Source organism: Trichosurus vulpecula, chromosome 7 (assembly GCF_011100635.1).
Source record: "Trichosurus vulpecula isolate mTriVul1 chromosome 7, mTriVul1.pri, whole genome shotgun sequence".
Lineage (NCBI taxonomy): Eukaryota > Metazoa > Chordata > Mammalia > Diprotodontia > Phalangeridae > Trichosurus > Trichosurus vulpecula.
The window spans coordinates 261,057,956-261,119,703 of NC_050579.1; the positions used below are offsets into that span (position 1 = coordinate 261,057,956).

At 45.4% G+C, this 61,748-nt stretch overlaps 4 protein-coding genes across 6 annotated transcripts; 2 read left to right on the forward strand and 2 right to left on the reverse strand.

Moving 5' to 3' along the window:
* Nucleotides 1–11,448: 11,448 nt before the first annotated feature.
* On the reverse strand, nucleotides 11,449–12,882 carry LOC118857694 (spermatid maturation protein 1-like). Its single transcript, XM_036768265.1, has 3 exons — nucleotides 12,745–12,882; nucleotides 12,503–12,560; nucleotides 11,449–12,269 (listed from the first exon to the last, which is right to left on the reverse strand). Exons 1-3 carry the CDS (start codon nucleotides 12,880–12,882, stop codon nucleotides 11,449–11,451), a joined length of 1,017 nt encoding a protein of 338 aa, XP_036624160.1.
* Nucleotides 12,883–14,188: 1,306 nt separating this feature from the next.
* NLGN2 (neuroligin 2) lies at nucleotides 14,189–31,461 on the reverse strand. Of its 2 annotated transcripts, none has more exons than XM_036768266.1 (8): nucleotides 30,613–31,461; nucleotides 27,107–27,805; nucleotides 24,066–24,122; nucleotides 20,692–20,841; nucleotides 20,239–20,424; nucleotides 19,727–19,919; nucleotides 18,313–18,909; nucleotides 14,189–17,445 (listed from the first exon to the last, which is right to left on the reverse strand). In XM_036768266.1, exons 2-8 carry the CDS (start codon nucleotides 27,546–27,548, stop codon nucleotides 16,572–16,574), a joined length of 2,499 nt encoding a protein of 832 aa, XP_036624161.1. In that variant the 5' UTR covers nucleotides 27,549–27,805; nucleotides 30,613–31,461; the 3' UTR covers nucleotides 14,189–16,571. The 2 variants fall into 2 exon arrangements, with proteins under 2 accessions (XP_036624161.1, XP_036624162.1); XM_036768267.1 differs by having other exon boundaries at nucleotides 27,107–27,828; nucleotides 30,613–31,447.
* Nucleotides 31,462–32,591: 1,130 nt separating this feature from the next.
* TMEM256 (transmembrane protein 256) lies at nucleotides 32,592–34,163 on the forward strand. The gene is made up of 4 exons (XM_036768519.1): nucleotides 32,592–32,686; nucleotides 33,059–33,090; nucleotides 33,424–33,504; nucleotides 33,806–34,163. Exons 1-4 carry the CDS (start codon nucleotides 32,602–32,604, stop codon nucleotides 33,947–33,949), a joined length of 342 nt encoding a protein of 113 aa, XP_036624414.1. The 5' UTR covers nucleotides 32,592–32,601; the 3' UTR covers nucleotides 33,950–34,163.
* PLSCR3 (phospholipid scramblase 3) lies at nucleotides 33,435–45,991 on the forward strand. 2 transcript variants are annotated; one of them, XM_036768516.1, is made up of 8 exons: nucleotides 33,435–33,504; nucleotides 39,556–39,597; nucleotides 40,016–40,221; nucleotides 40,801–40,843; nucleotides 42,522–42,742; nucleotides 43,037–43,198; nucleotides 44,651–44,812; nucleotides 45,017–45,991. In XM_036768516.1, the coding sequence occupies exons 2-8, from the start codon at nucleotides 39,591–39,593 to the stop codon at nucleotides 45,077–45,079; spliced, it is 864 nt and encodes a 287-aa protein (XP_036624411.1). In that variant the 5' UTR covers nucleotides 33,435–33,504; nucleotides 39,556–39,590; the 3' UTR covers nucleotides 45,080–45,991. The 2 variants fall into 2 exon arrangements, with proteins under 2 accessions (XP_036624411.1, XP_036624412.1); XM_036768517.1 differs by lacking the exon at nucleotides 33,435–33,504 and adding an exon at nucleotides 38,892–39,176.
* The last annotated feature ends 15,757 nt before the right edge of the window (nucleotides 45,992–61,748 follow it).

Sequence of the window (61,748 nt, forward strand, 5' to 3'; positions counted from 1 at the left end):
TTGGAAACTCAGAACACTCCTGGTAGGAGCCCATTAGAACAGGAGGAAGGGTCAGAGTTCCAAGGTCTGTACTAGAGGGTTCTGTGTCTGACATAATCACCACCTCTTCATGAACGGCACTATCATCGGAGGGATACAGGCAGGCATGCTTTTGAATGTACCATTTCCATTTAAGACTAGAAGCCCCCTGTGACCTCTCCATCTTATTAGAAAGACCTCCTTGTACCATTCGACCCATAATAGGCAGCTCTAGACAAAGAGTGGTCGTACGACCTTGTATTCTTTATTCAGTAGCAGTTAGAGCCCAGTGATAGGGAACTAAGCAATAACTTTTCAAAAGTGGTATGCTGAGTGCCCTCTTTGGGGCTTTGCAGCACCAGAAGCTGAACAGTAGGCCTTGCATGGTCATAAGAACTCAAGGGAAAAGGCCATGGGAAACCCGCTTTAGGTCTTTTTTTTTTTAAATGGTGAGGCAATCAGGTTTAAGTGACTTGCCCAGGGTCAAACAGCTAGTTAAAGTGTCAAGAATCTGAGGCCATATTTGAATTCAGGTCCTCCTGACTCCAGTGCCAGTTTGCCATCTAGCTGCCCCACCTGCTTTAGGTCTTAGAGAGCTGTAGTGTGTCTTGGGCCCCACTTGAAAGAGGAAGACTTTGTGGGTGACTTGGTAAATGATGGTCATCAGGATACTCAGGTGGGGATTGTAGATTCTTTAAAACCTAAATAAGACTGTGGGATTCCTTCTTATATCATAAGGAAGAATGTGTCAAAAGCTTATTCCAGATCATGCCTAAAATCATCTGGGTTTTTCCCCAAAACTTTATATATGGCCGTTGCAAGTGCTCCAGCTTCTTGGAGCCACAGGTGAGAGTTGGGTGAGAGACAAACGCCAAAGGTGGATGAGCAGCCCTGAAGAAGGGCTCAGCAAGCTCTCACACGGGAGGTGCTAGTCCTCCTTGAACATCCCATACACCCCACCTCAGCAGGTAGGCTAAACTAGGTTGAAGGTTGCTGACAGGTCTCAAACCTGTTGGTGAGTGAGGAAGATGGTCACCCCAAGCTTGTGCAGTCTATCCCTGGTGGAATGGGTAGATGAAACATTTTGTTCCAATGGTACTGAAGAAGGCTAAAGCAGCTGCTGTGGAATGCTTGAAGATGCCAAAGTCATCCATTATATCTTGGGCCAACACGAATCATCCTGACTTCTGTCTTGCCACTGGACTTTAGTGACTCTGGAAGAGAGAGTGAGACTGATGACTTTGTGCAACTCTGTCTCACTTAAATCCAGTTCGAGAGCAAGTCAAGACATCACCTGTAATGCTATTGGTCCTCTTCAAAAACAAATGACAAACAACAACAACAATATATTCCACAATATTCCTCAAAACTTGGCTGAACAAGCTGGACCCTGGATTTTCTTAGAGCTGATTTCCCACCCCTTTGTCTCACATGAGCTGCCCTCTGATCTGTGGCCTCTGCCACCATGGCTGCATCTGGACCAGTTATCATGTTAGCCCTCAGAAAAGTCTAGGGCTTACCATAATGTTGGCAGTATGAGAGAGAGTTCTGGTATCCTGGGGGAGGGACAGTGAAGATATTGGCCTCCTTCCCAGGGAAAAACTGATCCTGACTAGTTTCAGCCACAGGAGTAGTGAAAAAGGCTTTGGTGAGGTCAATAATCCCATATGAATCCCATAATAATCCTGGATCTGGGCTACTTGGTCTACTTCGTTGGCAAGGTTGAGAACAGTTGCTATGATGGAAATGATAATGGTTGAGTCTCCTATAGTTCACTATATGCTGCTAGGTGCCATTTGCCTTCCTCATTGGTAACACAGGATTGTTGTAGGAACAACTGGTATTATGAAGTATCCATCGCTTTTGCTGTTGTTCAGTCATTTCAGTCATGTTCGACTCTTTGTGACCCCATTTGGGGTTTTCTTGGCAAAGATACTGGAGTGATTTGCTATTTCCATCTCCAGTTCATTTTATAGATGAGGAAACTGAGGCAAAGAGGGTTAAGTGACTTGCCCAGAGTCACATAGCTAGTAAGTGTCTGAGGCCAGATTTATCCATCACCGGAGAAGAAATATCTTTCTCCCCTTCTGGGGACCTGATATTGTTCAGTGTTAACTATATGAATAAATCTAAGGGTTGCCTTTTAGCACTACCCACAGTAACATGCACAGAGATTACTGAAAGGTTCTGCACAGAAACTGATTCCCAAGAGTTCAGTATACCACTTCTCCCCAAGCCCTGTCCTCTGTAACCTCCCCTGAACGATCTAAATGGGGCAGGAGATTTAAAGGTTTAGACTTGGGTGGGACCATAGCTCTGGCCCCCATTGCTCTGGTGCTGAACTTCCCCCTACAGTTTTACTAGCACCTCCACAGGCTGACTAGCAGTTATTTTCCTGTTTCAGGAGCCATGCCCAATGCTCCCCCTAGGAGAGGGTGTCATTGTCCTCTCCTCTCCCCATTTCCAGAGTGCCTATTTATAATGACAGCACTATTTGTCCAAGTCATAGCTATTTAGACATCTTTCTCACCTGTAGAGTGGTCCAGGAGATCCATGGCTAAAGCCTGAAGTCATTCTGATGGGGCTCTATTCAGAAGGTTGGATCTGATTGCCTCTGAGACAGGCTGGTCTTAGGCTGTGACAAGCCATGGGGTCTATGTGTGGGGTGGGCAGGACGTAAATCCAATCTATCAAACTAATGTCCCTTAGGAACTTCACTGTCTATGGGGGAATAGACTGGAAAAAGAATTCATCTTTGTGGGGTCAAGTCCAAATAATTGCCCATCTCAGCTGCCTAAAAAGGGACAAAAGGCAGTCTTCATCTGGGGCCCTTAATAAATTGAGCTGACTGTAACAAATCCTTAGCTAACCTGCCTAAGCCAGTGGAACTCAGCTGAGTGCCTCAGCATTGGCTCCATTAGACCTTGCTTTCAGGAGCCATTTTTTTCAGGTGACTCATCAGGTTTCTGTTTGAACTCCCGCAACCACACAGTTCCATTACCTCCTGCTCCCTCAGGGGTGGGAATCTTCCTCCTCCTAGGTGTAATAATAAGGTAATTCTGGGGCTTTTTAAAAAAATTCCTACTTTCCTCACTTCTACTCTTATTTTTCATGCTCTCAATTTCAGAGGGATACAGCAGAACTGGAACCTCTGGAAACTGAATCTCTGGGTCAGAGACTATATGGGAGGGAGGTGTCTGGCTGTGCCTTGGCCAGTCCTGGACACTATCTCCATTAAGCTGCCCTTCAGCTTTCATTGCATGGTCCCTAGTTGCTGCATCTAGTCCCTAGTTGCTGTATCAAGTGTTGGGCCAATTCACTTTTAGTTTTATTGTGCTGGCAATCCAGCTTCTGCAGAACAATCAACAACAACCAAGGCTTTTTTCAGGTGGCTTCCTCCAACACTAATTGCTTCACATGAGTAGGAGCCTGCTCTTTATCCCAATGAGAGGACTTCCCATACAACAGTGCTGTCAAACTCAAATAGAAAATGGATGGGGATGAGGTGTGGGATGGGATATTGGTTTAGAAAACTGCAAATTAACATTATGCTCTCAGTCCCTGTCCCAAAGCCTATTGGTATGGGACTCTCTCTTTATTGGTGGAGATGAAGGCCCTGCCCTTCATGAAAGATAGAGTTGGTGAGAGTGAACAGCTTCAATTCTCAGCCAGTCCCCACCGTTGGGGACTCTTCACCTGGGAGTTCTCCTTCTGTACTCTCCAAGCCAGAATCTTCTTAAAGTGTAGCACTGAGTGGACTTCCAGCTTTGAGAGAGAAGATGGAAGAAGCCAACGCCACTTCAGGTTGCAGAAGGAAAAGACTCTGGAAAGACACAAGGCAGGGGGGGCAGAGCCAAGATGGCAGCTGGAAAGCAGGGACGAGCATGAGCTCCCTGCCAGGTCCCTCCAAAAACCTATAAAAAATGGCTCTGAACCAATTCTAGAACTGCAGAACCCACAGAATAGCAGAGGAAAGGAGGGCTCCAGCCCAGGACAGCCTGCATGGTCTCTGAGTGAGGTCTATCCCGCACGGAGCTGGGAGCGGAGCGGAGCGGAGCAGATCCCAGCATGGGCGGCCCAGACCAACCAGACCAGGAGCCGGGTGGAGCGTGCCCTAGTGCTCTGAATCAGTGAGCTGCAGCAGTTATCAGACTTCTCAACCCACAAACACCAAAGACAACAGAGAAGGTTAGTGGGAAAAGCTGCTGGGGACAGAGTGAAAAAAGGAGTTCATGGTTAGGCCACCGCCCCAGGGGCAGCGGAGGTGGGACAGCTACAGAACTACAGCTGCAGTTGCTTGCAGCCCCAGGCCCACCTGGAGGAATTAAGTGGTGGATCAGAGCAGGAGTGAAGAGCCTGCTGAAGATCTAAGTCCAGTCCAGGTTGGGGGTTCTTGGGGAAGGAGGAGTGCTGGTGTGGCAGAGCTGGCACATCCCCCCAAGCTTGGAACATAGTTCTCTTAACTCTACAAGCAGTCATACCCTGCTAAAAAACTCAAGGGTCAAGTTAGTTGGCTGGGAATATGGCCAGGCAGCAAAAACACACCCAGATTCAGTCTCAGACTTTGGAATCTTTCTTTGGTGACAAAGAAGACCAAAACACACAGCTAGAAGAAGTCAACAAAGTCAAAGAGCCTACAACAAAAGCCTCCAAGAAAAACATGAACTGGTCTCAGGCCATGGAAGAGCTCAAAAAAGATTTGGAAAAGCAAGTTAGAGAAGTAGAGGAAAAACTGGGAAGAGAAATGAGTAGGATGCGAGAAAACCATGAAAAACACATCAATGACTTGCTAAAGGAGACCCCCAAAAATACTGGAAAATATACTGAAGAAAACAACACCTTAAAAAATAGACTAACTCAAATGGCAAAAGAGCTCCAAAAATCCAATGAGGAGAAGAATGCCTAAAAAGGAAGAATTAGCCAAATGGAAAAGGAGGTCCAAAAGACCACTGAAGAAAATACTACCTTAAAAATTAGATTGGAGCAAGTGGAAGCTAGTGACTTGATGAGAAATCAAGATATTATAAAACAGAACCAAAGGAAGGAAAAAATGGAAGACAATGTGAAATACCTCACTGGAAAAACCACTGACCTGGAAAATAGATCCAGGAGAGATAATTTAAAAATAATTGGACTACCTGAAAGCCATGATCAAAAAAAGAGCCTAGATATCATCTTTCAAGAAATTATCAAGGAGAACTGCCCTGATATTCTAGAGCCAGAGGGCAAAATAGAAATTGAAAGAATCCACTGATTGCCTCCTCAAATAGATCCCAAAAAGAAATCTCCTGGGAATATTGTTGCCAAATTCCAGAGCTCCCAGATCAAGGAGAAAATATTGCAAGCAGCCAGAAAGAAACAATTTGAGTATTGTGGAAACATAATCAGAATAACCCAAGATCTAGCAGCTTCTACATTAAGAGACCGAAGGGCTTGGAATACGATATTCCGGAGGTCAATGGAGCTAGGATTAAACCCAGAATCACCTGCCCAGCAAAACTGAGTATTATGCTCCAAGGCAAAATATGGACTTGCAATAAAATAGAGGACTTTCAAGCTTTCTCAGTGAAAAGACCAGAGCTGAATAGAAAATTTGACTTTCAAACACAAGAATCAAGAGAAGAATGAAAAGGTAAACAAGAAAGAGAACAAGAAAAAGAAATTGCAAGGGACTTACTAAAGTTGAACTGTTTTGTTTATATTCCTACATGGAAAGATGATGTGTATGATTCATGAGACCTCAGTATTAGGGTAGCTGAAGGGAATATGCATATATATATATGTTTATGTATATATATGTATATGTGAGTGTGTATGTATGTATATGTGTGTGTGTATATATATAGAGAGGGGGGGGGCACAGGGTGAGTTGAAGATGAAGGGAAGATATCTAAAAGAAATAAAGTCAAATTAAGGGATGAGAGAGGAATATATTGAGAGAGGGAGATAGGGAGAGATAGAATGGGGTAAATTATCTTGCATAAAAGTGGAAAGAAAAAGCAGTTCTGTAGGAAGAGAAGAGAAGGCAGGTGAGGGGGAATGAGTGAATCTTGCTCTCATCAGATTTGACCTGAGGAGGGAATACCATACATACTCAATTGGGTATCTTACTCCACAGGAAAAAAGGAGGAAGAAGATAAAAAAGGGGGGGATGACAGAAGGGAGGGCAGATGGGGGTGGAGGTAATCAAAAACAAACACTTTCGAAAGGGGACAGGGTCAAGGGAGAAAATTCAATAAAGGGGGATAGGTTAGGAAGGAGCAAAATATAGTTAGTCTTTCACAACATGAGTATTGTGGAAGGGTTATACATAATGATATGCATACAGCCTATGTTGAATTGCTTGACTTCTTAGGGAGGGTGGGTGGGAAGGGAAGAGGGGAGAGAATTTGGAACTCAAAGTTTTAAAAACAGATGTTCAAAAACAAAAAAAAAAGTTTTTGCATGCAACTAGAAAATAAGATATACAGGCAATGGGGCATAGAAATTTATCTTGCCCTACAAGAAAGGAAGGGAAAAGGGGATGGGAGGGGAGTAGGGTGACAGAAGGGAGGGCTGACTGGGGAACAGGGCAACCAGAATATACGCTATCTTGGAGTGGGGGGAGGGTAGAAACGGGGAAAAAATTGTAATTCAAACTTTTGTGAAAATCAATGCTGAAAACTAAATATATTAAATAAAAAAGAAAAAAAAAGACACAAGAGGAGCTGGCAGTCTCCTTCCTGTTCCTAATTCTCAGCTTGCTACTCTAGAGAGTTTGTGGAATTTCCCCTTGGGAGAGATCAAGTACTCTGGATTGATCAAGATCTCTTGGTTAAGCTGAGTTATCCTGAGAGTTCCTTTACTATATATATTGTTTGGTTCATATTCTTCTCTGATTTCTGTTTTGCTAGGATTTGGATAAAAGGGCTTCTTTGCTATTCATTATGTATGTTTATTGTGGAAATGGTATTTGGTGGGAAAGGGGTCAAATCTTGGATAGAGAGCTTGGGGTCTCCTTACCCTGAAGAAATGACAAAATGATAAAAAAAATTAGACAGAACTTGATCATATCTCCCTAGACTAACAACAATTAAGGGGAGCAGATAGACATACTTCTAGACTGGTACTCCCTCTATCTGAGGAGAGCAGAGTGGTGTCTTAAACCCCCAAATTCCTGCGTTCCCTCTTGATAGGAATAAAAGTCTCCCTTGTAGAAGGGTGGGGAGAAAAGAGGCTACAGATATCTTTTCTGCCTCCCTCCTTGCCACAAGTGAGCCTCACTATACATGTGACTCCTACCCCTATCAAGGACAGCCCTCCTTGCACACACATGGGGCCCACTCATCACACTACATTTGCTACATTTGGGTATTCTGTGAGTTGGAATATAATTTTTGGTCACTTATATTTTGCAAGTTCTTATGGTTTGGGGAGTTAGGTTTTTTCCTTCCTAAAAACTGGAACAATTTACTTTCTGTCCTGCACTTCTTCAGTATACTTTCTCAGGACCAACCCTGTTGGATTGCATTTTTATTTATTTTGCTGAACATCTCCCAATTTTGTTGTGGTGCAAGGCTGCACTTGGGAGTTTTGAGGCAGGATCAAAAGTATGCTATGCAGTCATATGCAGTCATCTAACGCTGTATCTGCAGATCCTTCCCCAATTCAACCAAGAAGAGAGCCATGAAGCCATTTCCTCTTGTCCAAATTACCGGCTATGTCAAATATCAGGTAAAGGTCTGATGCTAGCATCTTGATAGCTCAGGTTTGATTTGGGGATAAAATAAGAGCCTTGTGAGTCATTGAACAGTTAATAAAAGGAGATTTACTTTGACCTAACATAGCAAAGATATTCAATAAGGATACAGTTGTAGCATATTTTACACACACACACACACACACACACACACACACACACACACACGCTCTCTCTCATCTCCACATGGAAATTTGTCTAGTCGAGTATGGTGATTTGAGTGGTTTTCAGATACCCACCAAGTAAAAGGTGCCCTGATTCCATATGGTGGGTCCTTTCACACACTTAGTTGATCACAACTGTGACAAGAGAATCAGGGGCAAATCTGTCTTGGGGACAGTTTTTCCCCCTTTTAGGGAAAACTAGTTGCTGTTGTGAGGAGACTGGGAACTCTGGTAGGTATTATAGTCATAATAGGGTTTCCTTTTTTGGAGGGATATGGTCTAACTCTGAAGTTCCATGATTCTGTGATTGATTGCTTCCCATTCCAATCCATCCTTTCCCAACAATCCAAAATAATCTTCCTAAAGCCCAAGCCTAATCGTTGTTACCACCTTGCTCAAAAAAATGAAATTGGCTCCCTTTTGCCTATATGATAAAGCATGAACTCTCAGCATGACATTAAATAAAACCCCACAATCTGCCTCCAAACTACCTTTCAAGTCTTACTTCATATTTTTCTCCTTCTTTCACACTACACCTCAGTCCAGCTGGACTCTCTACTCACTGTTTTCTGAACTTGACATGTTGTCTTTCAACAGAAACTATCCCCCCATGCTCATGTGTGTCTTTCAGAAATATGAGTTCAAAGCTCAGTGCTCTTATTCTCCCTCCCCACCCTCCACCCTCACCTCCCAGCTATGAGGGTTGTTCTTAACCCTCCTCAATTTCTGCTGGAGAACTTGCTCTGGATCTCTTGCCATCACTCCTTAGAGTGTATTATACTTATTCACATACATACCATATCCTGCCCTCCAGGAGAATACAAGTTCCTTGAGGTCAGGGCCTGTAAAATGTTTCATCTTTTTACCCTCAGAGTCTACCACAGGGCACTGTTTGCAGTGGCTCCTTACTGTTACTTTGATTAAATTACAGGGAACCAGCATTCTCAGCTGGCCGTAAGTCCTCCCCTCCCTGATGGTCTAAGGAGCCCCCTACTCCAGGGCTGCTGGGAAATGGCCCACTTCTACTTCTCTTCTGCTGCCTCATGTTCTTGCCTGGTCTCTAGAGATTCTAGATGCCTTCAGATCTCCTGCTACCCATTTCTAGCCTGGGAATGTTTCTTTGCTATCGGCTAATGTGTCTAATCCAGATCCAATCTTCAGTCACAGTCTCTAGCTTCCTCCTCTCACTCCATTAACAGATTTGGTTCTTTTAGCTCATCTGTCTCCAGTAATTCTCCCTTATTTTCCCATTCCCTTCCTCTCTGCCAATCCAAGTTTTTCCCTTTGCTATCCTTCCAAACTCACCTCAAGGTTCCCCTTACAGAAAACATCTTCTTTGAATAGCCACACCCCATACTAACTGTTCTTTTATTCCTCCCCTCCTCAGATATGATGTGCTCCCTTCACACAGTTGGAAGGAAACTCTGAAATCCAAAACTTGAGAGATGTAAGTGGGACATTATTCAACTAGTGTGACATCACTACAAGATTCCTGGACTTGAAGTGTTTGCTTACATGTCCTTAAACTGGTGATAGGGGAACAAGGTAAATAAAGGTTTAGGGTCAGTAAGAGAAGCTTTGAGAACCTAAATGTTGGGAGCCACCAGCAATGAAAGATTAGTCCCAACAGAGCTTGAAATAAAGAACAATGCTAATGTAAGTCTGTGGGAAAAAAGACTAGATGTACAAAGATTCAGTCTACATATAACTTACTAGGATTGCAGCAAGCAAAGGTATAAAGTCAGGTTTCTGTCTATATTCATTTCCACTTGTGTAATATGAGTGAACTGGCCAATAGGGATGATTCCTTGGAGCAAGCAGATATTCCCCTCTTGGTACCGGTCCAATTGACCGTATGAAAGCTGGTTCTGCCATGTGAGATTCCTTGCTGAGGGGCTTGCCCTGTGTGATAGTGAAGAATCCCCTAACTGGCTGCTAATACAGAGGAGCTGATGACTCAGGGGATTGAAATGGGAGATGACAAAGCATAATTCATTGCCAAGACAGAACTCAGTGGATCTACAAAGGAAGCAACATGAAACCTCCCCTCCCCACCATCTCTCTCTTTTGCTTTCTGTCTGTGGACTATTTCAACATTGTTCCACGTGTTGGGTAAGGGAGGGCATGACTGCCTCTCCCACTCAGCCTCCATGTAGTTGTGATCACATGGTTACCTCTACCTCTTGTGTTTGTTCTTTGCTTGCTTAAGCAAACAAATATTCCAAGGTAAGACCAAGCCTGCCAGAAACCTTGTGAGTTCTGAAAGGTTAACTCATCTTGGGAGGACTGTGAAGCAACAGCTACAATGTCTCTAGAGCAGTGATGGTTAGCAGACAAAGTATCTGAATTGATAGTGGAGAGATACATTGAGATAGACATGGATGGAGAATGATAGTAATCTGAGGGAGGAAGCAACATCAAGCAGAAGCATCCTCATGAAAGCTTCCCTCTGTCAGTTGGCAGCTACATTTCTCTGCTGCTTCCTTCTGACTATTATGTGAGAAGGAAAGGTAGGGGATGACCTAACCATTTCTGAAAGGTGGATGAAAGGGCAAGACTCAGGTTAAGTTAAGGATAGTCTTGTATCCAGGGCATGAAAATTAGACATTTTAGGGGGAAATGGGATCCTATGTTTTCAATTTTGAAATAGGAATTTTAGACAGGAAGAAGAGGGAAGCGGTGAATTGCAACCCAGGGACTGTGAGTGTCATAGTCTTCAGATAACATCCTGAGATTCTGGGGTAGAGGTGGGGATAAGATATCACCCCTGGGAAAACAGGTCTAGGGCTTCATTGGGACTGTCAGGGCATAGATAGATGAATAGATAGATAAATAGATCTCTCTTTTTAGGAGTAAGAATATAGAAACTTGCCTGTATCTGATCTTGCTGCTATTCATGTAGACAGTATCAGAACACTATGTAAGGGGGAGGAAGGTTGAGGGTGTTGGTGTATAGGTATAAGAGACAGAGGCTAATGGGGAAGAACTGTGGCTGAGTGCCTAACTCAATTTCTGTTGGAGAAAGGATGTGGCTCTAAGCCACACAGGAACAAAGCTACAAGGCCCTGTAGCTCTGAGGAAATCAGAAAAGAAAGGCAGGCTATGACCTCTGGGCTCTGTTGGTATGGCTCATGGTATGGAATGAAGGTGCAATCTTTCCATATCTATCCCTCTATTTCTAATCTGGTGTGAGGCAGTGTGGAATAATAGGAAGAGAAATACAATTGGGTCAAGGAGATCTAGGTTTGAGGCTCATTCTGCTCCTAGCTAGCTTTATTACCTTAAACAAATCAGCCCAATGTCGTTAGCCACTCAGCTTCAGCTTCCTCATCAGTAAAATAAGGCTTATCATCCCCCTCACAGGGTTGGTGTGAAGAAAGCACTGTGCAAGCTATAAAGTACCACATCAACTTTGAATGGCCATGAGGCTCTATCACCATGAAATCATCCTCAGTATCTAGGATCAAGGGAATCCCAGACACCAACTGCAAGCTGCCTCTTATTTTTCTATTTTATTATTTTCCACTACTACTCCTCCAGGGAGTAGTACACCCAGTCCTGGCTTGGCTTTTCAAGAGAGTCTGGGGGGCATGCATGGGGCAAGCTGTCAACACCCCTACTTGCTTCCCATACCTGCCTCTTCTTTTTCCAGCCATTGTACGTTACATGGTTTGTGGCGGGCAAGGGTTTGCAGCTTAGAGGGCTGACTGTTACTCGGTGGAAGAACTGGGGGGAACATCCATACATGTCTGGTTCTGTACTCTCTTTGCAGCTCTGAGACTCGGCATTATATGATGAGGGGTTAATGGGGTACACACAAGCTTCCAGCCCCATCTTGGGCTTTGCTTCCACCCCATTGGCTGATCTTCCCAGGTATTGTTGGAAATGGACCCCAGGGAATGGGGGACAAGCTGATAACCCTTTCCATTGTGCCTGAGGCATTGGAGAGTCCCAGTCACATTGACAATTGTCAGGGCAACATCCAGGGTGCCAGGACTGGGAAACCTTGTCATCTCCATTGGGAAGCCTGGCATCTAGACATTGGTTAGGTTCTTGTGAGAAAACTGAGTGCCGACGGCAGGAGCCTGGGGGGGCCAGGTCAAGAGTCACAGAGTCCATAGTGCAGAGGTCACAGACAGCAGGGTTCCGATGGACAGCAAGATTCCGACAGACAGCAGAATTCTGACAGACAGAATGGTTCCAACAGATAGTAGGATTTTGACAAATAGGAGGGTTTTTACAGACAGGAGGGTCCTGATAGGCAGGAGGTCTCCGTGTCTGCTTCAGTGCTGGAGGCCTGCAGATGAGCTGTTTCTTGGGAATGATTGGGGCCAGCTCGAGCGTGTTATCTGCAGAATGGGAAGGGGAAGGTGAGCGGAAGCTTGGAAAATGTCATACATCCCCTAGAGAAATGGGAACCATGTCAGAGCCAAGGGCTAGTTACTGGGGCATACAGATCCCTGAGGGAGACCATGAATTCTTGAGAAAGAGCCAGGGTCTGAGGCGGGGAATGCCTGCATCTTTGACCAGGGAAGAGGGATAAAGAAGTAGACCGGGACCCACTCAAGACCCTGTCACTTACCTTCCTGAAAAAAATTATGGAATATGTGGTTCAGAGAGCCCCCAAGGTGGCACCGGAGCTGAGGGTCAGGGAGAAGGAAAGAGTAAACACCAGGCAACCTGGTCCTCTCACCACTAAGGACCCTGTAACATGGTCTCCAGCCCATGGCTTTCCCTTCCTCCACCCCTCCCCACCCAAGGTTCTGGTTATCTCCCTGACCTATTTCCTGACTCCCCCAGAGACCCTAGTACCCAGGCCCTGACCAGAGTCACCACATTGATTCCAATGTTGATGGAGATGATGAAGCCCAGAAAGATCAAGATATATTCGCCTAGGTTCTGGCAGCTCTCAGGGCCAGGACCTGAACAGGAATGGGTCCCTTGCTGGAAAGGGTTACCCATAATGGGGGGTCCCAGGGCCACCTGGGGCCCCCCCAACCCTCCACCCTATTATGAACTTGTTCTGGAAGCCAGCAGTTATGGGGAAGAGGTGAGTCACAATGGGAGGGAGGCATCACAATAACCAGGCTACCAAGGTATTAATGGCTTCCCCATCACTAGGCTTCTGCTGTGGTCCCAGTGAGGCTAAATGTTCCCCAGACATGACCCATTCTTGCCTCCCCTTTTCCCTCTTTCAAGCCTTCAAGTAGGCCAATCTTCATCTCTAGACCACACCCCTCACACTTTCAATGTCCCCCCTTTTTTCAGGAAGCTCCTTCAATTAATTTCACAGAGTTCTGATCTGTTTTCCCTTGCATTCTTAGCCTCTGCATGATGGTTTGCAGTTATTTGGATGCAGCTAAAGGCTCTTAGATGACTCCCTTTCCTTTGGGTGAAGGGAGGGTCCTATCTCCTGGACTGGGTGGTAACTTCCCTTGATGAGGACTCTGTCCCTTTACAGCATCGGGTTTGCACTGACTGATGTCATCTTAACTGTCCTAGCTCCACCACATAAGGATAGGCAAAGGAAAATTCTGTGATTGGCAAGAGGGCTGGGAGGTGGTATAAACATTTCCTACTTATTCAGGGACAGCTTAGACTACATGATCTCTAAGGTCCCTTTCAGTTTAGAGGTTCTGTGCTTTCTAAGGACAATAATAAGCTGGATGGGGTCCAAAGGAGGATGGTGGAAAGATTACATAAAGATTATTTGAAGGCACTGAGGCAATTTGGCCTGAAGATGAGAAGACCGAGGGAAGATACTAGCTATCTTCATATCTTTTCAAGTAACTGAGGAATTTTTATTTCCTGTGGTTGTAGAGGGGAAAGCTAGGAGCAAATACATGGCAATTGTAGGAAAATTTAGGTTTGTTGTGAAGATAACAATTAGGGTTATCAGAAATGGATTGGGCGGCTACAAGAAATGATTAGTTCCCTCTCACTGGAGGCCTTCGAGGAAAAAACAGGACAACTAACCTTGTCAGGTATCTCATCAAAGGGATTCTCTTCCTAGATCAGGGGTTAGACTACATGGCCTCTAAGTTCCCTTCTTACTCTTGATATTCTGCGAAACTGGGTTTTCTGAATATTTTTGTGTGTTTGTCGTAGGTAGGTGGAGGCGAAGTTTGGGTACCTACTTCCTTCAGTCCCAGGGTGTTTCTGCCCTCCTCTGCTGTGCATTTCTCTCAATAGGAAACTCAGTCCCACTCCCCAAACCAGTCTCCCTCAGAGACCCATATGTGCACCAATCCCCCATAGCAGGCATGACTAACAGTTAAACTTTTATATTTACAATAATTCTCTTCATCATCTTTTGCCAGGTTTAAAAATGTGTACAGAGCTGCTAGGGCAGGGGGTTTGTGGGCAAGGGGGGCAGGAGAGAGATGAAGACTTAGGGGAAAATTGGGGGCCAGGTGGTAGAGTCCATGGCTGAATCATGGGATACCCCAGGTCCATACCAACTCTTCTCTTGTGCCTCAATGCTGGAGGCATATCTCCTGGGTTTCAGGGTCAAGGTCCCTAGAATCTGGGTGTATGACTGTCCAGAGAAAGGACTAGGGATCAAAAGGACTAGGTTGGGGACCAGGAAGTGTGTATGGTGGAGGTCTATGAGGAGGGAGGCAAGTTCTAGGTCAAAAGTTGGGCACACTGGATGAGAAGCCTAGATTTGGGGTATCAATGGAAGGGAATAAGCTCACCCTGCCCCCAACTGGTTTGGCACCAAATGCCCCCAAGAAATTGGAGCAAATTTAAATTTCCTTTTCCTTGTTCCCTCCAAATCCTTAACCACTTTTGGTCATCTCCCTTTTCAATTCTTCCCCACTGGTGACCCAAATCCTTCTTTTTTAGGATTTTTCAGAGGAGAAACCCCATTTTACCTTATTGCTTTCAAATTCTTCCTGCTCATGCCTCCCTTGGATACTCCTGGCAACCCTGGAATGGGTTTCCCTATTCCTACCCCAGTATCACCTCCCATGTAAGCCCCACACTGTACTAGACCTCTGTTCTCTGCTGATAAATCTATTCTCAGGTCTATTTCCACCCCCAAACTGCCCACCCAGCCCAACCAAGGGCTCAAGGGATCTGAAGGGGAGGGTAGGAAAGCAAAAAAAAAAAGTCTATTTATCTTAGGCAAAGGGAGAAAGAGAGATGTAAAAAGAGAAAAAATTAAAACCATAAAAAGAGTTGAGGAAGAGAGAGAAGGGGGGAGGAAGGAAAGGGGGGGGAGAAAGAGAGACAAAGTGAGAGACAGAGAGAGACAGAGAAACAGAGAGAGACAGAGACAGAGAGAAATTGAGAGATTTTCAGAGAAGAGGAACTGAGGCAGAGAGAGAGATGGGTAGGTGCACAAAGTTAGGACTTCTTAGCTTTGTTTACCCTCCCCATATATCTCACTGGACCCCAGAGCCTCCTCCCTCCCCCTTCCCTGGGAAAGAGAGTCCTTGGCACTTGGGGGTAGGGTCTGACACACTTCAAACCCTTAAGTTTGGCACAGATGAATGCTGGTAAGAGGGGTAGGGGGAGGACTGCCCCCTAGACCCTGGTCTGGGACTTTGGTCAAACATGCATTGCCACCTTGGTCCCCACATCCACCCCAGCCCCCTATTACTTCAACGTCTCTGTGGGTGGGAAGGGGTGTGTGTATCTCCTCCCCACCCCCTAGAATTTGTACAAAATAAAGGGCAACTTTATTATGTTGTCTGCAGCTAACTCCCCATGATTTCTCTTGGCCTTGAATTTCTTCTTATCCAATGTCCAGGGAAGAATTTAGGACTAGAGCCAGTTCACTGGGGATGGGGTTTGGGGATTAGGGGAGTCCTGGGCAGACAAGGGCATCCAGATGGAAAAACACACATCCACATGCAGTAACATGTCCACACAGGAAACGTACTTTCCCCATATGACATGTCCATATGGGAAACCGCATGTCTGACGCTCACAAGCAGCATGGGTCCGCATAGATCCATTCCTTTCCCTCCCACCCAATGGTAAGTCTGTGCCTATATGTGGAAGACTCATGCCTACGCAGGAGAACATGCTTCATCAGACCAATGCCATTAGGAAAAACATGGTTCACTGGGTATCCCTGTGATCACCTCACCCATCTTTCCTGGGTGTCAACCCCTTGGGTTGATAGGCATTTCAACCTTACATTGACAGGTGTAAAAATGCCCACTCCCAAGGTCTCCTTTAGAGGGTGAGAGGTCAGGATTCTGGGGTCCAAACCCTGGAAGGAATTTCCTTGAGAGGGCCAGTGTCCAGGGTGGCCCAAAAAATCCACACTCTGAACATGGGAAAACATGCCCCATTATAGGAAAATATACCTCCATGTGAAAAAGCAGGCCTTAAATGTGAAAACACACTTCCACACACCATAAGACCTGTGTTCCAGTATGAAAAGTCATCCCACAACAAGTCTAAAGGCTGATGTCCAGATAAGAAAACATATCTCCACGGGCAGAGTACGCACATCTTGATGTGGAAACTTGTGTCCACCTTAATAAGGTGCTTTGACATGCTTGGGTGGGCATCCCAGCACCCATAATTCTTCTCAACCCAACCCCTAGACTCCATGATCATTACCGAGTCTCCCTTCCTGTCTGATGTGGGGAGAGCTGAGCGGTGTGCACTCCCTCCCCCAATCCCGCCCCCTATACCCGAGTGGTAGAATGGGGATGGGGTAGCGTGTTGTTGTGGCTGGCAGTGGTTGGGGGAGGCAGAGGGAAGGGCCCAAAAGGGTGAAGGGTGGGAGGTGGAGGGGGTGGGGGTGGACCCAGACCACTTGGCAGCAGGGTCAGGGCACCAGGGGCAAGGAGAGGCATGTCGTCCGGTGCCCGACGAAGGGCAAGGGTATAATCCGGTGGGCAGGATGGGCGAAGGGTCTCTCCTGGGTCCCCTCCTACGCCTCCCCCCCGCTTTAGCTGCAATGACACCAATTCCTCCTCAGGTAGCTCCCGGCCAGCTGTGGGGAGCAGGGGGCCCCCACCAAGCCCTCCGGAGCCTGTACCCCCAGGTGGGCTGAGCCGCCGGCATCGTAGCTCCTGTCGCCGGTCCCGCTTGTAGTACAGGGCAGCAAAGGCTAGGATATTGAGGAAGAGGAGGGAGGCACCAACAGCTACAGTGACACTCAGCTCTGTGGAGTAGTCCCGTGAATCCCCTGGGAAGCGGTCATAGGCCCGGGGTCCTGGGTCTGGTTCAGGCTCAGGTGGAGTAGTGGCTGGTGGTGGGGGCCGGCGAGTGCCTGTGGCCCCAGGTGGTGGACGAGGGGGCCAGCGCGTAGCATAGGGTGGCAGGCGGGTGGTAGTGGATGTGATGAGTTCAGTGTGCAGATTGTGGAGGTGGGGCACCAGCTCCAGCCAGAAGGCCACCTTGTTGGCACGGTAGTTGTCCCGGACTCGGGGTTTGAGGCCTATATGCAGGTACTGCTTCTCCTTACTGTTGAACTTGCTCCACACGACTTCCTCAAAGCGGTTGGGCTTGGTGTGGATGAACTTGGTATCCTGGGGAACTGGCTGGTTGGGATCACTGCAGGGATCGGGGAAGGAGAGTGGAGGAGTGAGATTCAAAGGCCCACAGAGAGAGAGGCAGTGACAGAGATAGAAAGAGATTTATCAAGAGCAAAGAGATATATACTGTGAAAAAGATGCTGAAAAGAGAAAGAGACAGGTAGGGAGAGATGAAAACAAAGGAAAAATAAGCAGGGCTACCAAGCTAATAGAGAGATAGCAAGACAGAGCAATATAAAAGGACCAACATAGAGAGAGAATCCAAAAGCTTAGAGATACAAGACAAGAGAAAGGGGAAGATTAAAAAAAAAAGGGAAGCATAGCTGGTGGCACAATAAAATGGGACAGGGATGAAAAAGGAGGTAAAGTAAGATGAGAAAAAAGGAAAAAGAAAATGAGAGGAAGAGAACAGGAGTGAGCAGAGGAATTGGGGAAAGGTGGGTAAGGCAGTGGATGATGAGAAAAGAGGCAGAAACAGGGAGGGAGATAGGTACAGAAAAATACATGAAGACAGGGAAAGACTGAAACAGACACAGAGACAAATAGAGCCAGAGATGGAAAAAGAGGTAGAAGGGGAGAAGGGAAACAAAAAAAATACATGGGGAGAGTCACGCAAGAGGATGGACACTAAGAAGGGAACAGGAAGACAGACATGGGAGACAAAAAAAAAAAACAAGAAGAAGGGGAGAAGGAAAGAAGGGAGAAGGAAAAGGACAATGTGGGAAAAGGAGGAAATAAAAGAGAGGGGAAGGAAGTGATACACAGAAAAATAAAGAATAGACTCCACCACGGGGAGGGGGAACAGGGAGACATCCTGGACCTCCCTATCCCTTGTTCCTCCTCCACAAATGGACACCCTGCCCTCCCTCTGCCTCCTCCCCCTCACCCAGTCTTGGCGAAGTTGGTCCAGTAGGTCATGACAACAGCGCTGAGCATGACATCATTCTTGGAGAAGTTGCAGGGAAAGAGATCCGTGGCACCCACCATGGGCACCCCAAACACGTAGGGCAGCTCATCACCATGAGCTGCATCAGCCCACTCAGGCCTGCCCTCTGCCTGGCAATGATGGTAGAAAGTGTAGAAGTAGACGGGTGATTGGTAATCAGCATGAAGCTTTGCGGTAGCCACGGCTGGGGCCACCCACTGGTGGTCAGTAAAGAGAGCTAGGAGTGTCTTCCGCCTCATTTCACCATTGTCCCGGTCAGCCCAGTCTGTGTACATGAACTTGATGGTCTCTCTCAGGACATCCTTGCCCTCAGGGTAGCCATAGAGGTTGTCCACAAAGTTGGAGACCGTGAAGTCGAAGGCGCTAGCTGATACACCATCCTCACTCTCTGCTGAATCCTCCACGAACTTCAAGCCCTCACCCTGATTGACACCAATCAGCATGTCATAGTTGAGAAATTCACCCTGCTGCATCAGGATCTCTGGATCATCTGGGACCACATCACCATCCACCACTGGACCAAAGGCAATGTGGTAGCTAGAAGAAGAAAGCTGAGTCAGGCCTTTAGGGAGACTCTTGAATCCTCCTAGCTTGGTGAGGCCACAGGCCCACCAACTACAAGACCAAGTGAGGGTCTTTCCAGGATTCTTATACATTAGACACTGCTCCTCCTTCCCTGCCCTCCCCTCCCCCCCCATATATGTGCTCTGGTCCAACAACACTGGTCTACTTGTCCCTCAACCAGTATACTCCATCTATTGACTCCTGGCATTTTTCACTGGCTGTCTCCCATTCCTGCAATTCCCTCCCTCCTAGCTCACCTGGCTTCCTTCAAGTCCCAGCTGAAATCTTACCTTCTACATGAAGCCTTTCCCATTCCTCTTAACTCTTGTGCAGGGGTGGGGAACCTGTAGTCTGGAGGCCGAATGTGGCCCTCTAGGTCCTCAAGTGTGGCCCTTTGACTGAATCCAAACTTCACAGAACAAATGCCCTTAACAAAAGGATTTGTTCTGTAAAACTTGGACTCAGTCAAAAGGCCACACCCAAGGACCTAGAAGGCCACATGTGGCCTGGAGGCTGCAGGTTCCCCATTCCTGCTCTAGTGCCTTCCCTCTATTGATCATCTCTAATTATTCTTGTATATATCTTCTTTGTCTGCATACTGTCTCTTCTGTTAGACTACAAGCTCCTTGAGAGTAGGGATTTTATCTTTCTTTGTATCCCCAAATTGGCCCTTTAGCTCAATACCTGGCACATAGTAGGCACTTCACAAATGTTTATTGAATGGCTAACAGGATGAGTCCTGTCCCCCCAGACCCTGGCTGGGAACTAGGAGCACTGGTCTCCCCCATACCGAGCTGGTTGCACATCTTGATCAACAAGCTCCCGAGAGGGTTTTCTCCGAAGACATTCCACGACCTCAGCATTTTCTTCCTGGTTACAGCCCACCTTGGCTGCCAGCAGTTGCGTGTACTTGAGTGGTTGGTAGTTTACAGACCAGCTGGAGATGGCTGTACCACTCTGGGCAATGGCTTTCTGGAACAGTCCTGGTGGTGGGAAGTAGGGAATGGACACACACACACAGAGGAAGGACTGCAGTGGGTACGGGATCTCTGCCACACTCACCAGCAGCAGGGACGGGACTAGGAAGACATACTCAGGACTTCTTAGAAGAGCTAGATGCGGCTCAGCTGAGGGGGAAGGAGCCAAGGAAAAGGAGGATGTCCCCCAGGTAAATTCAACTGGGACTAGGGAGAGCAGAACAGTGGAAACCTTTAGGAGAGGGGAATCAGAGATCCCTGGGACTGGCCTAGGAGGGATCAGGGATGAAGACACCTGGGTCCCCCCAAAACAACATGCCAGTACCTTCAGAGTGGTGAGAGAGAATAAGCAGGTTAACACATGAGGCTCCAGCTCCAGAGCCAAAGATGGTAATTCGCTCTGGGTCACCTCCAAAGTGCCCCACGTTTTCACTGAGCCAGCGCAGTGCTTGGATTTGGTCGAGAAGCCCATAGTTACCCTTGGCAGCCTGGTCCCCTGTGCTGAGGAACCCTGGGGCAGGGTCAGAAGGTGGGGAGAGAGAAAGATCTCAGGAAAAGTGATGGAACTCCCTCGACCCTTCCTGGGGGAAACCTCATCCACGTCCCTCGTGCACTTAGAGCAGCCCCACCCGTATTTGACTAGCCACACCCTTTCTTGGATAAGACACGCCCCTACTGGTCCAGAACATCCCAACCCTGTCCTCCCTTCCTCTCTGCATCCTCCCATCCAGCCCCAGCAAGTCCTGCGCTCTCGACCCCACGCACATCACGCCCTCACCGAGCACACCGAGCCGGTAGTTGAGCGTGACCACAATCACGTTGCCATAAGCGGCCAGGACCGAGCCGTCAAACATGTTCCCCGTTCCCTCCATGTAGGAGCCCCCGTGGAGGAACAGCATCACCGGCTTCTTCCCCGAGTCCCGGATGTCTGGTAGGGGCGGAGCCACAGCGAGGGGTGGGGTCAAGGAGGAGCCATGGGGATGAGGTGGGTTCGAGGGTGGAGCCACGTCGAAGGGAGGGGTGAAGGGCAAAGACAGTGAGCAGCCAGGTAGGGGCAGAACCACAACGAGGGGTTGGGTCACAGAAAAAGGTGGGGTCGAGGAAGGAAACAGAAGAAAAAAGGGTGTGGGGAGGATATGAAAGACTCCAAGAGAGGGGCAAGGTGAATACAGGTGTTCTGGGGAAGACCGCGTTGCATTTGGCTCCCAATCCTACGTGAGGGTGAGGGGTAATTCAGAGGGAAATAGCTCTCTTTCCAGAAAGGCAGGCAGAATGAGGGTGCCGGGCCAGAAGAGTGGGTGAGGTGTAGATCAAGACCAGTTACCCTCCCTGGAGGGACCTTTATCTCAGAGAGAACAAGGTGGCCCTTTGAATAAAAGGGACCCCAATAAGGTATGCACACAACCTCAGACCCAGGATCTACCGCTGCCCAAATCCAGATCTGGTGCCTTGTGCCTTGCTAATCAGGCCTGTCCTACTGTTTCCCCATCAGAAGCAGGGCTATGGGGTCCAGCAGGAGGGTGACCGTGTAATCTAGCAACGGGAAGGGAATATCCCCAAGTCAAAAGGTCTACCACTCCATGGCAGGGCATCTCCTACCCAACCTCTCAACATAATTTTATACTTCCTGCACCCCCTCCTTATTTCTAAAGGAACTCTTGTTGCTAAAATGGAGCAGACCCTTTCAGAACGGGGTGAGAGAAGTTACAGGATGTTCATTTCCATAGGCCCCAGCCCTCTACTGTTCCCTCAGGAGATGCAAGGCAGGGAGGGGAGGGTGTCAGGTTCTGGGGTTTTGGGGGGAGGGTCAGCCTCCTCCTCACCCTAATTCCTTTCTAGGGCATCTCCCTAGTTGTCATGGCAACACCCTCAGCCTAATTAATTTGGCTGAGGGAGTGTTAGGGAGAGGATATGAATGGGCTAATGAAGTCAGTGAGTGTCCAAACTTCATCAAAAACCCATACTCTCTACATATCTCCCATGGGATAATGTATGTCAATCAATTTACATATCTTAAAGTGCTATGATTATTCTTCTTCACCCTCCACCCCCAGGGAATTAGCTAGAGCCTAGGAACTTTAATTTTCCCCTCCACTTTAGGGATCTCTAAGATATGGCACCTCACAAACAGAAGGGGCCAATTTAACATCAGGGGATTCCTTCCTCCTCTTCACTCACTCCCCAAAATTATACAAGCTAACAACCAGGATAGAGGTGACTGTTATCTAATTCTAGGACATCAGCCAGAAGAGCCCAGGAGCTTCCTCAAATCCTGAATGCCCTTACTTATCCCAGGGACCTCAGCACAGCTCTCCAATATGCTCTTCTCTCCCTTGCAGGAACTCCATTCCTGCCCAGACCCTTGGTACTCCAAAAATAGATATGAAGTCTCTTAAATTTTTGTGCTTCCCAAGTCTCAGGCATACTTGCTACCCCAAATTTTTATATACCTTCTTTCTTAGGTCCCCTTGTTAAAACTTTGTCCAACTCCTAAAATACACTTCCTCACAATTTCCTGTTCATCTTCTAAAGGTTGTGAAAACACCTTTCCCCTTGCTCTTGGACAAGACTGAACCCACTCAGGACATTTCTTATCATCTGTCCTTCCTTTTGTCTTTTTACCTGCCCTCCCAACTCTTCATCCTAGGTCAGAGAAGCATAGAATGTCAGAGCCGAAAGGGACCATAGAGACATCTTCTAGTTAAACCCTTTCTTTCAACAGAGTAGGAAGCAGAGGCCCAGAGAAATGACTTTTTCAAGTTGCACTGGGTCTGAGTTAGTGACAAAATTAGGACTACAACTCAGGCCTTCTGATTTATATGTCAATGCTCTTACCAAGAAGACCCTCCTGCTCTTTCACTTGCTATCTAGCCCCAACTCCTTTCCCCCAACAATCCAACATTTCCAATGAAGGACACAGACCCTCCCATCTACCCAAATTCCTGCATCACAGGAGAGTTTCCTTAAATCAGTTGCCTTCTCTCAAAAGTCATAGCTGTACCCTGTGTTCCTAGTGCTGATCCCCTCTCCCCAACATGCCCTCCCCAGCCCAGCACCACCACTCTCCCAGTGTGGGGGGAAAGGGGAGGCAGAGGGGTGCAAGGCAGGGCAGGGAAGGGTAGGGGCAAGGGGCAACAAGAATTCAAAAACCACAATGACAACAAAAAAAGAGATCAAGAAAGAAGAAAGAAAGAAAAAAACCCCAAAAGCAAGAAAATCATGGGCCAGATTCAACAAGAAAAGAAAAAACAAAAACTTTTTTTTGGGGGGGGGAGAAAAAGAAAAAAAATTATTTTCATTTTCAAAATTTTGTAGCAAAATTTGGGTCCCGTTTTTAAAAAGTTTCCACTTTTTATGACTGGTTTCAAATGGCACTGTTATCTGAACCTCACTTGTTTTCCAATACTTCAAATTGTGTTAGTTTCTAATTTAAAAAATTTTTTCCATTCTCCCAACTGTCCCTAATTTCCAATTTCCTTCAAATTTCCCCAGTTGACTCAAAATTAAATCCCTCCAAGATTTTATATTTCCAAAGATGTCTAAAGTACCAAAGTTTTGTCAGTTTTTTTAAGCTCTAAAAATATTCCAATTTTCTTGATTCTTTTCATGATTCTAGTACTATAATTTCCTTTGATGGTTTTTCATTAAAAATCTTAACGAAATTATTGTTTTTCATCCACATTTTTAGTTGGGTCCAAAAGTTTATACAATTCACTTTTTTTGTAAATTAAAAAAAAATCCTTGCTCATAATCCTTTCCTTTCCTTGCCTTGCCTTTCCTTGCCTTTCCTTGCCTTTCCTTGCCTTTCCTTGCCTTTCCTTGCCTTTCCTTTCCTTTCCTTTCCTTTCCTTTCCTTTCCTTTCCTTTCCTTTCCTTTCCTTTCCTTTCCTTTCCTTTCCTTTCCTTTCCTTTCCTTTCCTTTCCTTTCCTTTCCTTTCTTTGCCTTGCCTTTCCTCTCTTTTCCTCTCCTTTCGCCTTCTTTCTCTCTTTTCCTCTCTGTATATATGTGTATGTCTGAATGTAAAGAATGATTGTAAAGGGACCTTAGGGACTATGAGATTTGAGTCGGGGTTGTTTTGGGTATGGTGGGCCAGGGATCCTGTGTGTCATTGTCGGCAACCACATGCAGCAGCGGCATTTAAAAAAATCTACCTGTGTCTGGCGGGGGCGGATTGAGCGTCGACTCGTCACGTTTTTTTGTGATCGGACCTAAGACCGGGAACACAAAACAGAGAAAAAAGGACAATTTTGTGGGGAAAGATGGGGGGGTGGGGAGGTAGTGGATGGGGAGGGAAGAGGAGAAAGCAGAAAAGGGGGTGGGGTGGGAAAGCAGGGGGAAAAAAACGAGCCAAAAAAGCAAAATGTGTTTGCAAGAAAAAGAAACCAAGAAAAGATAAAAATGATTCTACATCCCAATTTTGCTCCCCCCACCTCGGGAAAAAAACACCCAAAAAAGGCTGTTTATTCTTTTTTGTGGGGGTGGGGATGGAGGGGGCAGGTGTGGCTAGGCCTGGGGTGGGAGGTAAGTGGGTGGGCTTAGACCTGTCCTAAGAGATATGTTGAACTTGATTGGAAAGGACTTGTTTCATTCAGTCTGTTGGCTCATAGCTGGAAAATTAAATGATGTTAGGAGATGGGGTAACAGGGAGGAAGGGGAAGCCCTGCCTAGGAAACCCTGCTCCCTACCATCCCCATGCTAATGCCACCTTTTCCTCTCCTTTCCCAAGTTGGATTGGATGGGTATGGGGGAGGGTGAAGCAAAAGGAGACCCAAGCATTTCTATATTCAAGAGGGTGGCAAGCAGGAAGCATGACCCTGTTCCCTCTGTACCACTTGCCCAAGGCTGGGGTTCAGGTCAGCAGTAGTTTTACTTCTAGCATTTCCTTTCCTTCCTGACTCACAGTCCTAGTTTCTCCAACTTCACAGCCCCAACCCAAATGCCCCTTTCTTTAAGAGTCCCCTCTCCAACTCAAGGTGGGATAAAAAGAAGAAATGGATAATCTAAGCTTTGCCCTCCCTCCTCCCTCTCAGGGATCTAAGCCATTCCCTGGGGGACCAGTTCACCCTCTTCCAAGATCCTGCTCTCTTCAAGGAGAAAGTGGAAATTGCTTACTGGAGTAGTCCATAACCCTAAACTTCCTACCTCACTTTCCATTCCCACCCACTGTGTCATTCCCAAACCCCACACTCTCAGAGACCCAGACCTTAGAAGATGAAGGGGCCTATTTGTCCTGGGAAGGAGTGCATGGAATGAGAGAGGTACTTAGGGGACAAGGAAGGACAAGCTCCAGAGAAGAAAGGGGTAGGGGTAAGGACTAGAGAGGAATAGAAACCAGGGTCCCAAATCCCTGGGAAAGCCAATCATCTAGCATCGTGATTCACGGGCTGGGGCATGGGCCAAAAGAGACCACAACTCTGGGTGCATTTCTCCAACCTAAGAACAAAGTACTCTCTGGTGACAGGGTGGGGAGAAGGACCATTTCCTTTCACAGGACAGATAGGTTTACTCTAGTGTGTCAGTGGAAGACCTTTTGGAGGGGGTGCAGTTTCTGTATCTGAGTGATATTGTGGGGGCAAAGGGAAATGTTGGGTGGTAAATTGTGAGGCATTTGTAGGCTAGACTGTGCATGGGAGGAAGCTGAGATACTTTTAAAGTTTTGCTGTAGAACATATGCATGAGGTTGGGGTAGATCATGTGTGTCTAAGTAGTAGATTGTATGTCTGGAGCAGTAAGTTATGAAGATGCTAGAGATATTCTTGTTGAATTGGGAATGATGGGGATAAACTGCATATATGTGTATGAAGATTTTGTGTGTGTATGTATAGGGGCATTTGTGTGCAAGGGGATTGATGGGTACTGTGGGAGGCAATATTGGGGGTAAATTATGTGGGTCTACAGCGTAAGTGGTAGATTGTGTGTCTGTATGGGGGATGCTAGGGATTCTTTGTGTGGGTATGAGATATGAGGGATAAATTGTGTAGGTAGCTAAGTGGATATCGGTGGTAAACTAAATGTATACTGGGAATGTGGGGGAATTGTTTATGAGTGTCAGGAAATAAATTATAGGCATGTATGGGAAGTGTTAGAGTAGATTGTGTGCATATAGGGGAATACTGAATGGCAATAGTTTATAGGGGGCTATGATGTATGTTTAAGGAGATATGAGGGTAGGTTGAGTATGGGAGAATGTGGAGGATAAATTGGACTTGCCTCACAGGTAGAATTGGGGGGGGTGTAAATTAAATAGTATATATGGGAATTAGATTGTGTAAATGCATGGGACTAAATTGTGTGAATGCAGAGGTAATTGTGGGGATAGACAATCTGTTTGCAGGGATTGTCAAAGGTAGTTTGTGTACATGTGTCAGGGTGTTGGGGATGGATGACATATGAGAGTTGGAGTGGTTTACGTCAGGAGGTCAAAAAGCATTTGGATATTTGGAAGTTGGATTGTCTAAACAGTATTTAGAGAGTGAATTGTGAATGTTCAGTGGGGTTTGGTCCTATGACATATAGTATTTGGAGAGTATTTTCTGCTTCCTTGATGATCTTGAGGAGTGATTTTTGAGCCCAGGGTTGGATTTCCTCTTAAAGGTAATAATCACTGAGAAGTGTCAGATTCAGGGGGTTACTTGATCTTGGAGGGGGTAAATAGTTTAGAAAATGCCTATATCCTTCAGGAATATTTGGCTGGGGAGGCAGGACAGTTGGAAGCAGGTAAAGGAGGAAGGAGAGGGAAATGGGAAGGGAGAGAGGTAGGAGAGCTTCCTCAGGTAGAAAAATCGTCTTTATCAAATGCTGTGGTTTTCTCTTTAGGATAGTAGAGGGCCCAAGTGGCATATTTGTTTATGAAGTGAATATATATGGAAGTGTGGGGGCATATATGTATAATATGCTCTGGGAGTGTTGAGGCATATATGTGTATAACATGCTTTGGGAAATGCTGTGTGATGCGTGTATGGGAAATGTTAGTGTATTTTCTGGGATAGGGATGTGGTGTAAGTTATGTGTATGGGAACACCTAAGTATATCTGGGGAGAGAGAGAGAGAAATAGAGAGACAGAGACAGAGAGAGACGGAGAGACAGAGAGAAGGTGTCTATGGGTGGAGTATGGGATCTGTGTGTGAAGGGGCATGTATGTGTCAGACCTAGGGAAGGGGGCAGATTTGTACCACCAGTCTCTGCCCTTACCATCCTCAGTGGGCACGTAGAGGTTGAGGTACAGACAGTCCTCACTCTGGTTCTGCACGTAGCCAGCGGCAGCCTCCAGGTTGTCCGTGAACCAGACCGGGAGCATGATGGCTGGGAGGGCGCCGTGGAGGTTCTGGGGGCAGGCAGGCGGGAGGGCGGTAGCGTTCCTCACCCCAGGCCAAGAGGCTGGTGCCTCAGGGGGCTGGAAACGTCGGGCCCCCAGAGGGGGTGTGGCGTAGGGGACCCCCAGGAACTGCATCACTGGGCCCAGGATCTCGTTGTTGAGTTCTCTGCGAACTCCCCGCACACGCCCATACGCGGTGCCAACCACTGGGAATCGTTCCTCCCCAGCCCCAGGACCCCCTGGGATACCGCCTATTGGACCCCCTCCTCCCCTTTGAGCCCCCACCAGCCCCACCAGACACAGCACCAAGAGCCACATGCTGATTGGGGGGGACCCCCCTCCCTCCCCGGGATCCCCCCCTCGGAGAGAGAGAGAGCAGGGGGGGAGAGGGAGGGAGGTCCCCCCCTCTCCCCAGGGGGAAGGATGGGGAGGGGGAAAAGGGGGAAGGAAAGGGGGCAGGAAGGGAGGGGGAATTAGATCGGGGAGGAGAGAGGTCTGTTGCGCTCCATGGAGAGAGCAAAGGGTGGGGAATGGGGGGGGGGGCTAGATGATAAGTGGGGGGGAGACGGCAGGACCTAGAAAGAGATAAAAGAGCAGGCTTGGGGATGGAGAGACAGAGGGATACAGAAAAAGAAAGACAGGAAGAGGGAGGGATATAGAAGCAAAAAAAAAAAAGAGACAAGAAACAGAGAAAGGAAGGGAGGATTAAGATAGAAGCAAAACAGGAGGGGGGAAACAGAGAGAAGAGACAAGTGGTTAGTTAAAACTCAGGTTCTGCATTACTCCCATCCCTCCCACCAACCCCTCAACCCTACCACCCCCAGAACAGACACAGGGCGAGAGACAAGAAGAGCCAGGTTATGGTCATTAAGTGGTTAAGGCACTGAGGAAGGAACTCAGGTCAGCCTGAATCCCTACAGCACCACTCTCTTTGAGGTTAGGGATTCAGGTCCCCACATAGGGCTTCCATACTTCCTAGTTCTAGCTTCCAGAAGGGACTGGGGTGTCCAGGTTTACACACACACACACACACACACACACACACACACACACACACACACACAGTGTTGGTCTGGGGGAGGAGAGAAATAGACTTGAAGGAGAAAATAAAAATACCAATTCATTAATTAGCAGGAAGTGGTGGTTTTGTTTATCTGTGTTAATTACTTTGGAGCTATAATTTCACCACCACAGCAAACTCCCCACTCCCACCCTTGCTCTGAGGTAGTGCCTGGGACCCAGGTTTCCAAGCTCCCAGCTTCTTTTCTTCTCCATCCCTCAGTACCCAAGGGGACTTGGGTATCCAACCCTACAGCTGTCACCCATCTTTCACATAGCTGCTTTCTTTCTTTCCCCTAAAGTTCAAGGGTTTCTGGTGAGCTAGGGACCGGACAACTAAAAGCATGGATCTTCTGACTGGGGAGGAGGGTTTATATGGGGGTGGGGGGCAATTTCTGGGGAAAAATGTGTGATCCTGGTACTGGTTGCCAGGACAACTGGATGCTGCCCCGCAATGTTACCGCGGCAACCAGCTGCAGCTTTAACCCTGGAAGGAGGCTAGGGGGTGGAGAAGGGGGGCATGAAGGGCTCTGGGACCAGAGATGCTGGGGTCTCTACTAGAAACAGGGGTTGGAGGAGTAAAAGTGGGAAAAAATGCAAGGACTGGGACACCAGACTCCTGGGTCCCTCCCACCCTTACAGCTAAAATAAAAGAGCCTATATTGGGGGGGAGGAGTTGGGGGGTGTCAAGAGGCCTGAAGGCCCCGCCTCTTGCCCCCCTTGTTGGCCAATCCTAGTATAGCACTGGTGACCCAGGCCTGCAGACTCTGGTGAATAGGTAGGGAGGGGGAACTACTGATGCTGGAATGGTGGGGGGTGGAGTAGAAGGCTTGAGAGGAATATAGCAACTGCCCCTTGACAGTGTTAGTTTCTGTCCACCCTACTCTTCTAGATCACTTCCCCTCAAAAAGGAGCTGGAGGTTCCTTATTGGCACTGGGGTTGCCACCTACATGCCTCACCTATCGCTCCACCTCAATCTAGTACCCCACTTCTGTACTGGCTCCAAATCTAGCCTTTTCTCCTTTCTAGGGCTCAGACAAGCAGCCTATCTGCCTCCCTTACCTCTCCTCTCCCAGTTCACTAAGATGGAACCAATTATCAAATAATATTTGTGGGTGAAGCACTTTGGTCTCCTGAAAAAAACAGGATGTAGGGAAGGGGGGAAATCCAGGGTCTAGGGACCCAGACACCTGGGTTATTCTTACATACTCTTTCCTCCCCTCCCTTCCCATTGCCAAAGCTGTTTGCTGACAAGGAGATTTCTTTGGGTCATTTTTGGAGCCAGGAATGTTTGCATGCCTGCCAGACCAGCTCTTTCTGCAGGTGTCAATTTATTCTGGAGATGAGGATATAGGAATTCCCAATACCACTCCAGTACTATCCTTTTCCCACCTTACCTTTCCTGCCCACCCCCAACCCCTAACTCTCTGTTCTATTCTTTCAGGACCCTGCCCTCTCCTGGCATTTCATATCCCAACTCACTTGGGTCTTGTTTCACTGCTCTCCATCCCCACCATTCAGCTACTTCTCCACTCCCCAATCTCTCTTTAGTTCTCCCTGCTCTTCTCCTTCTGGCTTCTTCCCATCCCATCTCCCCATTTTTGTTTCTTCTACTTCCTTACATCTCTCCCTCCTATTCCCTCCATCTTCCAACACTTCTAATCTCCATCAGTCTCATCCCTTTTCTACCTACATCCTTTTCTCCCTTCCCCTTCTTTCTCCATCTTCCTCTCTTTCCCTCCATATCTCTATGCACTTTCCCCCTGCATCTCCCTTTTGCCTCAGTCTGTCCCCATCTCTCTCCCCTGCCCAATTTCTTCCTCCATCTCTTTCATATCTTTTTCCCCTTCCTTTCCGCCAATATCTCCCTCCCCTCTATTTCTTATACTCTTCTCTCCCCTATCTCTCTCTTCACATCTTATGTCTCCATTTCTCTTCCAATCTTCCTTCCCCATCCCCCTTCTCTTCTCCAATTTCTCCCTCCCTCCCTCCATCACCTGCTCAGGCCTGACTCCCCAAACCCAAAGGGAGTTGGGGGGCAGGGGTTCAGGCCTCAGCCCCCTCCCCTGCAGTGGAGAAATGGATTGGCCAGGAAGGGGGAGGAGGAGGGGGAGATGGGAACACACGGGGTCTGTGGGCCCATTGAAAGGATCATTCATGGGCTGGAGAGAGAGAGAGACAAAGAGACAGAGACAAAGTGACCAAGACCAAGAAAGAGAGGGAGAAATGAAGATACAGAGATATGGGGACTGAAGATGGCCAGAGAGAGATGCAGAGACAGGCACACGGCAGACCCTCTGGGGCCCCTCCCCAGTCTCTTACCTGCCTCAACCCCGGGGCCGTGGCTTCTCCATCTGGGGCTCGGAGTGGGGGAGGAGGGAGGCAGACAGGGTCCTTAGGGGTGCAGGGGCCTTAGAGCCTCCAAACCCGGCAGACCGGGCCCCCCGCCCACAGCGCCTCACCCTACTGGGGAGGGGGATTACCCCAAGCCCCGGAGGCGGTAGGGGATCCAGTCGATTCCCAGGGAGAGGAGAGGTAGGGTACGAGGCCAGGGAAAGGAGAAGCAGATGCCCGCCTAGGAGGGGGCTGGGAACCAGGAATCCCGCAGCGGGGGTAGAGTACGATGGATTGGAGATCGCTGGATCCCTGGAGATTTTCGAATGGGGCTGGGGGCGTCTCCCGATGGGACTTGATTGAGGAAGAATTGAAAATGGGGAGAAGGTGGCGGATCTCACGGATCCTGAGGGATCGGGGATGGGGGGGGGGAGAGAATAGTCTCCGGAGATCCTAAGGGATCTGAGGGCTGTCGGGAAGGCCCCACGCTGAATCCTCTGAACAGGAGGGAATTAGGTCGGAATCCTTACGAAGGAGGAGGAGGGATCCACTCCTCGAGTAAGGGAGAAGAAAATCCAGGGGAGATCAGAAAAGGTCGGGTTTTGGGTCCCTTGCCGACCTCCCCAACCCTGGGCTAGGGGTTTGGGAGCTGGGTTCCAGAGATCCTGGGATTAGGGAAGGCAGAGCAGGGACAGTGTCCCTTGGGGGGTGGTGGAGGTAGAGGAGAGGAATGGTGGGGGAAGCGCTTAGCTGCTGGGCGGCCCGAACTCCTGGTTCTGCGAGCCGGGGCCCGCCCGCCCCTCGTCCATCCCAGCCCGAGAGTGATGAGCCGCCGGCGGAGCAGCCGCAGCAGCCACGCGCGTCACAGCCCAGCTGCCTCCCCCTCCCCTCTCCCTCCCCCCAACCCCGCTCGAGCTCGCTACTTCCCTCCCTCCCTCCCTCCCTCCCTCCATTCTCTTTTCCCGGCCTACAGAGCTTTGCATCCCCTCACTCTGGTGTCCTCTTTCCCTCCACCCATCCCTTCCCTTCTTCGCTCCCGCCTCCCCGCTTCTCTCCCAACCCCCTTTCTTCCTCCTTCTCCTCCCCTACCCCAACTTCAGGTACCCCTCGCCTCTTCTCCCCACTTTGGTCCCACCTCTCCCACGCCTTTTTCTCCTTCAGAGACCATGGAGAGGTAGTGCAAGTGGGGATCAGGGATGGAGGTGGAAGAAAGGAGTGAAAGAGGGAGGGGCGGTGACAAATAGAAACCTAGAGGCATCGAATAGGCTGAATGAACCTAGTCGGACTAAGAACAGAGAAGGAGGTGAGGAGAGGAGGAAGCGCGAGACAGGTGGGGCTGAAGGGAGAAGATGCAAGGGGTACCTGGGGTTGGGGTGGGGGTGGCTCCCTCTTCTGGACACTTCTCCCTCTGCCCTATGCTCTGGTTTGGCCCTGGAGATCTGGGCTGTGGCGAGGCCGGGACGAGGGGGTCTGGGTGTGGTTTCTAGTAAACTTGGGCAGGGGGCAATGAGAGAAGAGCAGGGGGAGCCCGGAAAAAATAGACCTCCCGGTCTCTGGAGGCAGGAAGGAGGAGCCCTATAGACAGTGGGTGGGGCCTAAAAGAAATAGGGACCAAAATCGTCTCTCCAAAGGTAGGCAGGATTTGCAGCACATGAGGCGGGGCCAGTGGGAGTAGGTGGGGTTATTGAGTGAGTGATTTCGGACTTTGAGTCCACCCTAGGTGGTGTCTCTTCGCTTCCACCCGCCCCTTGCCCACCTCCTAATTGGTTTTCAGTTCTTCCGCCCGCAGGGCACCTCCGCCATTCACCAGCAGCTTCACAATCTTTTCAACTTGGTTGAGGGGTGAAGGTGGTACACGCTAAAATTAACGCAGCTAGGATTGGGCAGTGAAAGACGTCATTTGCATAGACGATTGGGATTGGCCAAACCCTCGGGTCTATGGTCCGGAATTCCTAAATTCCGTGACCTTCTACAGCCATGGCTGGACTGGGTGCTGCTTTCCGCCGCTTAGGCGCTGTGTCCGGAGCCAGTGCCTTGGGATTGGCCACTTACGGGGCGCATGGTCAGGGGGCCGGGCCGGGGCTTAAATTATGGGTGTAGAGCTGAGGGGGAGAGGGCCAGGGGTAGTGGGTCTGGAAGTGGCAAGAGAGTAAGAGCTGGGCGGACTCAAATTGGTCGAGGGTGGACTTAACAGGTTTGGGTCGAGCCTGCCCTCGACCACCTTTATGGGTTAGTTTTCAAAGCAAAAGACTCTTCCCCAACCTACCCAGTCTCACTACGATTGGCTACCCTGTTTGTCCGTTTAGTGCTTCTGCCCAATCAGAAGCCTGTAAGTCCCGGCCTTTATCCCAGGCTGGCACGTTAGGTGCTGTCGCAATTTCGTAAAGTGCTTGGATGGGCGCTCGGTATTCATTTTTGCTATTATCTTTCACAGGTGCGAACTTCCAGGACCCGTATCATAAGGAGGTAAAAGAGCTGTCCTACCTTTGCTGCTGGCCTGTGCCTTGGGGGGAAGCGGGGGGAGTTGATGATAGACCTCATGTGTAGAGGAGCACTGAAGTCCTAGTTACCTGGGCCACCGAAAGAACTGGGGTTAGGCAAGCTGAAACGTATGGGGGTCTGCATGCCCGATGCTCTGTGGGGGAGGGCCCATGGAAACCTGGTTATTTCTCAGAGAAGATCGGACTAGGGGCTTCAATACATCAGGGCACCTTTAAGGGAGTGGAGAGGGAACTGCAGATCAACATTTACGAATCCCTGAGAAAAATGCAATTTCTTGCATTTTCTTTCATTTTCTAGCTCTTTGAGAAAACCAACAAACACCACTTCATCCACAGTCTGGCTCTGCTCTGCGTCCCCCTCTGTAGCAAGCCGATTTGGGTAAGTTTCAGGGTGCCTCCAAGCCTGTTCCTCCTCTAGCCTGCCCAGAATGTCCTCTCCACCACAAGCTTATCTTCAGAGAGGAACGAGAGCTATCCTTATTGGGAGAGTGAGTGCTGTGACTGGGCAGCGCTGGAGGAACAAATCAAAGAGACCGAAGGAGAGAACGGTGGGATGAATCATGGGTTGACAACTTGTGGGGACATTCCCTTATCACAAGAAGAACAGAGCTGGTGTAACCCCCTAGTCCTAGTTCCTGCACTTCACAGCTTCACATGCCTGTCTTGTCCTTTACTCCCAGGCAGGGACTCTGCTTACCTCTGGGATCTCCTTCTTCTGTGGCAGCTTTTACTACCAGACCCTGACAGGAGACACCATGGCAACATCGGTTGCCCCTGTGGGGGGCTCCCTGCTTATTCTTGGCTGGCTTGCCCTAGCTCTTTGATCTTCTTCCCCTATGTTGTCCCACTGGACCAGTCTTCAGATTAACCTCTTTAGGCATGAAGCAGCAAGCCTGTTTTTGTAAGACTACTCCAGTTATTCCTGGGAGAAGCCACCCACATCAGATGGTATGCTGGGGAACTTGATTTCCCAATCTTTGCTGGTGTTTTGTCTGAAGATTGGGAGTGAGAAGGAAATTAAAAATGAAATGCAGAAAACTTTGGCATCTTTATTAATCCCACCTGGGTAGTAGGGTGTGGGAGGAATCTGACCTGAGAGACTCTTCTTTATATTCTTTCCTTTGGTAATCTCATCTACTAGGGTGGCTTCATCTATTACTCTTCTATTAACCCCACATTTACAAGTCCCTTGGTTTTCTTGTCAGTGCTGATAGATTCAGTTGCTAATGTTACACAAATGACTCCCATTAATCTCTCCCCAACTCCAGTCCCACATCACCAACTCCCTGCTAGATGTGTCTACATTTCTAAACTAAGCATGTCTAAAACAGAATCTCTCCCCAAAACACATCACTTCTTCAAATTTCCCATTGAGAGCAGTGCCATCTCCCAGATATCCAGGTCTGCAGCCTTAAAGTCATCTTTGTCTCTTCCCTCTCCCTCAACCTCCGTATTGAGTTGCCAAGTCTTGTCAATTGTACCTCATTGACCTCTGTCACATTCATCCCCCTCTTTCTACTCTGCCACTAACTTAGGGCTTCATCACCTCCCATTAGACTATTGTAATAGCCCCCTAATTGGTTTTCCTGATTCTAGTCTCTCCTTTCTTCAATCCTTCCTTCAAACAGCTCCCAAAATAATCTTTAGTTCAAACAAGTACCTACTATGTACAAGGTACTGTGCCTCAGTGTCCTCTTTGTAAAGTGGACTAGATAAGATGATCTCTGAGGATCTGTTCTGACATTCTATAGGTCTATACCTAAAGCTAATGTATTCTTCTTCCAGTCTACTGCTGATTCTACCATTTTGAAAGTCAAGGTTGAAATCTTGGTGTTTTTGTTTCCTTTCTCACCTACTTCCTGGCACCAAGTCTTGTCCATTTTGTTTTCAAAATATCTCCAGCAAAGAGCCCCTGCCATTGGGCAGCCTACCTGTTATTGTGGGTGGGGGTAGGGAGAGAATATAACATGTACATAAATAAATTTATTCAAATTGATTTCAAGGAGGAGAGAACACAAACAAGCAGAATGGTAGTGGTTGGGAAAAGCCTTGTGTAGGATGTAGCATCTAAACTGTTTGGAAATGAATTCCAAACATGGGCACTACCTATTCTAAGGCACAGAGGAGACAGGAGATGGCAGGGGTTTAACTCACCTATCTGGGGTGCCCTGCATGGCTCTTCTCTTTCACAATTGAATCCTGCCATGTTAAGGTTGCTGGATTAGTATATCAGGACCTAAGCTTAAAGCCCCCTTTTCATCAGCCTAAGGTAGCCCCTCCACTCCTACCTCAATGGGGCTGATTTGGTGTGCCTGCTGATTTGGTATCCCTGGCCAAACCTAATCTCCTTTTAGTTCCTATGTCAAATTTGGCTCACCTTATGGCCAAATCTCTAGCTCTGCTTTCCACCTGAGAACCATCCTGATGGGATCCCTTACTCTGTCAGAGCTGTTTCTGGTTGTGAATATATATTAAATAAACCTGTTTGCTTTCCTAGCTTCCTGCCTTTGCAGTTGTTGCTGATTCCTAAGTGCCTCATGGGTATTTCCCATGCAATCCCCACCCCCCCTTCACCTCATAAGCAGAGTCTGTGGGGGAAGGACAAACCACCTCACTCTCTTGACTTTCTATAGCATCAAGGACAAAATAAAAACTTTTTTGGACAGGTATTTTAAGGTCTCCCATAATCTGTCTCTGACCTATCCTGACAGCCTTGTTTCTTGTTATTCCCCATTCATGTCCTAATCTGTTTTAAAGTGAACTATTAGCTCTTCTCCAAATTCAGCTTTCCACATCCATCTCTCTCATTTTTGTGCATTTAAACAATCCCTCTCCTCACCTAGAATGTGCTCCTTCCTTATTTAACCTCCCCAAATACTTATCTAGTTGTCACCTCCTCAAGTATCATTTCCTCCAGAAGCCTTCCTTGTTACTATCTCCTCAAATTACACCCCTCCCCCATGTTATAAGTTCCTTTGGGGGGTTGGAAGTGTTTTATTTTTGTCTTTTATATGTTCAGGACCTAGCATAGTGCCTTAGACACAGTAAGCCTTATTAACATTTGTTAAAGTGAGTCTAAGGCATGTCCTTGTGCTGCACAAATTTTTTTTACATTCATCCCCCCCCCCCTTTCCATTTTTACTGCAACCACCTCATTCTGAGGCTCACTCTCTCTTATGACTTCAGTTCAGTTGTGTAATCATCATAATGCTCAGGTCTAATGTCATTCCTCTTCTCAAAAACCTTTAGTGACTCCCTAAAGGCTACTACATAAAGTCCAAACTACTTCATCTGGCATTCAAATCCTACCTACTCTGAGTCCAACCTACTTTTCCACCTTTATCTCACACTGTTCCCCTTCCTATACTTTATAGTCCATCCAAATTCCTTGAATTTACTCCTACAGGCTGCTACCTTATTACACATCTGCTTATGGCATTCCTTTGACCTGAAATGTCTTTTCCCAGCATCTCTGCCAGTTGAAATTTACAGAGGCTGAAAAGCCACCTTCTCCATGAAGCTCTCTCTTATCTCTCCTTCTCAGATTGGTAGGTAATCTCTTCTTCCCCTGAACTCTCATAGTACTTTGTATCTCTCTCCCACTTATCACACTCAACCTTGATTCCAGTTGTTTATATTTAAGTGATATCTCCCCCCAACAGACTGTAATTATGGTGTTTTATTCATCTTTATGTCCCACCAGACTCCCCTCCAGCACAGTGCCCACACATAGTAGGTGTTTAGCAAATGAGAATGGATGTAATGGTAAAAAAAAAATGGGCCACAGAAATGGAGACAAAGGCTAAGATCCTAGAGACATGTTAAAGGCAGAATGGACAAGACTTGGTAATGGAAGACGGAAGGAAAAGACACCAAGATTGCAAGCAAGTTTGACTTTTAAAATGGCAGAATCAGTAATAGCCTGAAAATGAAGATGAAGCTCTCGGCTTTAGATATATCCATCAGCCAATGAAGAAGTATTTATTAAATAGCTACTACGTACCAGACACTATTCTAAATGCTGGGAGTAGAGATACAAAAAAATGAAACAATTCCTATTCTGAAGACACTTGCTTTTTATGGGGGAAGGTTACAACATGGACATAGAGTAAGAAATCAGGTATTGGTATTCCTCCCCTCCTCTGCCCTCCAGCTCACAGTTAACATGGAGGGATGTTATCACAGGTTAATCACAGAGGTGTTAATGAGGTAACATGATGTTCACACCTGTGAGAACGCTTTCTCTGATGCAATTAAAGGGAGCCTGGCCATTGGATGAGCAAGATGAGGTGATGCATCAAATGAGATAATATTGGTAAAAAAGAAATTAGCTAATAGCTGTAATAATAATAGTTAACATTTGCATAGTGTCTACTGTGTATCATGCACTCTTCTAAATTCCTGACAAACATTTCATTTAATCCTAACAACCAGTCTGGGAGCTAGGTGCTATCATTACCCCCGTTTTAAAGCTGAGGAAACTGAGGCAAATGGAGTTAACTTGCCCAGGGTCACACAACTAGGGCAGATTGGAACTCAGGTCTTAATTCCAGGACTTCCTGGCTTAGGACAATGCTTATCCCCTCTCCCCCTTCCCCTATACAAGTATGTATTGAATAAATACAATATAAATACGTTGTTATTAATTAATAGGTCATAATTAATTGAAGTCATTAAATTAAAGTAGTAAGGAAGGGCAGATCAGCAAAGGCTTTCTGTGGTACTTGTGAGCCAAGAGAATTCTGGGTAGATTCAGAATATCAGAACTGGATGGACCTCCATGACAATTTGCCTAGCCTATTTTACAAAAGAGACAACTGAAGCCCAGAGAGAAGAAGCAACTTGACCACATGCATCTAGTTAGAGCCTCCAAGATCCCAGGTTTCCAAATTTCGATTCAGATGTTCTACATTACCTCCCTTTGAGTTTTTAGTTAAGATGAAACAACCCAACGGAGTCTGTAGGATAGGGAATGTATGGATCTCACATGTGTGAGGGTAAGGACCAGAGGCGTATATATGGGTATGGGAAACATGCACATAGTAGGTGCTTAAGAAATGTTGATTGATTGACTGATGCACACATAAGTGGTAACTTGTGAGACGAACCAGTCAGGAAGGGGTTCAAAAAGCATGAAATGGTTTCAGGAGATCGTAGTTCCTTCATTTACCAGGAGGGGGCGCTGTGGTCATGTGGAGGAAGCGTATGTGTGTGCCCAGTGTGGTGACCCTCCCAAACCACAGTAATTTTTTCCATTAAATCCACTCCCTTCCCCGCATATCAGCACCCCGCCCTTCCACTTTAGGGCTGGTTAATTTGCATATCAGCACCCAACACCTTAGGGCTGGAGGATTAGCATACGGTGGGGTAAGCCGTGCCCCCCACCCCAATTCCGTGGGGTGCCATTTTCCAGCAGAAGAGGCTGGCCCGGACCCCTTCAGTGCCCCTTCTCTACACGGCTCTTCTCATCCTACGCCGAGAGCATGTGCTAAATAAATACAGCTTGACTGATTCATGCCTCACACTTGTGTTTCTCCCCCTCCTCCCGCCTCCCCGCTACCTAGAATGACTCATTGAGCATGAACCAAGGTGCCTATAGGCGCTACCAAAACAGGCCACCTCTTGATGTCTGCGGCCCAGCTGCTTAAGGGTTTGGCCGCTAGAGATCACAGGACCATAGATTTAGAGCCTAGAATCCGCAGGGGAGGAAGAGATAGGCTAGGGGCGGGGAGGGACGGTCTTTCAGTCTGTCTTTCGGCCTTTCACTTTTTCATCCTCTCTCCCTTCCGTTTCTATTCTCCCAGTTGTTGGAGAAGATCCGGAAAGGGGGGGAAGGGCTCAAAGAAAGCAGCTGCGTGTCCTCTCCTCTCCCACCCCGCCTGGGTGGGGGTGAGGGGGGTCTGCACTGGTGCGCGGGCCTCTCCCCCAAAACCTAGGCGGAAGGGTAGTTCGAGGGCTCGCACGAATCTGAATATAGTGTACCCCTCCTGAATTGAACAGCCGGACCTCGCCCGGCACCTCCCGCGGTCCTGGGGGTGGGGGCTGCTTACAGTAAGCCGGGGAGAAGAGGCGTCCGATTAGGGCGGGGAGGGAAGTGGAGCAGGGCGGGATCTCCGGGGGGAGGAGAAGAGAACAAAGAGGCTGGGCGAGTGGAGGGAGCTGGAACTGGTGTGTCTGGGACCCAGGAATTCCAGGACACCTGGGTCCCTTGTAGAGTTTCTTCTTCTACTCCCTGCTTCCTCCCTCCTACTTCCCCACCCCCAGGCCCACGCCGGCATCTCGGATTCCTGCGTCGGTTTCTGTTTCTCTGACCCGACTCCTTTCTCCTGGTCCCAGATTTGTGCTTCTGCCTCAGTATCTCTTTGCTTCCCTTTGCTCCCCCTCCCCTTTTTCTCTCTACTATTTTCCCTCCTCGGCTCTCTTTCTCTAGAAGACATTCCACTGGGGACATCGACATCCACCTCCATGGCAGGTAAGGGTATCATCTATGGAGGTAATTAGGGATTTCCAGGGTAGGGTGGTCACTGGGCAGGGAAGGGAGGGATCATGTCTCTGAGGGATAAGTGAGGGTGGGCTGACCTCCATAAGGCCTCCTGTTATCCTTCATTCTCCCATCTCTTAATCTTTAGTCTTAGAAGCTGGTGGAGGGAGTGGGATGTCTAGGGAGGCATCTCCTGGGAATGTAGTTGAACAGGCTAGGAAGGGGCCCCTCCCTGCTGTGCTCTCATGCTGTCCCTGTTCTGCCTCCTTCATCTTTTTATCCAGGTGTTTGTTTTTTTCATTTCTTCTTTCCTCTGTGTGTTTCCCCTTAGTTCTTGGGGGAGCTTAAGGAAAGTAAGGAGGCCAGTCTATTTCTCACTTCTTCCCTCTTCCATATCACCTTCCTACAGGTTACTTACCCCCCAAAGGCTATGCCCCATCACCCCCGTACCCAGTGGCCCAGCCTGCCTCATATTCCAATCCTGCACCTGTCCCAGGCCACATTGTCAACCTATTCCCTTCCCCTGGTCCTGTGGCCCCTTTGGAACCAGAACCAGTTACTGTTCCCTTCCTGCCATTGCCCGGTGTCCCTTCTGGCCTGGAATTCCTTGTACAGGTGAGTTAGAAGGATAAGGGAGGAAGGCTCTGGGATCTGGACCCTAAGTCATTTTTATACACACATTTCATTTAGTCCTTACGGCGTGGTGTTAGGTAGGGTAAGTCCAAATATTATGCCCACTTTATGACTGAGGAAATGGAGATCGGAAGTTATCATTTGGGTGGGGAGGATATAATGGGAATATAAAATTAATTATACATATACATATATATATATAATATGTATATATATATAGTCCTTGATTTCAAGGAGCTTATAATCTGATAAAAGAGATAAGACCGTATTTATGAATAACTTTAGTATATGATGTAATGTAAGTGACATAAGAGATATAAAATACTAGAGGGTAAAAAGGAGAAAATAGTGAATCAGGAAAGACTTCTGGAAAGAAGAGGCTAGAGCCTTGAAGGATGAATAGGATTTGGACAGGTGGAAGAAGGGGAACTAAGAAATTAGGAGCTTAAGAAAAAAGGGCACGAATGGGAAAGTAGTAGGAAATATAGCTGGAAATTCAGCCTTTCTTTCTAGCTCCATGGGGTAGCAGAGAAGTGTGTTTGTATGTGTCTCTCTTCCTAGATTGATCAAATCCTGATTCATCAGAAGATTGAGCGGGTGAAAGGTAAGTGGGTTATAATTGCGCCAGATATTGGAAATTGATAGGTTGGCGAATGGTTGAGGTAGAAGCTGGGAGAGGAAAGCTTCTGGTTGGAAATTGGTAGGATAAAAATGGGGGGAGACTGGACATTCTTTCCCTAAATCATCCTATCAGCTCCCCTGGTTCAATTGTCATCTTTAGGCCATTTACTCCTACAATTATATATCTAGCCCTAGACTCCTTCCTTAGTTACATTCCTTCCTAATAGACAATTGGACATTTCCATAAAATTTTCTTTCATTCATATCTTTTGTTTTTGCATCACCTTCATTTTCCAACATTTTCCTCTCATTTCCCCTACTGAGAGATCAATCCCTTATAACAAAGAATAAAAAAGACAGGGAAAATGTGGCAGTTCAGCAAAACTAAGGAACATAGCAACCAAGTCTAACATTGTAGGCATCATTCCACACCTGTAACTCTCCACTTCCAAAAAGACAGGGAATTGCAGTATATTATATATAATTATAATCATGCAATATTCAGTTTCAATTTGTTTGTTTTATCCACTTACGTTGTTGAAGTCATGTATATTGTTTTCCTGGTTTTGCTTACCTCACTCTCTGTGTGTGTGTGTGCGTGCGTGTGAGTGTGTTTTGATCTTAGTCTTCCCATGATTCTCTATATTCTTCACATTTATAATTTCACATATCAGAGTGATAATTCTGTTATTCTTATACCCCATATGGCACATAGTCAATTGGATATCCCATGGGCATCTTAAAAGTCAGCCATTCTTAAACCGAGCTCATTATCTCTTCCCTCCAACCCCCTCTACTATTCCTGATATCCTTATTTTATTGAAAGGTACCATTATCCTTGTAGACAAAGCCTCAGAGGTGTCTTCTTTCTTTCTGCCTCAATGTATCCAATCAATTGCCAAATCTTGTTCATTCTACCTCTACCATACCTCTCCCATTTGTCTCCTCTCCACTCACTGGGCCATTACCCTGACATAGGCGCTTGTCACATCTGGCCTGAACTACCGAATCTCCTGATCAATCTCTTTGCATCCAGGTTCTCCCCACTCCAATCTACCATTCTGCCAAAGGTTTGACCTTGTTATCCCCCTGTTTAGTAGCTCACAATTAGCCCTAGGATAACTCTATTTAAAGCCCTTCACACTCTGACACCTGTCTGTCTTTCCTGGGTTATTTCACCTTGCTCCCCTTCACAAACTCTGTGTTCCAACCGTCCTACTTCCTGTTCCCTCATAGACAACATTACGCCTCTGGTATCCCTCCTTTGCGTAGGCTTTCTCCCATGCTTAGAATTGCCACCCCCCCCCCCCTTACTCACCTCTAACTTGTAGAATCCCTAAATTCCTTCCAGGCTGAGCTCAACCTTGTACATAAAACCTGTCTTGATTTGCCAGTTGCTAGTGTTCCTCCCTCACCATCAGAAATTACTCTGTATGTGTTTGGTATCTACTTATTTTTATGTTGTTCCTTCATAACCCCCAATAGATTGTAAGCCCCCTGAGGGCAGGAACTATTTCATTTTTGTCATTGTGTCCTAATCAGCATAGCAAGTACTTAGTAAATGCTTATTGAATGAGTGAGTGAATGAATGAATGGAAGTAGGGCTCAGAAATTCAGTACTAACTTCCATGTATTTGCCTCTCCTTACCTCTTGCTCCTAGCACTTTTTGGCTGGGATATCTGTAACCGATATGAGCTACATTCTGGAGCAGGGCTTCCACTTGGCCAGGCAGTTGAGGAAAGCAGCTGCTGTGCCCGCCTCTGCTGTGGGGCTCGCCGGCCCATGCGTATCCGTGTGGCTGATCCCAGGAACCGTGAGGTCCTGCACTTGATCCGCCCTCTCCATTGTGGGTCTTGTTGCTGCCCCTGTTGCCTTCAGGAGGTGGGCCTGGATGTTTGAGACTTGAGGGGAGCTTGGGTTTGTGGACAAGGTCTTAGAGGTAGGACCTAGAAGATAGAGGGGTCAAAGACTTGGAACCTGGGAGGTGGAAGGCTAGAGCTAGGGATATTGAGGCTGGGGGAGCTAGATTGAGGGGCTGAGAGACCTGGGGCTAGGGAGCCAGAACTTAGTGGTCTTCTTCCACCGTGGGCTCAGGCCCATGAAGAAAACTGGGGCCTGGATTGGGGACTGGACAGCTTGGAACCCTGTAGTGATTCTATCTTCTCATGGCCTTAGCTGGAAGTACAGGCTCCCCCTGGTACAACTGTTGGGCATGTACTACAGACCTGGCATCCCTTCCTGCCCAAGTTCTCAATTCAGGATGCAGATCGCCAGACAATGCTTCGAGTTGTGGGGCCGTGCTGTGCCTGTGGTTGTGGCAGTGACACCAACTTTGAGGTAGGGATTAAGAGACAGGAATTATGACAGTGAAGTTCAGGGAACCAGTGAGAACTCTGGGATTTACTACTGTATGCCACCTAAAACAGTGATGTCTCCTTCCATAAACAGAGAAGTACTCAAAAGTCTAACATACTTACCTTGATGATCTAAGATAGTCACCCCTAGAAAGCAAGATGGTGAATTCTAAGGTCAAGGATCTCTAATAACAACATTCAAGTCCAATATGGCTGCCACTATGATCAAAGATATTTTCTTCCATAAGATGGCAGTCCCTATGGTCTAATTCAGTGGTTACTGCTGTGATGCCAGATTGTGACCTTTATGCTGCAACGTGCCAACACCTGTCAAAGTGGCTACTTTCTAGTAATGATGTTTTAGGGGACATGGGAGGAAGGAGAACTTATAGTTTCTGTCTTTTTAGACAAGATCTTTATCCCATTGATACCGGCTTAACATCTCACTAGTTGTCCAGTTGCTGCCAGGAAGGAAAACCAGTTTGTACCACTCAAGCTCACAAGCATTGGCATTCAATTGATTGAATAAGAAAGTCAATTTGGTAGTTTGCAGTGAGACACAGCACCATAGGATTATACTTTAGAGCAGGAAGTGCATAGGCCACATAGTCCAACCCCCTCATTTTATAGGTAAAGCAAATGAGGTTCATAGAAGTTAAGTGATTAACCCCTCCCCTTTTTTTTAAATTAAAAAAAAGTAACTTATAGAATCACAAGATTTGGAAGAGAATTTAGGTCTGTATCTAGTCTACTCCCTTCACTTTTAAGATTAAGAAATTGATATCAGAGTATCAGTAACTAATTAATTAATCAGTAGCCAATTACTTGTTAGTCAGCAGCTAATCCCTCTATGTAACTTGTGCAAGATTACCTAGGTAGTATGTAGCAAAATGGATTCAAAATCAGATTCTGGGGATACAAAGCTATGGTGGGATATAATGTATACTGAAAATAAGTATTTGATACAGAGTAGAATGTTATGGAAGCAGATATCTGGATAAAGTGTTTTAGAAAATGTTTAAGGAGGAAAAGAAAAGGCGCAGAGTGGGGCTTGGGATGACAAAGGCTATAGTCAAGCTGAATGTGACCATGTTCACCATGTACCCAAAGAGAAGAATTCTCAGAGATCCTTAGAATCATCTCAAAAGCAGTAGCTTTGGGTTAAGTAAAAGAGCTTTGCAACACTCTAACCATGCTGTAAATGAAGGGAATTAATTGCCCCAAAGAAGTATGAAAATGTTGGAGTGGCTTAGATCAACTCACGAACGATGGCTCCATAAGGTTCAGATTTTCCCTAGAGCCTTGGTTTTCTTTAGTAATCCATCGTGGACCTTTCAGTGTTTTTGCCAGGGGACAGGAGAGGGTAGATTCCTTATACAGCAACTAGCCTCCCTCAGGCCTCACATCTCATCAGTTCCCTCCTCCTGGTCACCAGGTGAAGACTAAGGATGAATCTCGGAGTGTGGGTCGGATCAGTAAACAGTGGGGAGGCATTGGGCCAGAGGCCCTAACTGACGCAGACCAGTTTGGCCTCCAGTTCCCCTTGGACCTGGATGTTCGATTGAAGGCTGTGCTGCTGGGGGCAGCCTTTCTTATTGTGAGTGCTCATGTCCCATGTTCCCTCTTCCTCCTTCTTTGTCTGGGTTCATCTCAAGGATGTGGGATTAAGGGGGGATTATTTGAGAAAAGATGTGGGCGAGTGGAGAGCGACAGTCCTTTGGGAGCACTTGGATGGGGATTAAATGATCACACTGTATCAGAATCCCTCTTATTGGGTCCCTCTTGGCTCCCCCCCACCCAGGATTACGTGTTTTTTGAGAAGCCAGGAGATGCCAGTTCGGGGCCCTCAGTCGTCACCAGTTAGAGGCTGCCCATGCAATCAAAGATAGATATCCTGGCCACAGAATTTCAAGACGTCTACCACCAGCCTGGCCTGGCCCCAGGATCAAAGATGGCCACTGCCACCCTCCAAGATGATGGTGCCCTGAGGAGACAGATCTAGGAGTGAAGGCTAGGGCTTGGGTAACCCAAAGAAACTTTGAAAGCCTTCATTATGAAGACTGAGGCTCTATTCCCTACAAGGAGTAAATGAAAAAACAAATGCTGCATGTGCTGAATGCTAAGGGTTTTTGTTTTAGGCCCCTTCCTCTTTCGGATCCTTCAACTCAACCCCAAACTCATAATGATGGCACTAGCCATCTCCCCCTTCCCCTCATTTACAGTTTTCTACCTCCTCTGCACCTGATCTGACCCCATCTTACTTCCCAGCATCATAATATCAAAAGGAAAAATAGATGTAGGGGCTGGGGGATTTTATTGTGTCAGTAGCCCTGCCCCCTTCAAAAAACCATAGACCTTTTTAACTCTTTCTTTAATAGATGAGGAAGCTGGGGTCTAGTAAAAGTAGTTTGACCAAAGTCACGCAATGAGTTGGTATTAGGTGGCAGAGCTTAATCCCAAGTCTTCTGGTTCTTAGGCCTGTGATTCCCTCCCCCCACCCTGCTCATTTTACAGCATATATTTTCTTCCTTGGCCAACATAAACCCAATCCCCCTAGAACCCTTCTTGGACCCATGGCACTTTAAGAGGAGGCCAGATAACCCTCCTTCACCATCCCCTTTGGGGCTGAGGCCCCCAGTACCCAACTATCAGGTTCCCAAACACCATTTCTCCTGCCCTTTCCCAAGCTGGTGCTTATTGCAGCTTTTCTTATGCCTTATTTTACATTTTTTCTCCTCCCCCTGCCTGGACATCAGGGAGGATAATGTATCTTTGTATGGTGTGTATATATATATTCTATGTACATACACACAAACATATATATATTATATAATATTATATATATATAATATTAAAAACTTTCTAACTTTTTGGACACTGGAAAATTCATATGTGGGATTGGAGATGGGGCTTGGTATGGAAACAAAGGAAAATTGAAAATAAGCCCTTGTCTTAAGTTGGTCATGTTTAAAATCCAAGTTGGTCTGTATTCTGCCAAGGCCATAGAGGGCTGTTTGCCAACATCACATTTAGCCAAGACAGCTATGACCATGATCACCCTATGTCTCAAGAGAACTTCTTCCACAATCCAAGAGTAGAGGACTGCCCACATAGTACAAGCTGTTTACAACTATCCCTTTTGGCCCCTACCTATAAGCCAAGATCCAGTTGAAGATGGCAGTGCCAAGAGCTTCTTGGATTGAATGATGTCTAATATTCCACATATTTCAGTCTGAGTTCTGCAGTGGGGCGAGGGAGACAAGGCTCCTGCAGGTGGAGTGGGGTGCTTTAGTCAAGTTCCTGCTTCCTAGGTGGGGGTGTCTCAAACTAAGCAGAGCCAAATGAATGTGGGTCTGCCTTAGTCTTAGAATTTAGAGCAAGAAGAAGTCTTTGAGCTTATACTGTTTCACAAATGAGGAGATGGAGATCTAGAGAGGTGATGGGACTCATCAGAAATCAAATCATAAACAGCAAATATGGGTTTCGAACCCAAGTCTTCTGATGGCCAATCTTGTGCCCTTTCTATTTTTGCACATCTTACCCTTTTTGTTCCTGGTTAGGTTCTAGGGTGCTCTACCCTGGATTTCAGTGGGAGAGGAAAGGAAAGGAGAGGTGAGCCCAGTAGCCTTAACATTGGTAGTTCCAAGTGAAGCTCACTCCCTTCCCATGGGGTGGTTTCTGGTACTTCTTACTTCATCAAAGCTAGAAAATGAAGGCAAAACAATGAAGATTTCATCTCCTGACATCAGTATAGCTGAAGTTCATGCCATACCCTGTAAAGAAAGAGTGGAGGTGGTCATCTCATCATCTCTCTGCAGTGAGGCGGCAACATTTTGCCACCAAGTCAAAGTCTGTTCATGATCTAGTGTCTGGTGGTACAGAGGTTGCATTGATAACATTCCAGGATCTGCCAGCGGTCACTCTTAGAGCCGCTACTCAAGTGAAAGAAGAGTTAAACCTTCAAGGGGCTTCAGAGTTGGAGGAGTGGCCAGTTGAATCCCTCAGAAGAATGGGCGGCAGGAAAGAGAACCAGAAGTATGCTTCAGGGACCTTCGACTTCAGGAGGAAGAGAGGTCAGAGAGAGAGAGTGCAGAACTTAAGTGAGTAGGGACAAAGGAGACTTGGAGATCTCTCCTTTTCTGAGGAGATGGAGGATGGTGGAAGGCTGAAGGCTCAGGTCCCTGGAGGTATAGGAGCTGGTAGAGGCTGGCATCTATATTTGAAGCTCTGGAGAGCAGAGGTCATATCACCTGCCACCGTGGGAATGCACAGCTCCATCTATAGGCAGCGAAAACATCTAAACCTTCTCCCCAGCAGACTCATGTGCTGTATGTCATCCTCTTCACCCACCCACGGCTGTGCCCTCACATCTTTAAACTCTGAAACCCTAGATCAGGGCAGAGTCTCACATGGGCTCCAAGTACTTGTCTGGTCTCCCTGTGCTTCTCACAGGCTAACTAGCCATAGAGTGCTTTGGGGGGCCCAGGGAAAGAGTGTACTGAAGCCAGCTCTTACTGGCTCAAGAGTCAGTTGTTACATTTTCAAGTGTGAACTTTACCCCTTAGGAATCAGGAGATTCTATAAACCAGGGCTCAGTTTGTTGTTTTATTGATTTTCTATATTTTAGAAAGGGATAGAGAAAATGTTAATTATGCAGATTCAATATAAATGTGTCATGCATGCTTTTTTTTGGATAGCCGGTTGTTAAACATTTACTAGCACACCTCTAGGCCTGAGTCTCTTTGGGGGTCTGGTTAGTCTGGGAGTTTGGAGGAAAAGGAGCAGAGAGGTAGGAAGGAAAGGATCAGTATTACTATAATGGTAATAATTAGCATTTGTATATCAGTATAAGGTTTGCAAAGCCCTTTACATATCCATGTAAAGGATTATTTGATTCTTACAACAGCCCTATGAGGTGGGTGCTATTATCATCCCCATTTTACAGAGGAGGAAACTGAGACCAAGAAAGATTATATGACTCACCCAGGGTCACACAGCTAGTAAGTGTTTGAGCCAGGATTTGAACCCAGGACTTTTCCATTGCACCATCCAGCTGCAGTAATGTACAGCAATGGAATGCTGGATTTCTGAAGGGCTTGGACCCATGTCCCGAGGACTGAGTACCCAGAGAGAAGGCTGACCCAGATTCTTGGAGAGTTCTGGAAAGGAGAATAGAGTGTGATCCAGGTGCCTGGTTTCCCAGACCCTTCTAAAGACCCGAATCATCCTCAGATCCTTTGCCCCTTCGGATCCCAGGATTCTAGGCTCCCAGCAGCTGCGTCCTCACCTTTCACTTTCAGCTGGTACCCTTTTCTCCCTTAGGCCTAAGCTGAGTCCTGAAGCCTTTCTTTGCACCTTTCTTTTCTTTTCTTTCTCTGCATCTTATCAGGAGGAAAGAGTCTGAGGGTAAGATGTGGGGGTGCAAAAAGGAGGAAATGGGGGTTTGGGATAGAAGGGATTAGGGGAAGGCAAAAAGAAGTAGGGAGAGAATGGATGATGGGAAAGAAGGGAAATGGAGGGAGGAGAAGAGCAGAGTGAGGAGACAGTAGAAAGGAAGTGGGGAGGATTTTTTCAAGAGCTGGAACTGACCTCTTGGAGGATGCCCTCCAGGCACAGGAAGCTTGGTCAGTCAGCAGGATAGGGAGTCCACTATCTAAGGCAATGGCATGGTGGTCATGGGAACAGAGGGGAGGTTGAAAGGGCTGTGTGCCATCATGACCCAAGCACTGAACCATCAAATCGGCACTCTAGCTTAAGGTTCTTTACATCCAGAAAACATTTTCCACAGCATCACTTCAAACATCCATACATTGAAGGCAGAGGAGAAGGCTCCCAGATGGTGGGAGGAGGAGGGGCAAGGATAGAGCAACCCTAGAGCCCCATTCATTGCTCCACATACCCCTCGATTTGAGTTATCCCTTTCCTACTACATTGCTTCCTTGAAATAATCTACTACAAGGGCCTCTCCTGTCCCAGGTTTCTGATTTCTCTCCCTCTCACCACCATCCATAGAGGGATCCCATGATGATCCCCATGATGTAGCTCTCTTGGTTGTGGCCCAGTGCCTGCGTCAATCCAAAGTTAGCCCCTCTCAATGGTTGTAGAGGGAGAACAGGAACAAGTTTTGAGTGTCTGGGTCATGATACATTAGCTTCCAGCCCTGGTGCTGGCTGTGGCCCCTGCCTCCTGGGACAGGAACAGAAAGAAGAGAGACATAGAAATGTTAGTGGTGGGAGCTGAGGGAACCAGCCAAGAGTACAGGCAGTCCAGTGGAATCAATTTCATCCTCCACAAGAGACAAGGGAGATAAGAAACCTTCACACTGCCGTCCTTCCTTTCCATCTTCCCTGGAAAGCCTTCCTACCTCTAAATTCCTGCCCTCCTGCTACAGCATTTCAGGAAGCAGCTCATCCGTTCTCTTCCCGACAAACCATTCTTTAGAGTCCTGGGGAGCAAGGAGAAGTCAGAAGCCTGCCTTACCACCTGGAGAAGGAAACCTAACATGGGCCACGAAGTTTAAGCACATGAAGTATCATTACGTGTGACCAAGGAATGGGCGGTTAGTACTTCTGAGCTACCCTGGAACGACTTCACTGGCACTGGGACATAGGCACAGGGTAGAGAGTAGAAGAGATAGATAGTAGATTTCAGGGCTGGGGGACAAGACCCTAGAGGGAGTGGACTGAAGGAAAGCAGCTGGGAGGTTAAGAAGGAACAAGGCATTATCAGTTCTGCAAGGTATTGTTTAGAGCTCCAAGGGACTTAAATTTTATCCAACTCAACCACATCATTTTACACCTGAAATAACTAAAGTCCAGAGAGAGGAAATGACTTGCCCAAAGTCACATTGGTAATGTCTGAACCAAGGTTATCTGAAGCCAAATCTAGCACCATCCTGGGTAGATAGAAAAACTTGAAAAGGAGTCCAGTGAGGATACATAGAGGGGCTCAGAAACAGCTGGAAGGGAGAGTGACTGGAAATTCTCCCTCCCGCCTCCATCTCCAGTGTCCAGACCTCTTGATGAACAATACCAAAAGAGTCTCCTCCCCCACTATGCAAGTCTCTCGGGAATCTGGTACTTCAGCTTGGAATCCAAGAAGGAATATTGTGGGGCGGGTGGTGAGTAAACATCCCTTTGACTCAGAGGCCCAGCCCTCTAAGATCTGAAAATAATATGAAGAAGTTCAAAAGAATGCCATGAAAACACTCTCTGGGGTAACCCCTTCCTACTGCATTAATTCCCTCTACCTCTCATCTCCTGCTTCACTCTCTGAAACATTGCATCCGCCCACCTTTGAGACCCAATTCTTAGGTTTGAACAGTGACCAATGTCTCTTTAGGGTTTCATTCGACAGTATTGGGCACAAAGAGAAAGGGGTGGTCAGGAGAGGTTCTGGATTTAGGGGGTGAGAGGATTAGAGGGTGGGAATGTCAGATCATACAGTTTAGAGCTAGGAGGGACCTTAGAAATCATCTAATAGAATTCTCTTATGGAAATTTAGACAGAGAGATTATGTGACTTGCCTAAGGTCACGCTAGTAGTTAAATAGAAGAGTCAAATTCAAACCTTGGCTCACTGCTTTCCACTGATGGAACATTGAGGCAACAGAATTCAGAACAAGAAGATTTTGTGTCTAGATGTTCAGGGATGGGGTGGAGTGCATCAAGATGAAATCTAAAAGGGTTTAAAGGAGCAGGATGAGGGGGCCTTAGGAGTTGGAACCAGAAGCGTAAGAGATCATTAACTGGGACTCCCACTTGTGTCCCAGATGCATGAAGTCAAAGACTGTGTAATGTTAAGCCAGTCATAGCAAACAAAATTGGACCCACTGGACTTCCTGATCAGATACAGACATGAGACCCCTTCCTTAGGGGGCATTTCTAGGCAGCAATGGCAGTGTTCTTCCATTTTTTGGTGGCCTGTGGTAATCATAATACTACCCGTGAAAGTCCCAAGTAAGGAAACCCCCCTCTGAGTAATTCTTGCTCCCTAGGTAAGGAATGCTCCTTTCATAAGATCCCTCCTTCAGGGAAGGAAGACCTTGCTCCTCTGAGATATCACCTCTAGGCAAAGACATTCTTCTGCTCCTGTACTGAGATAGCAAGGAAAACATCCTCTGCTGAGACATCTTCCCAGATAAGGAAACCCTTCTCCTTCAGATCTCCCCCTTGGCTAATTTCTAAGAGAAAATAATCTACCTCCTTGAGACATCTCTCCCTCTACTCTCCACCTAAACAACAACAATGAAAAATCAACAATAAACAATGAACGCCTTTCCTGAGATTCCCAATTAAGAAACCATCCCTAATATATTTCCATCCTCTAACTCCTACCCCCAAATCCCTCCCTTGGAACTTGGACTCTCACCCCGAAAAGAAGTCTCCTCCACAAGAACTCTCATTCAGATAAGGAGAATCCTTTATATAATTACCTTTCAGATAAGTAATCTTTCAGTGCAGCTAGGTGGTGAAATGAATAGAGTACTGAGCCTTAAGTCAAGAAGACTCGTCTTCCTGAGTTCAAATCTGACCTCAGACATTTACTAGTTGCATGACTCTGGCACCCTGTTTGCCTCAGTTTCCTTATCTGTAAGATGAGCTGGAGAAGGAATGGCTAACTACTCCAGTATCTTTGCCAAGAAAATCCCAAATGGCAATGTAAAGAATTGGACACAACTGAATAATCCTCCAACTTTCTAAAAAGTAAAAAAAAAAAATCCTTCAAACATTGGAGACTCTTTGGTAACAACAATTTATTCCCTTCCCTGCGATTACCAGTTCAACTTAACTCAGTAAGCATCAGATGCCATCTATATAACAAAACGTTGTGGTTGACTGAGGATGTGAGGTGGAGTTGGTGATAGGAAGGAAATGGTCCTAATAGAGCAGCCCCAGATAAGTAACTGATGCCTTCTCAGGTAAGGTCCCCTCCCAATTACCGAAAGAACTGCTTTCCCCCTCCCTGCTATCCACTATTTAACAGAGGAGAAAGGAAGAAGTAAGAAAAATGAAGTTGAAAACTAAAAAAGAGTGTGGGAAAATTTATATAAGGACCCAAGAGAAGGAAAGAGAGGGAGAGAGAGAGAGAGATCAAGGGATCAAAGGAGACAAATAGAAGCAAGAGAGAAGAAAGGCTAGGTAGGGGAAAATGCTGAGGTCAGAAAAGGGATAAAGAAAGGGGAAGGGAGAAAGAATTTAAAAAGAGGTGGACACAGGAAAAAGGAAAGCAAGAGGGAATAGCATATTGGTGGGGAAAGCCCTTGAGCTTTGCATTCAACTGAGACAACCAAAGAAACTTAAATGTTGTTCCCTCTAGGGTGATGAAGGGAGAAGAGGCTGGAACTCAACTTCTTTGGGCTCCCGTGACCATATCTAAAGGTAGCCTGGAACTAAAAGGAGCAGAGAGGAACAGAATCCTGGGGAAAAGTGGAGCAGGGCTAGCTGGAGACTTGGATGAACTCAGGTGCCTCCACCCTCATGGATCCAAATCTGGCATCAGAATAAATACAGCTGGGAGGCCATTTTTCATTTTATAGTTGAAGATATGAGGTCCAAAGAGTCAAACAGCTAGTAAATAGCAGAGCTGGGTCTTAAACCCAGGTCTTCTGACTTTCCCCACCCTCTTAGTGAAATTTACCCCTCTTTTTAAAATCAGCGATATGGAGAGAAGGAAGTATTTGCAGGGTAACTAAAAGGGACTAGTCTCAATCCAAATACTCCTATAGTGAGTATGCTCTGTCTCATCCTCTTCCATCTCTCCCTCAAGGGTCTAAGGGTACCATGAGGTATTTTATGATGTCTTTTCTCTAATGTCTTCAGTTAGGATCTTCATCAGCTGTGTCTCTCCAATATTAGGTGCTGTAGATAATAGCAACATGTATTAGCTTTTATTGGGAGGGGAGAGGTGTGGAATCAGGGTTAAGTGACTTACCCAGGGTCACACAGCTAGCCTGAGGCCAGATTTGAACTCGTCCTCCTGACTTCAGGGCTGGTGCTCTATCCGTTGTGCCACCTAGGTACCCCTGTATTAGTTTTTACAGAGGAAAATCTACTTCAAAGATAGCAATGAAAAAAGTACAAATATTTCCCTAAACCCCTTGGGGATATACTCACCCCATCTTACTTCCATTGCTGGGGAGAGTGGGTTCAAACTTAGTTCAGTTCGTACATGGCATTGGTCTCACCAAATTCATATCGATGTTTGACATCACTGCCTGATGAATCCTTGATGCAACTATAACCAACCTGTGTCTTTTGCTCCTTAGGGAAATGATGCTGCACTAGCAACAAAACACAGACACTGAAACACTCATACTGTTCTGTCACCTAAAATAAAAGAACAAATGCCAAGACAGGCGAAGATAATAATAATAATTATTATTATATGGTAATAAAAATACCCATGCGAGTCTCAACTAAGGAAACTCTTCTTTCCTGAGTCACTCTTGCTCCCTAGCTGAAGAAAGTCCTACATTCACAGGAAAGAGGGCCCAAGGTCTCCACCCCCCACAAGCAGCACTGTCTCTCACTGGATGCCATCACTGCAGAAGTCAAAGGTACATAAGGATCAAACTAGAATGAATCAAAGAAACTGGCCTAGACTGTTTAGATACCCAGTTCTGGCTATTGTAATCAATTGAAAAATAGGCTTCTCCCAACTTATGGTTAGTAACCTAGAACAGGTTTCAGAATTTCTACAATTTACTCCACAGTCTTTCCAAAGAACTTTCATTGGTTGTAGTTGTGTTCCATGTGACCTCAACTCTCTCAATTCTTCAAAAGTGCTAGTCCCTGATACACTCTCAGTTTGGGTATGGAGAAGACAGGAGCAATGGGGATCAATGCCAGAAGATTGTCTGGAGAAGGAAAGTGTAGAATGTAGTTTTGAAGGAGGGAAGACACAAGGCTGAGAAGGGAACAGTAAGCCCCTTGAGGTCAGGACTTGTTTAACTTTCATCCAGTGATTAGCCCAGGGCATACTATATAATATATATAATATTATAATATATATATAATATAATATATAATAGGCATTTATAAATGCTTCTTGCTTTATTGAGCAGTGTATTTGCCCCCATTATGCTGCTCTATTAAAAAAAAGTTTGAAACCTCAATTTACCAAACATCAAGCACCTAAAACAGGGGTCGCACCACTTTCTAGGGAGTGCTATAGTCTAGGGAGACTATATCTAGGATATAGTCGCTAGCATAGAATGATTGCTTGATTGAGCCCACTGGGCTCAGGGCTTTTGACCATCCCTGTCCTGTACCCATAGAACATAATCTGGATCCAGTTTAGTCTTGGAGATCTTGACTCTAGTGAGAGAAGATTCCCTTTCCTCATTGGCTCATTAAACTCCCTCTCCTCAGTGACCCCAGGAATGATTTTTAATTATAGTAAATTTGGTTGTGGCTCCTGTAAAGAAGTCCTCAGTGCACACAATGTGTCAAAGTACGATGAAGGTAATTTATTCCTGTAGGAAAAAAAATCCTACACATAGAACACTCCAAGCACATATTAATAGAAATAATTAAACAGGATTCAGTATTTCAGCTAATGACTGTTAATGATCTGCTGGGAAGATAATATTTAAATCTTATCTGCATATAAAGAAGGTTGCAGCACTACAAAAATCAGGAATTTTGCATTTCACCTCAGCTTATCTCTGCCCAAACAACTGCCACTACATACATATATGCTAGAGATCCTCATTCTAATTCAGATTTGAACTGCTTCATCCTCCCTTAGAGGAAGGCTAGACCTTCCCATTTAGGATTCTAAGGGATGAGGTGGGGTCATCTTTCTTCTCGAGTCCTTATTCTGGTGTTTCCTCTGTGCCATAGAAAAAATATTGATACTCTGTATTTTGGCACAAGTGTGCCAGAAACAACTTTTTTGATTGAGTAGAGAAATGTACAAACTGACATGGTTTTCTAGACCCCATCCCCCCATGTGTGCTCTTGGACATCTCTTTAATACAAGATAATTTGAGGTAATTTGTAGGAATCTTGAACTTGAAAATTACAATATGAGAAAATACAGTTTGGGGTTAACATAGCACTTCACCTAATCACTTCATTTTAAAAATCTACTCAATTCCTTCTTTAACCATTCCCCTCAAGGGCTCTAGCAGGTAAATCAGAGGGACCTCCTGCCTCTACTCAGTACCTTAATCCCTTCGGAATAGGGAAAAAGGGTTCTTGGGGGGGGGGGAACGGGGACGGGGAACCAGTGTCTCGTTAGTTTAGGTTGTACTTTAGGGCAAAATCGGACACTTGTAAGTCGTTGAACAGTTAGAGATGTGAGGTTTACTTAGCCCTAACATAGCAGGGAGGTACAACAATAGCACACAGTTTTTATAGAAGCCCCCCAACATTTCCCTTTGGAAATTCCTTTGGGGAGCATAACAGGGTATGGTGCCTTCCTGTGATATTCAGACAAACACCAATTCCCAGTGGGTGGGACTTTTTACATCCTTATGAAATCAGGAATCTATCTAGTGAGGCAGGGACCGTTCAGGTCTCAGGGACAGCTTTGTTTCCTTTTAGGGAAAATTAATCCCAACTAGGTGGCAAAGTGGATAGAATGTCTAGAATGCCTAGAATGTTGGGGCTGAAGTCAGAATAAGTCGTCTTCCTGAATTCAAATCTGGCCTCAGGTACTTTACTAGCTGTGTGACCCTGGGCAAGTCACTTAACCCTGTTTGCCTCAGTTTCTCTTCTGTAAAATGAGCTAGAGAAGGAAATGTCAAACCACTCCAGTATCTTTGCCAAGAAAACCCCAAATGAGGGTCACAAAGGGACACAACTGAAACAAAATGAATGAATAACAACAAAAATCCCGGGGAAAAGTAAGGATCCCTAGTCCTGTTGATCATTGAGATTTTTTTAAAGGAAACTCTCACTCTTTCTGGACATAGGGATGACAAAGATCTCAACTAGACTGAAGATAATTCGTGTTCTAAGTTTGGTATCATCCTTAATCCATTTTCCTTGGTCTTTAGCTTTTTTGTTCTTGACCTTTTACATGCTTTCCTAAAGAGAAAAGTCTAGAAAGGACTTCAGGGAAATATTCTTAATATTTTCAGTTGAACAAAAAATGAGAATCTTAATATGCTTCCAAATCTCAAATAACAATGGACAATGATTAGTGTCTCAGCATGAATTAATCAAATGATATCAATTAGCTTTTACTAGGGAATATTTTGTTAATAAGATAAAACAAGAACAGAAATAGAAACATTTGCTCCTAATAGCTGTAGGTGTGGAGTAGGAAACATGTTCTCTTAAAAAAAAAAAGTTGTTTTTTATTTCTTCAGTTAAGAAGCATTTTTATTAATCTGTCCATCCCACTACCCCTTCACTGAGAAATTTTTAAAAAGCTACAGAGGAATAAAGCTTTCATTATACATCTACTTAGTAGATACATTTGTTTTAGACAAAGCAAATTCCCATATTAGCCATGTCTAAAAACATGTGTTTTGAATTTTAAGTTAATCACTTGTCTGTCAGGAGGTGAATGGCGTGATTCAGCTACTTTTTTTGGACTAGTGGTTTATCATTATTTTGAGAAAAAGTTATTTTCCTCTATAATGTTATTTTAATTGTCTATATCGGTCTCCTACTTTTGAAGCTCACTTCACTCTGCATCAATTCACATGGATCTTTGAAATTTCCTATGAAACTGTTTCATCATTTTACGACAGTATTCCATTATGCCCACATAATACATGTTGTTTAGCCATTCCCCATTAGGAGTGTATCCCCTTACTTTCCAATTTTTGGCTACTATGAAAAATGCTTCTCATTATTATCATTATTATTATTTTTGGTACACATAGGTCTTTTTCGTTGTATTATTGAGGTATAGGCCCTAGTAGTGGTATTTGTTCATTGTTATTTCAGTTGTGTTTGTGACTCCAATTGGGGTTTTCTTGGCAAAGATACTGGAATGGTTTGTCATTTCCTTCTCCACCTCATTTTATAGATGAGGGAACTGAGGCAAATTGGGTTAAGGGACTTGCCCAGGGTCACAAAGCTAGTAAGTGTCTGAGGCCAGATTTGCATTCAGGAGGATGAATCTTCCTGACTTTCAGCCCAGGGTTCTATCCACTGGATCCCCTAACTGGCCCAGTAGTGGTATAGATAGATCAAAGAGTTACTTGGTCAGTTTCTGGGCAGAGTTCCAAATTGCATTCCAGAATGGTTGGACCATCAACAGTTCATTAGTATACTTGTTTTCCCATAGCCCCTCCAACATTTGTCATTTTCCTCTTTCGTTATCTTAGCCAGACTGAGAGGTGTGATGTGGAACCTCAAAGTTGTTCTATTTTGCATTTCTCTAGTTATTGGGATTTAGAGCATTTTTTCATGTGTTTTTGATAGTTTATCTATTGGAGAGCAGGTCTTAGACTTATACATTTGAATCAGTTCCTTATATGTCTTGGAATGTTTTATTGGAGAAATTTGCTGCAAGGTTTTTTTCTCCCAGTTGCCTGCTTCCCTTTTAATTTTTACTGCAATAATTTCATTGGGTAAATTTTTCTTTCATTTTACAAAATCAAGGTTATGCATTTCACCTTGTGTGATCCTCTCTATTCTTTGTTTAGTCATGGACTCTTCTTCTCCTATCCTTAGATCCTAAAGGTAATTTCTTCCTTGTTCCTCTAATTTATTTATGATGCTATTTAATATTTAGGTCTTATATCCATTTGGAAGTTATTTTGACATATAGTGTGAGATTTTGGTCTAAAATTAATTTCTGCCACTGTTGTCCAGTTTTCCCACCAGTTTTTGTCAACTAATATCTCCCCTAATAATTAGGGTGTTTGATTTTATCAAACACTATGTCACTGTGTTTGTTTGTTTTGATATGTTGCATACCTAATCTGTTCTACTGGATGACCTCTCTCTCTCTCTGTCTCTCTGTCTCTCTCTCTCTGTCTCTGTCTCTCTCTCTCTCCTCTCACATATGTATGTTTGTGTGTGTGTGTGTGTGTGTGTGTGTATGTGTGTGTGTATGTCTTAACTAATCCCAAATCATTTTAACGATCACTGATTTGTAGTATGGTAACTCTCTTTCTTCCCATTTTTTATTCTTGAGATTCTTGAACTTTTCTTCCTCCATATGAATTTCATTATTAATTTTCTAGCTCTACAGAACAGAATTTGATTGGTACAGCCCTAGATAATTTCAGAAATAGTAATTTTTAATATATTGGCTCAGCCTACCTGTGAGCAATGAACATTTTTTCAATTAGGTCTGTCTGCAAAAAATGTTTTCTAGTCATATTTGTTCATATAATCCCAGGATGACTCTTGTAGAGATACTTCCAGGTATGTTTTTTAGTTTATATAATTATTTTGCCTGGAATTTCTCTATCTCTTTCTGCTGGGTTTTGCTGGTTATATATAGGAATGTTGATGATTTGTATAGGTTTATTTTATATTGGGCAACTTTGCAGAGTTTAGTATTTCAAGTAACTTTTAGTTGACTCTCTAGGGCTTTCTAAGTATAGCAGTTTACCATCTGTAGAAATCAATAATTTTGTTTCCTCTTTGCCTCTCCTGATTCCCTCAATTTCTTTTTCTTGTCTTACCGATACAGCTAGCATTTTTAGCACCATGTTATATAGTGGTGGTGATAATGGACATTTTTGTTTTAGTTCTAATCTTAATATAATGGCCTCTAACTTTTCTCCATCACATATAATGTTTGCTCTTAGATTTAGATAAATATTATTTTCTATATTAAGGAAAAGTCTACCTATTCCTTATGATATATGGGTTTTTTAAAAATGGAAATGAGTATTAGATTTTGGCAAAAAAAAAACCTTTTTGGCATCTGTTGATATAATTATATGTCTTTTATTTTTTAACATGGTTTATTATGTTTATATTCTTCCTTATATTAAACCAACCCTAAATTCTTACTATCAACCCAAACTAGTCATATTGTATAATCTTTCTAATATGTTATTATAGCTTATATGCTAATATTTTATTTAAAAAAATTTTGCCTGAGTGTTCATTAGGTATAGTGGGGTGTGATTTTCTTTTTCTACTTTGTCTCTCCCTAGTTTATGGATCAAGACCATATTTGTAACATAGGGAGAGATTAGAAGGATGCCTCCTGTTTTGATTATTCCAAAGAGTTTACATAGCATTAGATTTTAATTGTTCTTTGAATATTTTGTAGAATTCATTTGTAAATCTATTGGATCTTCAAAGTTTTTTCCTTTGAGAATTTGTTTATAACTTATTTTTTCTTTTGTTAATCTGAGTATTTTGTTATTTCTATAAATACTTGCTCTAAGTTATCAGTTTTTAGTATATAATTGGCTAAAATAAATTCTAATAACTTTATTTTCAGTTGTGAGTTCTTTTTCATTTTTAATATATTCAATTTCATTTTCCTCTGGCTTTTAAAAAAATCAGGTTAACTTGCCTTTTATCTATTTTGTTAGTTTTCTAAAAAAAACAAACAACCTAGCTCCTATTTTTATTTATCAATTCAATGATCTTTTTGGTCTCAATGCTTTTAATCTCTAATTTTTCATAATTTATGCTTTGTTATTTAGTTAGGTATTTTTGATTTGTTGTTGTTCAAGTTTTTAAAATACAATTCCCAGTTCATTGATTTGTTCTTTATCTCTTTTGTTTATAAATGCCTTTAAAGAAAGTATTTATTTTCCCCTCAGAGCTACTTTAGCTGTATCCTATAAGTTTTGGTATGTTCTCTCATTACATCATTTTCTTTAATGAAATTTTCTGTTGTTTCTATAATTTGTCTTTTGATCTACCAGTTCTTTAGATCTTTTAAATTATGTAAGTTAGTCTCTAATTACTCAAAAAAATTTCCTTAAGAGCTCTTTATTGAATATAGTTTTATGAATTATGATCAGTAAATGATGTATTTAGAATTTCTGCTTTTCTACATTTTTTTGGATATCTTTATGCTCCAATAGGTCAGGTTTTTTTGGAGGGGGGAAGGCAGGGAAATTGGGGTTAAGTGACTTGCCCAAGGTCACATAGCTAGTAAGTGTGTCAAGTGTCTGAGGTCAGATTTGAACTCATATCCTCCTGACTCCAGGGCAGTACTCTACTCACTGCACCACCTAGCTGCTCTAAAAGGTCAGTTTTTGTACAGAGCCATGTACAGCTTTGAAACATATACATTCCTTTCTATTCCCATTTTGTAACTACTAGAAAGCTAACATATTTATTTTTTCTAAAGTTATAGTTAGATTCTTAACTTCTTGCTTGTTAATTTTTTGGTTAGATCTATCTAGATCTGAAAGATATACATTACATTTTTACTGTATCTCTTTCTCCAATTAACTTTTCTTTTAAGTATTTAGATGCTGTGCTATTAGGTTCGTGTATATTAAGTACTGATGTTGATTCATTATCTATGTTGCCTTTAAGCAAAAAGTAATTTTCTAGCCAATCTCTTTTTATCTTATCTATATTTACTACTGTTGTTGTTTATCCTTCCTTCTCTAAGTGGACAGGTCAGGAAGGTGATGCCATGACTTGCAAGTGAATTGGATTTAAGTGAAGGAAGGCTGTGCAAAGTTACCTTTCTCTTCCAGAGCCATCTGGCTCTAGTGGCAAGGTATAGATCAGGACGACTGGAGATGCCCCCCCCCTTATATTTGCTACAGCTTTATCTGAAATCACGATTTCTTCTTGTTGTTATTGCTGCTGCTGCTGTTGTTTAGTTCAGTGGATTTTGCTCAGTTCCTCATTTTAACTCTATATGAATCTTTGTGCTTCAAATGAGTTTCTTATAAATAACATTGTCAGATTCTGCTTTCTAATTCATCCTGCTTCTCTTAATTCTCTTCTGTCTTATGAGTGAATTCATCCCATTCACATTCAGTTATGATTGTTGATTGCGTATTTCCCTCCATCTTGTCTTCTTGTAATTTTTCCAATCTATGTTTCTACCTCCCACTTTATAAATAAGAAGGTGCCAGAAGAGAGAGCTTGTCTGATGCTTGTGATCTTATAAGTGAAATTGCCTCTTCTCTTGCTTTTACCCTGACCCTTATCCCAAGTTTTTATTTTTTTCTTTTTCCTTTTAATCCAGCCTTTACATTCCTCCTTTCAACATTCAAATTTGTTTTGCTTTCAAATTTTCAAATTCAAATTCTTCTATCTAAACTGCCCTCCCTCTTAGAGTCATTTCTATCCTTCCCTGACTCATTTCTACCCCTCCCTTTCCTCTCCTATTTCCTTTTTGAGTTTAATGTTTTTCTATATAAAAATCTCTGTGTGGGTGTGGGTGTGGGTGTGTGAGTATAATTATATTCAGTCCTCCTTGATCTGATTCAATGAAAGTGAGGTTCATGAGATGCTCATTCTACCCACCCTTCCTCCATTACTATCTACTCTTCATCTTATTCACCTCAGTTATACAATAGATTTACTCTCTGCTCTTCATTCTTGTGTCCCCTATACTTCCCATTTTGTCTTCTGCTATGACCATTATAACAGAACAAAACCACCTTTAGACCCTCCATTATTT

Coding starts and splice junctions, on each gene's coding strand:
- LOC118857694 (XM_036768265.1), bottom strand. CDS start 12,882: ATGGGTAACCCTTTCCAGCAAGGGACCCATTCCTGTTCAGGTCCTGGC. Junction 12,561..12,744: donor GAATCAATGTGGTGACTCTG/GTCAGGGCCTGG, acceptor CCTGACCCTCAG/CTCCGGTGCCACCTTGGGGG. Junction 12,270..12,502: donor CCATAATTTTTTTCAGGAAG/GTAAGTGACAGG, acceptor CCCATTCTGCAG/ATAACACGCTCGAGCTGGCC.
- NLGN2 (XM_036768266.1), bottom strand. CDS start 27,548: ATGTGGCTCTTGGTGCTGTGTCTGGTGGGGCTGGTGGGGGCTCAAAGG. Junction 20,425..20,691: donor CTACCGGCTCGGTGTGCTCG/GTGAGGGCGTGA, acceptor ACCCTGCCCCAG/GGTTCCTCAGCACAGGGGAC. Junction 18,910..19,726: donor CAAGATGTGCAACCAGCTCG/GTATGGGGGAGA, acceptor TTCTTCTTCTAG/CTACCACATTGCCTTTGGTC.
- TMEM256 (XM_036768519.1), top strand. CDS start 32,602: ATGGCTGGACTGGGTGCTGCTTTCCGCCGCTTAGGCGCTGTGTCCGGA. Junction 33,091..33,423: donor AGGACCCGTATCATAAGGAG/GTAAAAGAGCTG, acceptor TTCATTTTCTAG/CTCTTTGAGAAAACCAACAA. Junction 33,505..33,805: donor TCTGTAGCAAGCCGATTTGG/GTAAGTTTCAGG, acceptor CTTTACTCCCAG/GCAGGGACTCTGCTTACCTC.
- PLSCR3 (XM_036768516.1), top strand. Junction 40,222..40,800: donor GCCTGGAATTCCTTGTACAG/GTGAGTTAGAAG, acceptor CTCTCTTCCTAG/ATTGATCAAATCCTGATTCA. Junction 44,813..45,016: donor TGGGGGCAGCCTTTCTTATT/GTGAGTGCTCAT, acceptor CCCCCCACCCAG/GATTACGTGTTTTTTGAGAA.